The sequence below is a fragment of the Lactuca serriola genome, chromosome 5 (genome assembly GCF_051521515.1).
Source record: "Lactuca serriola cultivar US96UC23 chromosome 5, Lser_US96UC23_V15, whole genome shotgun sequence".
In the NCBI taxonomy this organism is placed as follows: domain Eukaryota; kingdom Viridiplantae; phylum Streptophyta; class Magnoliopsida; order Asterales; family Asteraceae; genus Lactuca; species Lactuca serriola.
In genome coordinates, this window is record NC_136412.1 from 346058180 (window position 1) to 346130268 (window position 72089).

General features: G+C 36.9%; 1 protein-coding gene and 1 long non-coding RNA gene across 4 annotated transcripts; both read left to right on the forward strand.

Annotated features, from left to right (window-relative positions):
* The first annotated feature begins 3431 nt into the window (after positions 1-3431).
* Positions 3432-5100, forward strand: LOC145055469 (dolichol-phosphate mannose synthase subunit 3-like). Of its 2 annotated transcripts, XM_079003809.1 has the most exons (5): positions 3432-3617; positions 4053-4122; positions 4201-4346; positions 4458-4565; positions 4657-5100. In XM_079003809.1, the coding sequence occupies exons 3-5, from the start codon at positions 4245-4247 to the stop codon at positions 4714-4716; spliced, it is 270 nt and encodes an 89-aa protein (XP_078859935.1). In that variant the 5' UTR covers positions 3432-3617; positions 4053-4122; positions 4201-4244; the 3' UTR covers positions 4717-5100. The 2 variants fall into 2 exon arrangements, with proteins under 2 accessions (XP_078859935.1, XP_078859934.1); XM_079003808.1 differs by lacking the exon at positions 4053-4122 and having other exon boundaries at positions 3433-3617.
* Positions 5101-35511: 30411 nt separating this feature from the next.
* LOC145055471 (uncharacterized) lies at positions 35512-37127 on the forward strand. Of its 2 annotated transcripts, none has more exons than XR_013685194.1 (4): positions 35512-35978; positions 36217-36495; positions 36634-36715; positions 36903-37127. It is a non-coding gene; the product is annotated as an uncharacterized LOC145055471 (long non-coding RNA). The 2 variants fall into 2 exon arrangements; XR_013685193.1 differs by having other exon boundaries at positions 35515-35978; positions 36361-36495.
* The last annotated feature ends 34962 nt before the right edge of the window (positions 37128-72089 follow it).

Below are 72089 nucleotides of genomic sequence, written 5' to 3' on the forward strand. Positions count from 1 at the left end.
CATAATAAGGCTAGATCTAGGGTTCTCATGCAAGACAACTTCGAAAAAGGCAATAGATCCGGGATCTAAAACTCCTAAATGAACAGATCTAGGGATATCTCGACCCAACAAGGCATCCATACAACTAATAAGCTTGGAAAAATACATTAAACTAGCCTTAGAGGTGTTCTAATGGAGATTTTAAGCATAAAACAAAGTAATTCCGAGACACACCTCAATGAACTCTGACTTGGCCTTGGATCTCTGCTCTACACTTCCTCTTTTGGGTCCTTTCTTCTTTCTCCTCTTCAATCCTTCAAGAATCCACACAAAAACACTTTAATCACACAAGGAATGATTTAGGGTTTCTCACAAGCTCTCTGAGGGTGAAGGAGGCGAGTTGGGGCACATAACATTGCTTAAATAGTGAGCAAACCCGGGGATTTAGGGTTTCTTCCTGGCAGGCGGACTCGCCGAGTCCCGAATATGGACTCGTCGAGTTGCCGATTTACACGTGCTCGAAATCCCGTCTCTACTCGACGAGTCGGGCTATAGACTCGCCGAGTCCCTCATTAAAACTTCTAAATAAATATCATGGAAACAACATACCAGAGACGGGTCGTTACACATTTGCATGATTATGATAACTCACATGGGGGTATTAACAATACATTTGGTTTACGGGGTTCACATACATTCAAGTAGTTTTATATAAAGATAAAACTTCGTAACACTATTTTCCAATACATCATTACTTACATTTTAGTCTTGGGTTTAAGACTTGCAGTTCATTCTTAAAGAAAATATTGGATTTTTCTAAAAGCACACTCTATCATTTTTACAAGGAAAAGCTACCGATTTCTCTCATACAAAATGCTTATGAGCTCACCAACTTAATTGTTGACACTTTTCAAAATCACTTGTATTATCAGGACATCAGTAGACAGGTAACCGATACGGTTTTGAGGACGGGGATGTCGCAACGTTACGTCCTTTATTTTTAGTCATATGTATATGGTATCAAGTAAACAATGTTTTGGATACAATGTAAACTTATTATTTATCAATATGATGGTTGTAATGCTTTGATCACTACTATTCATTTGTTATGATATTGTACATGAAAGTCATCCACCCCTAGACGTTTCCACCGTTATGGTTTAGGGGTGTGACAACTAGGGTTGATTTGAGCCAAAAAAGGACGAATCTGTCTCATTTCTTCCAGGTGGAAAATTCTGGATTTGGAGTGGGGGCGGGTGCGGCCTTTGTACTTTCAAGTTCGACAACAGGAAGAGTTGCAAGTGGAGGCTGGGATCACGAATGAAGGAGTCTAGGTTAAATCATTATAGGGGCAGAGATGATGATGGTGTGCCACAAGGGGGTAGTTTTGACGATCTAACTTGATGCTGAGTGAAGGAATCTAGAAGTTCGGATCTGTGGAAACCATGGTAGCAGAAGTAAGTAATTGTTGATTTGTGGTGTTGAGCAACATGGTGGTTTTCGTAGGAAGAACAACTAGAAAGGGGGAAATTTTGATATGAGCTACCAAAGATCTGATACCATATAGAACTTATGAGAATTTGAGAGTGAATTTCATATGTTAAAGTGATGAATGATACAAGTATATATATATATATATATATATATATATATATATATATATATACACACACACACACATACACAGATTGAAGCTACAGCTAAACTAAACCCACATACAAAGGCACGTGAAAGCACACATCCTGAATACCAGGACTAACAGGACTAATTCTAATGACTCAGTCCTATTGACCAATTGACTTGTTTATATAGTCGTTATTAAACTACTATTCCTCTTTGTTTTTACAGTTCACCTGCAGGAGTCTCATCTAAGTGACAATCATACCCTTCAAAAATGATTTTTGCATTAGACCATCAAACACTCCAACTGATTTTTTATTCCATTCCATTCTTGATTCTATTCTTAATTCCATTATATTATTGATTCCATTATTGATTTATTCCATTACAATCTATTTAATTACATTATATTATTGATTCCATTCCATACTATGCTAAATCCTCTCAGTGACAATTATACCCTTAAAAATGACGCTTGCATCAGACAATCAAACCTCTACCGACAAAACACATTTTTTTTCTATACTTGTATTTACAAAAATGTAACTTTTACATCAGACCTCTAGTGCATCAGACCTTCACATACAAAAAAATCTCACTTCTGATATATTCGTGTATCTATAACAACAATTCATCTTTCAAGACCTTTACTTGATGCATCAGTTCATTTGTGAGAAAAAGGGTAAAACTGTCCCACTGTTTTTATAACCCGATATAAAACGACATTACAACCATAACAAAGGAACCTAAAACAATCTATATACTCACAAAACCACATTATCTTCATAAAAAATATGACAGTAAAACCTTTATCAACCAATTTATAACAATTATAATGTGTAAGGTATTGAACATTGCTTCAAAAATAAGAAAGGCACATTCTAATTTCTAATTCTTTAATACACCTGACCTGCCCTATTACATAATTTGCGATTTTATTAACCTATTGTCATATTACATAATTATAAACCAAACGAAGATGCAGACCAGAACAATACCAAACAACATCACCTTAACCATGAATATATCAGTCTCCTTTTTGTCAATCACCTCAAGCTTCATTAATTTATTTTGCAGACCCATTTCTCCTTCTCCAGTTCCATATTCTTTTTTGGACATAATCATATTATACTTAAACAAAACCATATTATTTCTATGCAACTCATGTACTTTACTCTTATACCATTGAAGACCCAAATCCTCATCCACCTATACAAAATATTTACAGTCTTTTGAAGGATCCGAAAAAAAAAGTTGAAATATCCGAGTAAAAATTAAAGAAACAACAATAATCTTATAAGAATTTCATATCATCGATCCCCCATTTTTACAACAAAATATTTACAGTCTTTTGAAGGATCCGAAAAAAAAGTTGAAATATCTGAGTAAAAATTAAAGAAACAACAATAATCTTATAAGAATTTCATATCATCGATCCCCCATTTTTACAACACGAACTTAAAAAAAAGAGGAATGAGATCACTATTTTTGAAGCATTCAAACATTAAAACAATAAAGGTCAAAAATAATAATGGTTAATTTGTAACAAAATATATATAAATGTTTTTTTAAATATTTATACATAATACATAAAGGTTTTTCTATGGTTTTCTCTAGTGTCAAAAACAAAATAATAATATATATATATATATATATATATATATATATATATATATATATATATATATATATAAATGTTTTTTTAAATATTTATACATAATACATAAAGGTTTTTCTATGGTTTTCTCTAGTGTCAAAAACATCAATTTCAAAAGCAGAGGGTCTAAATGTGGAGAGTTAGAGAAGCACATCCTTATAAACACCAGAAACCCTAAGTTGTGATAAGAAGCGCCGGCAATTCAAGACTCACAAGAGCGGTCTGCCAAATCTAACGTGACCAAACCCTTTCCTGATCTTCGAAGATGGAGACGTCAACTTCAAAAGAACAATAATAAATTGGCGTCGACATCGATCCGTCTTAGAAATCTTAATCGTCATCTCAGTTTAGCCATATCAAGGTAATCGAGATGATCGTGTGAGTTCAGTATTTGATTAGGTTGTGTTATTTGTAGATTTATCTTTCAACATAAATTTCTCGATGATTTGAACATTGGTGGATCTCTTTTCACTGTATATATGTATGCATAAAGCTTGAATTGCCATATGATGTTTGGGAAATTGCGCAAGGGCTTTGAGTCCCGTTTGTGTATCGTAAAACGGACATTTGAGAATAGCTGTATATCCCATCTGATGGCATTACCTAACTGATTCATTTGTTTTTTGTTTAAAGTTATTGCACATGGAATTGATTTTATATCGAACCTCTTCTGTTTTCAATTCCCTCCAGATTGCAAAAACCCTAAAATTTTCAACTTTGTGTTTTCGTAATATTTATTGGTATTCATTTGGATTTTCTAGTCATTTGGAATTGGATGATTGCATTATCGTTTCAGGTGTGTTTGCATTTGTAATTCCAAAGTGACTATCTCCTTTCAAGAAGCCAAATCAGATAATCAGAAACATGTCTGTTCATTCAATGATATACAAACTTTTTTCTTCGAATCAAAGCTTCTGTATAATTTAATGTTAGTGTTGTTACAGACTACATTTTATAAGTGTGAAGAGACGGATTTTGTTCATATAAAATGAAACATATTGTGAAGATTATGTCGATGTTAGTGGCCATAACTGCTATATGGATTAGCTTATTGCAGACTGCAATGATTCCACAGAGTTATACGTGGTTGGTGAGCCTCTTCCTCTTCCTCTTCATCTAGTTCTTGATACTTGTTTCATTTGCAGTGTAGGAATCATCATAGCTTTGATTAACTTTTTTTTTGATTTATTTGTTAAAACAGCTGCCTCTGTATCTGATTGTGTCACTAGGATGCTATGGTCTGTTAATGGTTGGGGTTGGTTTGATGCAATTTCCAACTTGTCCTCAGGAGGCACTCTTGTTACAGCAGGTATTTTACCTTGAGAAATTGCAGAAAAGATTTGCGTCATTAAAAATTACATAGAAAAAATGGGTTATATTGTAAATTTTCATTTCTGTAGGATGTAATTGAGGCCAAGGAATTCTTGAAGCACAAAGGGGTAGATGTGGGTTCTGATTGACATCAAAGGGATGACATTTATTTCTGATTTTTGATGGACCAATGGTTAACTAAAGATCTTCTGTGCTTCGTATAACTTCATCTGGTGGTTTACTCGAGTCTTTCAATGGTCATCAAAATATTTTTTTTGTACACTTTAGGTTTTTTTTTTTTTTTTTTTTGTATTATTTATGTTATTATGATTTGCTTTATAGGTTTAAATGATTTTAATAGGGTTAAAAATGTCATTTGGGATAACCCGATAAACCTGAAACATATAGAGTCGGGTTTCGGGTAGATTTTATACCTTTTATTTGGTTTGGGTTAATATTTATCTGTCCTGGCACTAAAATATAATATTTCAAGTATTTTCCAAAAAAAAGGTATAACATTTATTCCATGAAAATATATATGTACAATACGTGGCCTGTATGTTTTTTTACTTTGGTGTGTATGTATTTTTTTCTTAGTTAGGTGTTGTGTATGTTAACGTGATAACAAATTGTATTTTTTACCATTTGATATTTTAAGTTTCTTTATATTTAAGTTATTTAGTAAAAGGGTTATTGCTATAAAAGTCTTAATATTTACATGAAATATTTGGTTATATACCAAGTCTAAATTTGTGTTTATAATGCCTTACATTTAGGTAAGTTTTGTCATTTTGAGTATTTTGAGTTTTTTATCGTTTTGTGAACAAGTGTTGTTTGAGGTTTGATGTTACTGTCAAATCATATATAGCATTTCTTAAAATCTTGAAAAAAACCTTTTGATTTGCAGATCACCAACTATATATTTTAAAAACCGTCAAGTATGTCATAGTAAAAAAACAAAGCAGTTATTAGAAAATATTCCCAACATAAAATGTCAGACACAGGTGAATACGGTGTGATCATGCCAGACATTTTCTTTTTGAACTAGAAGTATTTGAAAAAGATTTAAACATCAACCGTAAGCACAAAACTTAGCAAGTCTCCCAAAATACAACATATTATACATCATACATACATATCATACTAAACATGTAACGTGTTTATTTTAACCCTTAGTCCCTCCTTCTGACTCTCTCAGTCCCTTTCGACTCCTTTGGTGTCTTTCAACCGGTACGGGTTTATTTCACCCCGACAGCTAAGCATACAGTCATTCTAGCAAGAGTCATAAAGATAACAAGCACATACAAGCATACCAGTAAGTGTCATGAAGACCACTATTTTTTTTTTTGAACCGGCAAATACAAATATACTAATCTAGGTGTCTTTCAACCGGTACGGGTTCATTTCACCCCGACAGCTAAGCATACAGTCATACTAGCAAGAGTCATAAAGATAACAAGCACATACAAGCATACCAGTAAGTGTCATGAAGACCACTATTTTTTTTTGAACCGGCAAATACAAATATACTAATCTAGTCCTAAATTAACACCTAACCTATGTCCACGACGGGACTTGAACCCTCGACCTCAAAGAGGGAGGACACCACCTGATACCGCTGGGCTAGAAGCCCTTTGGTATGAAGACCACTATTATCCTACAAAATAATGCAGTCGGCCGACATTGGTGCATTCGACCCACAAGTACAGTGAGGAGACTCATTTCAATCAGATGATAAACAAATCACACTCTCGGGTTGCTGCTACCATGACTCCTCACTCTGAACATATCCAAAACTAACCCTAATTAATAACCAAGGTAATAACCCATAATAAATGGTCCATATTATATTCTATTATGCTAAGGGTAAATGATCATTTTACCCTTCCCTTACTAGACCCAACTAACCATGGCCCAAACCCATAATGACCCAAGGCCCAAATGGCCTTCTAGTGAGTACGCCATGCATACCACCCCATTACGCCCAATGTACTGGGCTTCGACAGAAGAGGAATTCAGGCCAATCCCGTTACGCCTTGTGTACCTGGGAGGTACGCCTACGTACTTCACTGCTACCCAAAACTCAACTTTAATCCCTTAATGCTTTAAGACCAAACGTCCAACTTGTATATATATATATATATATATATATATATATATATATATATATATATATATATATATATATATATATATATAGGGAAGGTCTTAACTGACAAAGTTGACAACTTTAAGTTTTTGCATGCCTCAATGGGACCCAAAACTAATCCTTACGTCCATAACTTCACCAAATGACCAATAACTCATGCATGGAAGAAATATACCAAACAATATTCGATTTTTATGAATTAAAGACCTCAACAATGACTAGAAATGATGCTTAAATGTTTTGGAGTAACTTCTACTCACAAGATCCAAGCCATGGGACCAAAACATGCCCAAACATACCCCAAACCTAGATCTACACTAAAGAGCCATAAGGTTTGAAGTTGTATACTTCCATAAGATGCAAAATGGAAAACCAAGTCTGGATCTACAATCTCCAAGCTTCTAAACACCTCTTCAATGAATTCCTTTTTCTTCCAAATGAACCAAAACACACAAGAATCACTCTAAGAGCTCAAGGACCTCACAAGGTGGCTAGGGTTTCGAAATGATGCTTTGGGGAAATGGACGTTGGTGATGAGAGAGGCCTTGAGGGTCTTAAGGTGTTTAAATAGGATCCAAATCCGAAAAATTAGGGTTTGATACCTGCATGAGTACGCCTAGCGTACTAAGAACATATGCCCAATGTACTCGAGGAAACCCGTAATCACCTTTAATGACCTACACCCGACATACTTATCTCGTACACTTAGGGCAGGTACGGATTTTACAAACTTTTTAATAAATTGAGTTGAAGATAAAAATACCTAGAACATAGGCGTTATAGTTGTCTTCGACACCATTTTCAACACCCTCTTTGCCTTCACCACCATCCCCTCAGATGAAACTCTAGTCGCCTCAATTGGAAGAACTCCAACGTTTTGGGGCTTGGGGAGCCGAGATATGATGATCTTCTGAGTGGGTGTCTGTGTTTCTTTCTCCCTCACACATGTATGAAATAAAATGTGTTGTGTGTGTTGATTTCCCGATGGTGATGGTAGTTTGCGTGTGTTTCTTTTGATTTCAAGAAGAAATTGACTTCAAAGTTGAAGTATCAATCCCTTTCCTTTATCTTAATCGATCACATTATGGTTGGTTTCCAAAAAATAACGGTGGAGTAAGGTGATAACAATGGTGCTTTGATGGGTTAATGATGGTTAAGAAAAGATGAAAAGGGATGATGTTCAGTCCAAATGGGTTTTTTTCACAGATGGCGTTTGTGTGTGTGTGTGTGTGTCGATTTTTGCAGGTTTGTGTGTGTTTGTGTCAATTTCTTGTGATGGTGGCTAGATGTAGGTTGCTAAGAGAGCGAACAACATGTGGACGATGGTGATAGTGGTGGGTTGGAGATGAAGAATACATAAGGTGGGTCAGAGATGGTGTTAATGGGTGCTACGAGTGTTTTGTGGTGAAGATGGTGGCTGGTATGTAGGAATAAGGGTGGTGTTGAGATGTTGGAAATGATGGTTTCTTTATTGGTGGTGGTGGTGGCAGAGGGTGGTGGTGATGACAGTGGTTAGTGGTAATAGACAATGTTGTTGGTGGTAGATGAGGGTGATGATGGTGATGTGTAAATAAGAGGGCTTTTATGACAATGATGACCAAAAGAGGGTGTAAAAACTGATATTAGCTTAAAATGAAAATAAAAAACAAATATGAGGCATTAATGACATAAAAACATACTTAGGACATAACCACATATTTCACATAAATATGATGGCTTTAATGTCAATAACCCTTACTAAAATGGCAAGACATTAATTTATTTCATGTTTTAACCCAACTAACCCTTATCTTAATATGGTTGGGTTTAGGGTCAATTTTCTTTCTAAAAAACCGACTAACCTGATCTATTTAATCTGAAATCCGATTAGGTTGACCCAATTAACAGCTCTATAATAGTCCTTGCATTTCTAAAAAGTAGTTAATATTTTATTTTATTATATAATATTTAATATGTCTATACAAAGGTTGTCAAGGTCGAAATATTATATAAGATCGTTTTTCATTTTGCAAGATCGTGATCATAAGATTGAATTAGGATTGTAAGATCGAATTAGTATCTTACATCATGAAGTTAACCAATCATTTAACAATAAATAAGTTAAAACATGAACTATACATCTTCAATATATCATTTAACAACAAACAATTCAAAGAAGGATTTCTAGGGTTCATATTTGATTAAGTTAGTTCATATAAAACAAAATATTAGATTTTTTTAAATAACAAATAGTAACGATTCTAAGATCTTATGATCTTACGATTTGATCTTGCCATCCTATCCTGATATTATAAAAAAATCCAAATATGATTGTAATCTATTTATCTAGGTAAGTTTGTACGATAGTACGATTTTATGATTATGATCTTGATTTTAACAACCTTGGTCTATACATTAAATTTTATTATATAAACATATTTATACATTAAAAATCAAATAGTATATAATTTATTAATATGTTTTGACTATTTTTAGCGTAAATTACATAAATCATTCCTGTAATTTGGGGTAAATTGCATGCTTTGTCCCCTAGCCTTTTTTATTTAGATAGTTCTTTTAAATTAAATTTATTGTGTATCCCGTTAACAATTTTAAATTTTACCTTTAACATATGGTAAACTAATACATACTGTATTTTTACATTTAATCTTTTATACATTAAATGTGTAAACTTTAATCACCTCCGCCTCCAAGCTCCATCTTCATCAAAACCCCTTAACCGTCTCTCATACTCCATGTAGATCTATGTAGCACCAAGTTTTCAGTACGTTCCTTTTAAGTAATTTTAATAAATTGAAGTTGAATTTATGGTGGCCACGACATGGTGATGGAATCCCACAGCATGGCCAAGGCCAAAGTTTTCGTGGCCTTTAAGTTGGCAGCACGACGTCGCATATATCGCCACGGTGTGGCCGCTATTTAATGAAAAACCCTATTCCAGGATTTGAGCTCCTATTTAATGAAATGTGATGACTAGGGTTGCCCACCCCCAACCTCATTCACTCTTTTTCAACCTCTAAGAGGAAACCTTAGCCTTCATTGCTAATCTTTGAGCTCTTATGTGTTTTGGTGGTATTTTGAAGAAGAAAGAAGACATCTTGAGCTTGGTTTCAGATAGAAAATCTCCCCATATACCTTTGGCACGTTTATGGACTTTTGTAAGTCCTCAAGATCTAATCTTTAGGCTTTATATGTCTAAATCTAGCTATTTTATCCCCATATCTTCACGATGAGTAAAATTGGAAGGTTAGATCTCATAAAATTAGCAACTTTATGGATCCATGTGATCATTCTAGTGTCATATGTTCCAGATCTGAGGATCTATGTAGTTTTTGATTCCATGATCAATTTTAAGCCCTTATTGTCATGTTTTTGACTTAAAATGGAAGAGACATGCGTTGGACATGCATGCCCATAAAGCTACGTTCTTTAGGGCTTATTTGGAGTAAGGAATCATTCTAGAAACTTTGGATGAGCAACTCTAGAGATTTGGTGATTACTGGGTGTATTTATGCTTTTGGTCATTGTTAATGTATGGTCCATTATCATGGACTAGATGTCAAGACTTGGTGCACCAGCCTTGCCTAACGACCGCTCCTGGCGCTCACCTGGCGACCCCATGAGGCCTTACCCAACTCCTTGTTAGCTGGGTCTGAGTTGGGCTGGCCCATGGCTTAACCTAACTCTCATTTGACCTAATTGTCTCCAATAAATAGAACTTAATCTCCCCCATAGGGAGGGAGCTTCCCTTGGACCTTTCCTGGGACCTAAACCCTAGAGGCATCAGCCTCCATGATGCCCAAACTCTTACCTAATACACCAATATGTTTCTCTCCAGCTGGAGAGAACCATTTCATCTCTTCCAACTGATCTAACTTGATCGATGAAGCTTGCTCCCAGGGAACAATCCCTAGGGAAACTCTAACGACTTTACTATGACTGCAGTTTAGGTATCTCGCTGAAAACCCACTAACGGCACCACCTCCAGATCTTCGATCTGAATCCAACACAGAAGACTCGACTCATGTCGCAACATTTGGTGCCATTCATGGGCTACATGGCGAGAAGAGCAGTACGTTACTACTGCTACTCCAGATAACCACTCCAACGTCGCGACACTCAGAACGCGTTGACAACGAGCTCGCGTAGAAAAGCTTGGTCAGTAGAGCATTTGTATGGGACTCGGGAAGTGCGCACTGGTGGGCAATCACCCAAAGTTTCCACGAGTAGGCGTAAAAATATAATCCTCTACCTAGTGCTGGCTGCAGATGTCATCCCCATCGTCGGGGATCGTGCGGTTTTCCTCCGATGGTGTTTCTAGGAACAACTTTAGGTTGTGATTGGACGACGGGAACAGCAGACCAAGCACGTTGCATTTATCGACAAAATTTAGATCTCGACACAACAACCACGTCGGATAACGGTTTCAAGGGCCACATGGCGAGATTACGCTTCTTAGCATGACGGAAAGACTCAAATTGAAAATCGACGTCAGACACACATCGACCTACTTTGGATACAAGGTCTACCTATCCCTCTTTTCTCAAGTAAATCAGTACCACACACACACACACACCCACACACACACACACACACACACACATATATATATATATATATATATATATATATATATATATATATATATATATATATAGAGAGAGAGAGAGAGAGAGAGAGCTAGGTTCAAATGTTTCTAGCAACTATTGTGTTCTAAATGCACCAATCACAATTTAGCAAATAATTAAATAATTAATTAAATCAAAAAGGGTATTTCTGGTTTTTTGCACTTGCAATTAAGGAAACAAAATAATTATATGTTGACCTAATATCTCTTATTTATGACCATCGCATCTACTCAATTCTATTCCATGTGTGTATGATCCGTATTCAAAACCCTAGGCGAGTGCTCCAATCATGAATTTGTTCATATCGCTAGGTCGCGGATGGTGAAGATCGAAGAAAGCTTGGTGAATCAACTTGAAGAGGTTGCTATGTCCGATAAATCTTTCTGAAGCCTTTGGGAAGCTTTGTATGTTGGTTAATTTCTCTTAAGATATCCTCGAATCAACTTTCGTTTAGTCTAATAATTTCATCACCATGTCATATTTTTTTCATTTAGTTGATTTATGTACTTCAATCATCTACAAAAAGAATTTCAACCCCAAAAACAAGCATTGTAGAGGAGAAACAGAAATTAGGGCTTGAATCTGGATATTCATGATGTTGTTTATGTTGCTATTCCAGGGATATGTGTTTGATAAATGATAATCATTAACATTGCCATCATCTTCAACTGCTCCCGATTTTGAATTGAAAATCATAACCAAGCGCAGGGAACCAGTTGGGTTATTTCTCCCTCTGCCTCTCTCTTGGCTAGATTAAAATAATGGAGTTGGAAATCCATGTTAGCAAATTTCAGGAAAGAATTCGTTTTTGTAAGTCCTTTATACCTCTCTCTCCTTTTGCAATTTTGATTCTTATGATTAGATAATTACCACAATTTTTTGATTATGGGTGTATCTGACATCAATTATGCCAAAATGGAATATCAAGTTCTAATTATGTTATAATGGAATCTCGATTTTATGGCATGGAATCTCAAATTACTTGTTAGTATTTAAAGGTATACACTTTTTTATTGTAAATTTAGTCACGTTCATGTATTTATTAATTACATATGCTGTATGTTTCATCAAATGGAGTATAAAGATATGAGCATCCGATTTTGCCCACCAATTGTTTGCTAAAATGCTTAAATAAAATATTTCAGCCAATTTTTTTGTAATCTTTGAACTATCATATCTCTCATACTAGCTTGAAATGATTTGAAAATTGAAATTTTTTTATGCATGTTATCTTTTGTGTTAGCTACAAGTTAGGTTCTGAAGTCATTTTAATTGGATTAATATTGGCTGAGTTATAGTCCTTCGAACATTTGATGTTACAACTATATTTTTAGCACTTCTACTTTGTTCAGAAATTTTTTGTGATATTTGAAATGTCATATCTCCCACATTCTTGCTTGTAATTAGATTAAAGTCGATTATTTGGATCAAGTGACTCAGGGAATACTTGATCAAGTGACTTGAGTATTACATAATGTTAGAGTAAATTAAAAGTCTTTAATGTCTAACACATTCTATTAGAATTTATAGTTTTATTCTTTTAGAATATACTAAAAGTTTTAATATTTTAAAGTTGATTATGTTTTCTTTGTGGATATAGATTTTGAAGAGGCTGCCATTGATATAGTAAAAGAAGAAAACATGGAGAACGAGAGTATTCTAGCAGAATGTATTCTACTAGAATGTATACAGTGTTTCTTAACAGTAATATTCTTTCAGAATAGATTAGTGTTTTTGTTAGATTTTGATGTTTTTATTTTTATTTTTTTAACCATTCATAGTTTTAATCTTTAAGAGTAAATGTAAGTTTTATTCTTTACCAATTAATGTAATTAGTGATTCTTAAAAAATAAAATCCGTATTCTTTAGAAAATGTTATTCTTGAGAATAAGTTATATAATTCTTTAAGCATGTTAATTATAAAAATTATACTGAATGAACCATATTCTGCAAGAATAAATCGAAAATATATTTACTAGTTTATGTTTGACTCTCTGTCATTCTGATAGAATAAAATCGGTTAGTATTAGAAATTATAATAGAATTAAATTTGAATTAATTTAAAAAATTCAGATTTAAAAAAGGAAATTAATTATCCTTTAAAATCCGAAAATTTCCTTTTTTAATTTAGGTTAACTGACCAAAACACCCTTCTGCTGAAATTTGTGTGATTATATGGTACATATTATCCTATTTAATATCGTAGACCCCAAGATCATGATCATTGATTTTATTCATCCATTGGTCCAGAATTGTGCTTATGGGCACACAATAGATGTAGTAAACAAAATAACCTAGCCATATATATATATATATATATATATATATATATATATATATATATATATATATATATATATGTGTGTGTGTGTGTGTGTGTGTGTGTGTATAATCTCTATTTAGTAAACCAAAAATGTTTACCAAACTCTATTATAACAATCGCAGTATGCATTTACCTTCAGGGAGTTAAAGTATTTACGCAACAAATACTAACCTTCTATACATAGTAGAAAACCTTTTTACCAGCATCATATTTTCATATGAAAAAATGCCACATTTTGATAACTGAATCGACAATCAGTTTTCGAGTTAATCAAACTATTTCGCTATCATTAGGTGCTTAGCTACTAATTGCATACTATTGAAACATTTTTACCCAATATACAAGTATTTTACCTTATAAGCTTACACAAAGTCACATGCTATGAACAATTTCCAAAACATATGCTTGTATACAATTTACCTGCTGCTATCATGTGTTTATCTTACTATCATTCACATAGCATGGATTTGGATAACTTGTGATCATTACTTACAATGGCAAGTACAAACGAACGAGAATCAAATGTGCAAGCACGAGCCAATGCATACAAAACAACTTAAGATTAGCCACGCCAATACTTAATTCTAGAAAATCATTAACAAAAATGTCGAGGTTCAATGGGATACCAATCTCCAATACAACCATGCTTACAACAAAACTGTCACACCCCAAACCAGAACGGCGGAAAAGTTCGGGGGCGGAGGACGTCATGTACAGTATCACAATAATTGTATAATAGTAATCAAAGCAAACGCAACCATTACATTAATAAAATATTGTATTTACATCTGTTCATAACCTAATTTGTATGACATCAAAAGTGTATAACAAAAGTATAAAAGACGAGACTCTATAAAGCTCCGTCTTCTCAAAATCCTGCGGGTGTACCTGTCTACTGGTTCCCTGAGAATACAAGTGATTTTGAAAGTGTATCAACATTTAAGTTGTTGAGTTCATAAGTATGTTTTAGTGATAGGAAACTTGTCTTTGTACTTTGAAAATACTAGTATGTTTCTCCAGAAAATCCAATATTTTCTATAATGAATGTAATGTAGTTTTGTAAATAGATAAACTATTTCATGTAAGATCCTTATAATGGTATGCTGTATTAGTGTACCATGTACTAGAAAATAGTGTAATGTATCTGTATTTGTATGAAAACCTTTGTATCTATGCCTGGATACCACCAACTGTAGTGTAAAGTAGTGTATCATAGTAGTTTCATTAAATACAGTAAAACCATTGAAGTAGTGTTAATCCCGTAAACATATGTTTTAGTTATATTGTTGTGATTTTCATATAAACATGCTTGATATGACCTAGTGACCTCTACGATGTTCTTAAGGAGTCTGAAAGTTATGACATTTGTCACCCCAGGCCTGCCGGCCTAACTGTAGCTAGTAGTTCAGGTGTGGGATTGTCAGTCCCGTATAGATCTATACACAAATCTCATGCTCTCCCTCTAGGAGATTTTGGTTATACTGTATAGGATTTAGTTCCGTATCCCGAGGGGTATAATTGAAGTAGTGCCTCACAACCCTGTAATTACTAGTTTACGTGTAGTGTTGTAGTGTTCTCTTGTACTAGAAACTGTATGTATTGCCTTGCAATAATGTACTTTGTAATGTAAAATAATTATACTTAAATAATTATTTTAGTAGTGTATACTTGTATCAATGTATTAGAGTAGTGCTTCCCAAACTATACCTATTATAGTTTAACTGTAATGTTCTTTAGTGTACTGAAACGTTTGCAATTTAGTTGTATGAAAGTATAATACCCTTATGCTCGACATGTTAAAAAGGGTTAAAATCTAAGAATATTTTTATGAAATGTAGCTAATACTTTGTTTGAATCGATTGCAAAGGTTTAAAACTGTTTAAAAAGTTTGTATAAACACAAAGTCCTTGTGTTTTACTCGTATTCTCCCCCTAACAACATTAAAAACGTTGAAAAGGTAGGGGTATGAACTCACCTCGAATGTGCGCTTGTGTTAGAATTAGCGAGCTTGTAGAAACGATCCTTGGGTAAGCGTACACACTAATAACGTTATCCCACAAATAATTATATTCGACGTCGTATTTAAATTAACAAAATATCAATTTAAATAATGAAGTAAATAATGTTGTAATTAATAATTAAAGTGTTAAACAACACTTTAATCATGTAAAGAATACTTACAATAATTATTTGGAATTGTTTGAAATGTTGAAATGAGTTTTCGGTGGACAATATGGTGTTTTCGGTTGGACAAATGTGTTTTCGGTTAGCTCTTGATGTTCTTAAGGGATATTATGAAGATTTGAAGATGGCTTTGAATGTTCTTGATGGGAATATGAAGATTTGAAGGAATCTGGGTAAAATTCTTGAAGATTGAGAGAGTTTTTGGACGATTTTTGAGAGAAAAATGGGTGTTTATTTGGTGACAAAAGTGAGAAATGAAGTATGTTCTCGCTTAAAAATTTATATATAGAGATTAGAATACGGTCCTAATGGGCCTAAATAAAGTGTTTTCGGTTGAAAATAGCCCAATTAAGGGAGTTCGATCCAAATAGTAGCCCACAAAGTGAGTGTTCGGTCAAGGAGTGGGACCCTTCGCAAGTTGTGCTCGGTGCGGATCCGAGATCTGTTCTCGGTCCGAGGCTGAGTGGTTTCTCGTAGGTTCTCGGTGAGAAAATGTGGTTCTCGGTCTGATGGTGGGGTCCGAAACCAGGGTTGTCGGCCAAAGGGTTTTAATTCCCAAATTTTTATACATTTGATTATTAAAGGATTTGTATACCCTTCTTTATTAATTTAACCTTATTAAATTAACAACTCAAAAATTTTGACTTTTTTTTTTTATCAATTTTGACTTTTATTGACTTTGGTTTGACTTTTCTTGTCTGAAAATAACGGGTTGTTACAAAAACCACCAAAACATCGCCTTGTTAATCACCATCAAGCTGTGAACAAGTCACACCACATATTACAAAGAACAAAGTATCATATACACACTCACACCCTCTTTCAGGTGAATCAGCAGTACAGAGGATCAAACCATTCTCATTCCTCACCCTTTCTAAAAAGGGGGAGTAGAAGGGTTGGCACAATGCTATACAGAAGTGTCAACTCTATTTCGAGAAAAAAGTTGAACTACATTATAAAGGAATGTGGTGTGTGATTGTGCATCCCTGGGAAGAAATTAGTGTTATAAATGAAGGAGCAGCTTCATGGCCCAATTCTTAGCGGTCGCGTTTCCTGGATCCCAACAACCACATTGACCAGCTCTTGGCAAACTCTTTGCCCAACTCTTAGTAGTCGTGTTGGCTAGCCCATACAGTCTTGCTACTAAACTACCAGCAGTCATGTTGGCCAGACCTACGCACTCTCGCTACTCAGCTCTCAGCAGTCATGTTGGCTAGCCCCATGCAACCTCGCTACTCAACTCTCAACAGTTGTGTTGGCCAGCCCTATGCGGTCTTGTTTCCCAGCTTCCACTAACAACTTGTTGCCCGTCTCTTAGCAAGCAGTATCACTATGATATCGACTGCCTCTTAGTTCATAACATTACCATTGCTACATAAATGATGTTGCCAACAAACCATTTGCATTATGTACATGCCAAGACAACGAAGCACCGATTGTCACTACAACCAATGATGTAGCAAAGCATCGAGTTCCGTTACATTTTAGCCATCCTGACCACCTGGGTTGAGCACATAAATTGAAGGCTGCTAAGTCCAATCTTGCTAAAAGGTCATAAGGTTCATAACCCTTGCCTTGAGTTGCTTGGTTTCCCATCTCGACTCCATTATAGTGGAAGGCTCCAGTTGCAAGGTTGAAACATAACCTTTGCCTTGAGCTTTTTGGTTTCTCAGCCCAAATCCATCGTTGCGACCTACTCCACCTATAAGGATTATAAGGCTCACATCCTTCGCCTTGAATCCGACCTCTCAGCCTAAACCCACTATCATGACGTGCTTCGCGAATAAGGCTTGAAGGATCACAACCTTTGTTGATCCATTTCCATGAGATACCATTATGTGTGGCGTATTCGTGATCGTTGGCTGCTAAGCCCGATCTGTTTCCACAAGATGCCATTATGCATGGTGTATTCGTGATCGCAGGCCACTAAACCCAACCCAATTCCACGCGATTCCATTTCGCATAACATATCCATGAATCGTTGGCTGCTAATCTCGATCCATTTCCACGTGATGTCATTCCGCATGACATATTCGTGATCGTTGGATGCGCAGCCCAACCGTAACATCCCAAAAATCACAAGAAATCTAAACTTTAAAAAACAACCCATAGTCATAAAATGTTTACAAAATCATTGTTTCCAAATTGTTTATCCATATCAGAGTATCCCAAAATCATAAATCCATAAATAGAGGATGTGTATTGTCACGCCTTCGCCTTCCCGCGATCATCAGAAGTACCTGAAACAACAACTAAAAACCGTAAGCCAAGGCTTAGTGAGTTTTCCTAAAGTACCACCACATACAACATATCAAACAATAGCATGCATAACCGAGCCTTCAACCTAACTGGACCACCTCGTAAGGCCTACAACCTATCTGGACCGCTCTAAACCCTTCAACATGACTGGACCGCATCGTAGGGCCTACAACCTATCCGGACCGCTCGTTGGGCCTTTGGCCTGACTAGACTGCCACGTGGGGCCTACAGTCTAGCCGGACCGCCCTGGGTATCTTGGCCTTTAACACAAAGCAGGACTGCCTCAACCCAACCAACCATAACATGTCGACATACACATAACAAATAAACATATAACCAAGCATCAGACACACATACAGATTTACATATCACTACCACATGCTAACATCCTATATACCAGGATACTGATCTAATATATCTACAACATAACAACATACTATCATATAACAGGATATATAATCCACTAGGCTGGCCTTGGTGCCTTCGACCCGTAAGTACAGTGAGGAAGACTCACCTCACAGTCTGACGAAGAAAACTGATCGATACTTGAATCCCAAATACCGGTTCCACCTAAGTCCTAAATTTCCAAACATTTCTCACTAATAAAAGAATCACAATTTCCTATATTAATCTTGGTCATACTTGGTCAAAGCTAACAAGTCAATTGACTCAACCTAGCCGAGTCGACAAAGAAAGCGTATGCGGCGCGTACTCCAAAGGTACGCTGGGGGTACTCCGAAAGTATGTCGGGATGGTTGACCTCGTACACGCTGCATACTCCAGGTACGCAGGGCGTACGCCCAAACCTCTCAAATCACCATTAAGAGCTTAATGCCTTAAGTTCTCATGTCTATATTTCAGATCCAAGGCCAAAATACTGCTAGGAGTCATAAAGTTTCCAACTTTATCACTTTGCATGTCCATTAAGTGCTTAACTCAACATCTTAATGCATTAATACCTTCTAAGGAATGCATGTAATGAAACTAACCCCCAATACCACATTTTTATGACTTACCGTGACATCCCCATTTTCACGGCCAGAAAAGACCGATTTTGTTTATGCTTTGTTTGAACATCAGAGTAACATTTTAAATAAAAGTGTTGTGGAATTTGTCCCAAAACAAAATATGATAAAGATTTATCAAAAGCATTTCCATAGAAATGTATTTCATTAAAAGGAATCAGGATGTCATGTTCGATACAGATCATAAGCATAAACAATACAACATAGGCCTTACTACATTATTCCGTATTTACAGGCCTAAAATCCCTTAATCTCTCATCCCAAGACATCACATTTATGCTCATGCGCCACTACCTGTAATACAAGAAAATGAGTGGGTCAGACTTGGGACCCTGGTGAGCACATAGGGGTTTCAACCCACAATAAATAAATTTATTATTTTCATCAACCAAACAAACCCGATTACCCCTTCCCTTTATCCTCACTTTACGTCCCTAGAACATCTAACACAAGGGATCTAGTCTAAGGACTTTCATCGGGGTGACAACACATGCTGCGAGGGTTCCTCAACAATTCATGTCAAATAAGGCAACCATGTGGGGGATGGAGTACTGCTGGTGAGCACATAGTTCAAATAAACACCTACAAGTTGCGAGCCTGCTAGCATTCCACTGGATTGCCTAGAAAAGTCTGTGGTCGTCATCTATACTCCGCTCGATGACTGGATCATCAATAACATCTATAACGAGGCCTCTCATTATTTTATTTTGTCACACAGCAACTATTACATCTACCCATATTTTACCCAACACATTTTGTAGATATAAAATACATATACAGTTTAAATCATTTAAAACATGTATAAAATCGTTCATCCAACATAGATAGCAAGTATATAGATAATATGCACACGTACCACGTAATTTATATAAAATACTTCATATCTATGTGTAAGATGAAAGTAACTATGCACTCACCTTAACGTTCGATAGACGATTAGTGTTCTGGAATGGATGCGAGAAGGTCGAGTAGTATTTCCGTGAATACGAATCTCCGAGAAAATTTAGTTTCCTAAGGAAATATTAATATAATTAATATTTGGAGGGTAGTTTGGTAATTAGCCAAGGTATAGGGTCCATTCACTAATTTAATAAATCAAATGGGGCTATGTTTGTCAATACTTTTCAAATTAATGGCTAAAATGAATTATATAAATTCCAAGTTTGCATCTTGGACTTATTTTGCAATGAAATTCCATGGAGGGGGCTTTTAATTATTTTGAATAACTATAAGGACCATATGTAGTTAATTGAAATGGAAGTTTGGAAAAGAAAAAGGAAAAAGAAAAATATGTATATATGTTTCTTTCGTATTTACGTATATAAATGTTGTTTGTAAATTAGGAAATAAGAATGGGCTGCTTTGTAAACTAAACACAACTTGAGTTCGAACAATACATCACATATGTTTCTTTCAGATTTTACTGATCAAACAAGCAATTCGTATGTATGGTTAATAAAAGAAATGAATGGTTTCCTTCTTTTGGCTACTGATCGAAAATACATCACATATGTGCATGAGGTTTTAAGAAAGAAAACACATGGATTTTTCTTGCTTCCCTAGTGAGTTTGAACAACATAGGAAATAATAATAATAATAATAATAATAATAATAATAATAATAATAATAATAATAATAATAATAATAATCTTAGCAATGGAGGACTTACGGTGGCACCAAGATGGTAGTGATGGTGCAAGGTTGGTACTGGACGGAGGAGCCTGTGACGACAGTGGGTGGTGGAAATGGTGGTTATTCAATCTAAGGGAGATAGAGAGGGATATAGAGGGAGAGATTAAGATTGAGAGAGTGGGGAAGAAGAGGAAGATGATGGTAGATTTTGTGAGTAAGAAATAAAGGTGTCTAAGCCTCTTTTATAGTAAACACACACACACACACTCACATACAAGTTTGAGCCATGCCTCCAGCTACGCAATGCACTCAAAAATTGAAGTGTGCAAGCGAAAGAGTGAGGATGAGGAGAAGATCACGTGGAAAAGACCAAGAGGAGAAGCAATTGGCTGGCGATTTTCTCCCATGCAAGTCATGTGGGTCCCACATGGGTTATTCCTCCTTTAATTGCCCAAAACACACAAAATCAGGTGTCTCGAGATCCGTGCATTGAGAAATTTTTTTCGAGAATACCGTTAGATAGAGTTTAATTCATGGATTCTGGAACATTAAACGGATTACTTTTTGGAGTTACGGATCTCCGGAAAATTGCGTTTGAAGTTTTGCATCTAAACGACTCGCGGTGTCCGTTTTCGCGACATTTGTAAATATTTTTGTTAAAAATATTTCGAGTGTGAAATTAAATAATAGACTATAACCTGAGTCCAAAAATGTTATCGGAAATCCCTTCGGCAAAGCGTAAGTACCTCAACGGATCGATTTGATTTTACGCGATTAAAGAAAAGTAGTGTTTTACTGTCTGATTTTTTAAAACTGTCGTATCTTTTGCATACGAACTCCATTTTCGACGTTCTTTATATCCACGCGTAGGCAGGAACGTAATCTACAACTTTATGTAAAGATATCGGGCTTATCTCACACTTTAATTTTGACGCTTATTTGTATTCTTTATTAATTATACCTTTATAATTAAATTATAAGCACACAATTACACATAATTCACATGGTATTCAAATATTTTATCTTTATTACTTCAAAAGAGTTATAATAGTTGACCTAGAATATTATATCATTACATCATCTGATAATGCTTAGCCCTGAAACCCGGGCGTTACACTTAAGATCCCTCCAAAGGTCTAAAAGGATGACTTATTAGGTCAAGAACATGCTATGCTCAAGAAACACCACATTTGGGACAAAAAGAACCTAAAATCAAGCCCAAAATAAGATCTAAACGAAACTTAACCAAGTTCAGAACTTTATACCTCCAACAGATGCCAAATGATGGTGCATTTCTTGATCTAAAGTGCTTCACTCCTCCAAGATGGTCTCTACTTCCTTCTTTCTTCTTCACATGCACAAAACACACATACACAAGCTTAGAAATTCTTCACAAGGTGGATTAGGGTTGCAAAGACGTTTGAAAGAATGGAGTCTGATGGAAGGAGCCAAGTTTAGGAGTTAATGATGAATAAATAGTGTCCAAACCCTAAAGATTAGGGTTTAGGACTTCACCGCGTATGCCCTACGTGCACAAAGCGTATGCCCAACGTACGTGGCTCCCCCTAACAATCCAAAGGTGGAAATAATAGCCCCTCCCATCCACAAGTCTTACATTATATGGAACAAAATGCAATAAATCTCAATATAAGGGTCAAAAGTGTAAGTAACTCAAAACATGATGTTACACCCATACATTTCCATGCGATGCCATTCTACGTGATGTATTCATGACCGCTGGCAACTAAGCCCGATCTTTCCAGGTGACGCCCTCCTGCATAACATCTCCATGATCGTTTTCTGCTAAGCTCAGCCCATTCTGCTAAGCCATACAATATAAGTCGCGCATCGTCATGCACTGTAAGTCACGCGTCATAAGTCTATGACATGTTTAGCACCATACATTTGGTGTTTATCCTCTTATAATCAACGTGGTCTTCCTATGCTCATATAACCAATAAGGCCTTTCCTACATTAAATCTTATTATGACAAGGTTACTGTTCAAAAAAGAATGATATCACGACAACAACATTGCTACTTACAATCCCTTAACATCTCTATTGTCTGGCCCTTGACAACAATCTTGCTATTGATTATCGGAAATTGTTGAAATGGTTAAATCAAAAACATAAATCATACTTCGTTCCAAAATCAAGTCTTAGAGTTGTACTCCAAGATTGTGTCTTGAGTAACATGTCCTAAGTAGGCTTATAACACATCATGAAATGTGGAGTAGAAAAGTTTTCTTACACATGCACATTTGTAATTGGTAGTTGTGATGTTTTAGATTAGGCAAAGACCAACTAACACCAATTATAAAAAGTGTCATCCTTGATAAAAATCTGCACTAACTCCTGAATATTTGTTTGTCAATGAGTGTTATCTTGACAGAGAATCTTATATGTCAAGAGGTTAGTGGTAGCCTTAAATATCTTGAAAAGTTTCAAGAACTAATCAAGAATAAACCTATCGTTTATCACTAGCACATGACTTAAGGTTTGTAACCTATCGTGTTGGCATATTCTTGTTTCTGTGCTCATTCCAGTTAAAGTTGACTATACATGTGAGTTCTATGAGTTCTCAATTGTTTGCATAAGGCAAAGCACCTTGATCAGTGAAAGTTCACTAATCAGTAAGGGTGAGCTGCTTAACAACTTGGAAGACATGGTAGGCCCTTGTGCTGCCAAGTGGCAAGAAATTAAGATTGAACAAGTTCAGTCCATATGAGTTTGAATTTTTCATAGACCTTGTCTTATGAAAATTGTTGGGAATAACAAATTCACATGGATAGGAACACATACACCATAAAATCTAAGTGTCATAAGGGTTCTCTCCAATTCATGATAATGATTGTGAGGAAACGTACACTTTCACTAAGTAGATTTTAAGGAGATAGCAGTTGTATTAATTGCATTCTCAAATTCGATTATGATTATGACATCCCTTTTCATAGTTCGAATTGTGAGGAATGGCAAATAGTTTGAACATTCGGAACTTAATGTTGTAAGTTCTGAATAGTTTAGACACACATATGAGCTTTCTAATAAAAGGTGTATTAGCTTAGATAAAGGCTTATCGAAGCATCTCGTATAAAAAAACTGAACTTTGTTAAGAAAGTCAATAAGTATTGATTTCTAGAAGTCCAACTAATTTCTGAGTACATGTCAAAGCTAGTGGGAGCATAAGTGTTATGCTAGTAAGAATATAATTATCATGATAGTGGGAACATGATTATTATTATGTGAAGTCTTGCAAGTTAGCAATACTAGTTATAGGAAACAAAGATTACAAATTTGCAAAGTTACAAAGTTTGAAAAGTTGTTTAGCTATAATAAGGGAGATGATATTTATACTTTATTTCAAATCTAAAAGTTTACATTGAAGTATTAATTAAGCTTAGTCATGGATATATGAATACCATGTTGAAATATTTCAACATTGGAAATTCTATATATGGAAATATTATAGCAAAAGACTGGTCAGGTATCATGTCTTTATGTAAGACATTATGAATCGTGTCCCATATGTTTCAGATATAGGATCGATTGCATATACTATAATATTCACGTGTTCTAATTTTCCAAATGCCTAGGGTATGAAGAGGGAAAAAAAGACTAGAACCGGATATGACTAAATTGATTAAACAACTGTCAAGGACAATATGAGGTTTACCAAGGATTGGTTGCTTGTGGATAGTTGGAAGTATAGTAATGAATGGACCATATTGATATAATTCTGAATATATAGGATTCTATTAAGAATGGATAGTCATATGCCAAATTATGGAAAAGTTTCCATAATGGGAGTTGGATGTCAAGAATCTATGAGTAAGTTAGAAACTTTTATGCAAGAAGGATGTTCAAAGGAATGTGCTTTGAATATGAGACTTCGTATCTATGGATTTTTATTGTAATAATCTCCAATGGAAAGTTTTGTAATTGGAAAAGTCTCTATGACTTGTGTACATAGTCATTACAAAAGGATCACTGAATATAAGCTTAGAATCTAACAGATTACAGTAAGTGGCAAGGACTTGGTATTCTCACACTTACGATAAGGATTTGAATTGTGAAATGAGTGTCATTGGAAATGTTTAAAATTGATCTATTTCACAAAGTAAGGACCATAGGTAAACATAGTGTGCATCCTTGGAGCATGGGATGACTATTGTTTTAATTCAAGTATTAAGTTGATCAGTCAAAACATTATACAATGAATAATGTGTAATCGATATGGTCATTAAATAAAATGTGTTTTATTTATATTCAAAAGTTTTGAGACCATATTGGATTCAATTATTCTTGTGTTTCATTTCACATGTTTTGACTTCACGAATAATAAGACTATTCAAACCATCCACAGTCGATCATACTTTGGAAGTAGGTATTGAGGCAAGACTGTCATGAACCCGTCTGTAGATTGTCTAAAGTGTTAGACATAACACAAGTTTGTTGCAGTATTCATGAGTACTCCTGTAATAAGATTTGGGTATTGGATTAAAGCCACGCTCATCTGAATCACTTCATGGATTTTATTACGAGTGATTGTGAAACGATAATATCTTATATTCTTGAAATGGAGAGATATGAGTTGTAGTTTACAAGTCGGTTGCACATTGATGATATGAAAACACGCCAACAACTTAGTGTTATAAAACGTATTGTTGTGTGTGATTTGATGAGTAAATAGAGTAAGCATATGATTCAAAGTTTATCCGTTCCTTTTACCCTAAGAGGGATAATAGCGATATCTATGGGCCCCTCGATGATTTAGTGATGACAACCCTAAGCGCTTGGCCAAGCCTGGACTGATTTGATTTGTTCAATTAGTTGGTCGTTATAAATCAAAAATCGAGAAACAACACATGAACAGAGAGAATGATTATAATCCATGTCTTAGTTCATATGATATCTTGTATAATGGAAGAATATATGATCCCTTATCTAATGGACGCATCATTGACTATGTTAGAGTTCGACATCGGCTTTTGAGAGCTACGATTGCTAGTCGGGTTTTGAAGTCGTACTTGCAGTTATAGTTATTAGACTTATCCAAGTGGGAGACTATTGGATTAGGTGTCTAAGCCCATAACTATAATTGGTATGTACTTGACCCGAGAGTATGATGGTCCATTTTGGGTTTCCTTCACCATAACAATTTGACAGGATTGATATTTGAGAAAGAGGTTAATTGTGATTTATTAATATATTATAAGTATAATATATTTATTGAGAAATAATATTATTTAATTAATATTGTTCAAGAATTAATTTGGAATTAATTTAGTGATCAAAAGAGATTAATTAAATTAAGGGGATTGATTAAGTAAATCAGTACTACATATAGTTTGGGCCAATGATCCATGATTGATTAGTTATGGACTAAGTTTATGTGAAAGTCCATGACGTGTTAGTCCGTAAGGCTTATCATATGGATTATTGTATTAAAGGCCCTAGGAATGAATTAGGGTTTACAAGTTGAAACCCTAAGAATTCCACACTATAAAAGTAACACTATAAAAGTAACCCCTTAGCTCCAAATTCACGACCCCCAAGGGTTCTAAGAGAACCCTGGCCGATTTTGGTGGTTCTAGACTCTCTCTCAAAGTCCTCCATTTGTTCATGGTGTTTGTGACTTCTTTGAGGCATCACATTTGAGGTGCTAAGCTCTTGCAAGGCCAGCAACTACAAGCTACAAATAAGAGGTATTCTTCTAACTAGTTTTATGATTCATGTACCAAATTTGTATGCTAGATAGGTTTCATGCTTTGGATAATTTTTGTTGCATGTATAACTAGAGAAAACTTATATACAAGGCATTAGGGTTGTATGTTCACCATAGGAGTGTTATAGTACTTAAAAACCCAACAATAAGACACAACAAGAGTGAGGGCAATGTGATCTAACTCCAAGTAGATAATCACCCCCCCAATAGTTAGCTCTTGTTTTGGGCCCATTTTTGTGTCAAAGTTTATTATTATTCAAGCTCGATGTCATCTCAATAAGAGGTTACACACATTTAACAAGTGATATTAAGGACTGATCATCTGTGTCACTTGAGCGAAATCGATGCGAGAATGCAACCAATAGGGTTCAAAGGCTCATAACATCTCGTTAAACATGTCAGTCTAATCCAAAAGGGCCACTAACTTTTCCCACGACATGAACAAATGATTTAAAGGCTCGTAACCTTTACCTTGATATAAAAATACATAAGTCCTAAACGCCTCAAGGTGACAATCTTGGCTTAACTTTGATGACTAGGCCCATAGTGCAACAATCCTTGGCCCAAGACTTAGAGCAAAGTCATAAAAGGTAACTAGAAAACTTTGACTAAAGGTGAACACCCTAATAAAAGTGAACCATCCAAGGTCCATAAAAAAGGCCAGCTAAGGCCTTAGCCTAAAACTATAGGCTAACGACACGAAGAAAGGACGAACCTCGAGCTAGCGAGTGCGAACTCCCGAGCCAAAGCCAAAAAACTTTGGTTAAGTATGAATCCTAAGTTGTGACATCCCCAAATTCATGGTCATTTTAAAATTTTTATTTATGCTTATTTAAAAATTAGAGTATCCTTTTTGAAAAGTAGTAGTGCGAAATTTGTTCCCAGAAAACATGATAATGATGTTATCAAAGCATTTCCGAAGAAATGTATTTTTATTTAAAACATCGGGGTGATCGTCAATACAGAAACATAAACATAAACATACCTTAAATTCATTTACACTAATGATTTACATTTCCTTTAATCTCTTAGTTTAATGTAACTTCACATCAATACATGTGATTCAAATGAACTGAGTGGGTCAGGTTGGGAAACCCGGCGAGTACATAGAGATTTAAATCCCACAATGTTATACCACATATATATATATATATATATATATATATATATATATATATATATACACACACACACACTCTTTAGAACTCATAATATATACATATTCACCTCATATAAGCAATTTTGCCCCACCCCGTCGATCCTCACAACAACACGATCCATACTCCCGGATCTAAAATTAACAACTTTGCCTAATCCATACTCCCAGATCAGGTTTGTCTAATCCATGCTCTCGGATCAATGACAAATTTTAAAGTTCAACCCTCCGTGTATATCTCACCCGTACTCATAAGAATATACTACCCGATATTCATCTTAATTAATTTAGGTTTACTCTGTATCCTAAAATCATCATATATTATCATATATGCTCTTAACACGTATTTCAGACAATATCAAATATTTCACACATAAACATATATTTAATACTTTAATTAATACTTTTATTAAAATCATGTTCATGAAAGGGACTATGCACTCACTTGTTAAAGTGATGACTCTAAACTTGGGCAGCACTTCGCTTCTAAAAATTTTATTTTTCTTTGACGAAACCTAGTATCATTACCACTATATTTTAGTCTAATATTTATTGCGACTAACTATTAGTCTAGATTTATGAGCGATATTGTTTTATAAGTGTTAAACAATACTTTTCAACTACTATGTACAAACAGGGGCCAAACAAGAAACACAGAAGGGCATGACCATTTTGGCATTTAAGCTGTTCTGAAATCCAACAACCCTATGCGGCCCTTCAAACCAGATTCCCCGTACCGCGAGTAGTTAAAAGATATTATAATAACACTTTATATTTTATAATACTTAGCACATATATTGTTTATAGGTTCATAATAACGATAATGAACTTAAACATAAGCTATACTTAAAGCACGGTAATCATAACTCTACTTACAGGTGGTTTAGCGAGAAACCAGATTTTGCACGGACAAAACTTTTTCGCTGAATCTTTTTAAAAAGATTCTTGTAGCGCTTCAACGCTCACCTTACTATACTAAAACTACAAAAATAGAAGTCAAATCAAGAGGAACCAAAATGCTCGGGGAATAAGAAGAGAAAGACTCTTGAATCAAGAGAATGGTGCACGAAATATGAGAGCCTAGAGCCTCTTATTTATAGTAATTAAATTTTCAAAAACTACCTTCTATAGTTACTTAATTACCTTATAGTTATTTAAACGACTAAACACCCATTTATACTACTATTTTAAATAGATTTAACGATATTTGTACTAAACTAATGTCGAAAGTACTCAACATTAGTCTTATAACGAGTGCTGCAAAACAGAAGATGACATTAAGGTACTGCCAAAAAACATCCTTATTATTAGTTTTTCGTTAGAAGACCCAAGAATGTCGGGCTGGAACCCCAAGGATCTGCTCCTGATAACTTCCTGCATATGCCAAATACAAATCAATCGTGTCTACAAAGACAATGGCAGTGGTACCGACATCCTTTAAGAGCATCGTTTCCATCAATTGCCTCCTGGAAGGAAGGTTTAGCACCTCCGACTGCCAGCTCACTCATAGGGTTTACAAGGCACAACTTATGGCCACTAGGTACCATACATCTCTCTCTTACTATAACCAGTCATGAGGGGAGAGACAGGGTCACACACACGATAAAGTTCTTGGTAGCACATTTCCCGGTAGAGCATGACGTCCTGCTTGGGCGACTGATTCTCTTCCAATTGCAGTCCATACCATCGACAGTCCACCACACCGAGAAGTTTAGCACGAGCAATGGACCAGACACTATTAGTGCCACTAGCCCATGTGTACGCCGTCACAATCAGACCATCCATGCCGCAGAGCTAGCACGGACCCAAATTGTAGAACCAAAGGGGGGCAAATAGGCGAGAAGAGAAAAATAGCAAAGCCTGAAGGCATAAGGTCAATAGGTACACCATCCTCGGGGAATCAATCTCCCTTATCTGGGTCACAAACCGAACGGTGGCAAGAAAGCATGACAAGTTACAGAAGAAACACATTAGCTACCCTGACCCGAGCAAGACAATATTGATCTGCGACACCAAAAGAACTTCTCAGACCTCGACAGAAACGAAAATAACGCCAAGACCAGGCGAGTTCATTCTCAAGGAGGGGAAAGCCAAAACTTGGATGGCCAAGTAGAAATTACCTCGAATCAAAGCAAGATTCAAAAGCCCCTCATAGAGAACGAAACAACAAATAAAGAAGAACTTGGAATAGACCACTGCCAGACATAGGAAGTCGGAGCATAACACTCTCCGACCCTCAGTGAGTCTCTATCTACCACCAGCAAGGTTGATGTCCCCCACATGGCCACATATTAGAAGGGCCAAAGATACCAGAAAATGGAGCAAGAATTGACACGATTGAGCAGGGATTTCAAGGTCAAACAGACCCCTCGAGAGGAAGTCGTGAGTACCAATGCTCCGAACAGGTTGCCCTTAGCATCCTTCGACCATCAAATCAACAAGGTACTGAATAGAGCCCCATGGGGAAGAGACATCAACAAAAAAATAGATCACTAATGCCACATAAATCTCCAATAAGCTCAAATGTTCGTTGGATCACTTCTCGCACGAGTCTCTTCCAAGTGATCTCCCAAATGACAAGAAGGACAGTGCCAAGGTTGCACAATTTGTAATAAGGAAAGCACACCAGGAAAAGAAAGACACTTGCCCTTATAAAAGGAATTAGGCAAGCGAAACCAGAGTACAAGGAGGCTTAGGAATCGTCTCCGTAAGGACGCATCAACTAGGAGCATGCCGACCCCACGTGCACAGAGACGCGATCGAGCTCCTGGAAAATGCTGCTGAGGAATTCCCAGGATACCATGTTCTCATACCTTCTCGAGACCAACATGCCACGACTCTGACCACCAACCATCGGTAACCCAGTTAACAGGGCATATATACTATAGGGCCAGCCTCATCACCCCATGAGGAGCCATGTTCTCCCTAGTTACCATCGACTGTTTCATTAAGCGAAAGAGAGTCGAGCAGCCATCGAGATCGAAAAAATCCTAGAACGGAGAACCGCCAACAACATCACGACTACATCACTTGCCCCAAGACTTGATGTCGAATAAGTACTCTTCAATCCGACACGAGGAACAAAAGCAATATCACCACTTAGGATTGCAAACAGAGTGCTGCGAGTGCCAAACTTTGGTGCAAACAACAACAAGACAAAGCAACATCCAAAAATAAACATACTCAAGCAGAAGCACGAGACCACTAGACTCCGCCAAACCGCCCAAAAGGCAAACTCCAAAATCACCACACTTGGCGTATGCGAGTGGAAAGATCCAAAACAGGAGACTGGGCGTTGGAAAATAATGGGTCTAGCCACGCACGACCCCTAGAGCAAGCTGAATGCCGCCAGGGTATGCACGAGCAGGACCACCAACGTAAACAAAGATGGAGTTTATGCCCTAAGAGCTCAGGACAGAGGAGTCACTCCCTGGACTTGGAGTGCGTGTAGTTTGCACCACCACCTCTAGAGCGAGGAGAAAGGTCCAGATAAGGCACATGTAAGGCACATCTAAGGCAAGGGTAATTTGATCAAGTAATGTGATCAAATTTCGAAAGAATAATCACACCCAAGCAGGCCATCGCAAGAGCTAGGCCTTGGTTTTTTCTATGATGTAGTCATCTCTCTTTCTTTACTCACCAAACAATTTAGATGTTTCTAAAACATTATTAATGAAGTAACAAAAGTTGACTATAAAAAAACTATCAGGACGTTTTTTACTATCCAAGCTCGGTACCATTTAAACAAGAGGTTATACACGTTTACCAAATGGTAACAAGGACTGATCATCCACATCATTTAAGCGAAACCGTTGTGAGAATGCAACAATAAGCTTCAAAGGCTCATAAACTTTCCCTAAAACATGTTAGTTAGGCCCAAAGAGCCATAACTTCTGACCATGACATGAATAAAGGCTTCAAAGGCTCATAACATTTTCGTTGAAACAAGTAATACCTAAGTCCTAAATGTCTCAAGGTGATGATCTCGACTTCACTTAGATGATTAAGGCTAGAGTGCAACCATCCAAGGCCCAAGACTTAAGAACAAATTCCCAAAAGGGGTAATCAGTAAACTTTAGCTAAAAAGGACACCCTAATAATGCAAACAATACAAAAAGCCCCAATATAGAAACAATGGTCTATGACCCAAATAAAGGGCTAATTCTGAGCTCCTAGTGTGAGCTCCCGTGATAAGCCAAAAAGGACCCTAAATAAATATGAGTCCTACAGTCATAAGTTTGGAAAATATAGTAACATGGCTAAATCACCAATCAAAAAAAAATCTGCCTATCAAGCAGAAAGACCTAATTCCTTACAAAACAAGAAAAAATTGTCTTGACTCGACCCCCCAAGGAGAACATGAACCTGGGGGAAGAATCTCCTCAGTAAGGATAAGTAAGGGCATATGAACCCTGACGGCCAATAAGAACCACCTTTGATTAAAAGCAAAAGCATTACAGAAACGGAAGTAAACATATCATCAAAAGACAATTTTTTTTCTGCCGGACAACTCCCTGACTTAAAAGAGCCACACAGGACCAAATAACAATTAACAATATTGTTTTGAGACATCGTCTCTAGAACATAAAGAAAATTCAAACATTGTTTCACACATAAACAACTCAGGAGGAGGGGATGATCCCTTACCAATTGATCAGAGGTGTCGTCGGATTTGTATGGATCATGTTCTAGAGGAACCTCCTTGGTATCGGGGTCATTGCACAATTGGTAGAGGCCTCCCAGGTCGAGCTCACCCAAACGGAGATACGAAGTGAAGTCCATCTCTATAAAAGCCTTCATAGAGGCATGCATTACCTGGGTAAGCTCCACGATGGTACTCGACCCTCAAGGATTGAACTTCCCAGCAACCACTTGCTCTCTCACCGCTTGTTTACCTCCTTCCACGCCGATAGCCATACACACCGCTTTCAGGCGCCTACTCCAAGCGAGAACTAAATGCTCTCGACCACCTTGTACACCACATGGACAACACACTTCTAGAGCAGCCACATCACGTCATCCTCCGCAGTCTTCCTCCTCACATCTTCCACCTCCAGCTGTCCATGTTGTTCCTCCATTCGGCCCTCCAACACCTTCTTCTCCTCCACTATGGCTTCAATCCGATGGGAAAAGCGCTCCACCGACCCATCCAAAATTTCCACCTGCTCCTCCATGGATGAGCAGGTGGAAAAGCGCTCCACCGACCCATCCAAACGGTCCTCAAATGCTACTCCTCATCCAGACTCAACAATCTCATCCTTAACTCGTACCGCTCGGCCATAATAGATGTAAGATCTACCAAATCCAAATTAACCTGGCGGAGGCGTCGAGCGGCAGCCACTCTGGGATGAGAGTTGGAGAGCAGCTCCAAGGATTCAAAGGTAGTAGGAGGGAATGCATGACGAACCTACTCATACGTAACATGATGTTATGTAAGAAAGGACTCTCGAGTGAGCTCCCACTCCAGGATATAGATGCTAGGGGCCGCCAAAGGCAGAGAAGAAGACCTTGCAACAATACTATCCTTTGCTGGGGGCGAGGCTAAATCAGGAGGATTTGAAAACCACCCTCCGACTCTTGCCTAGAGACACTTTCCCCCGGGTTGGTAGTATCCTCTGGCTCTTTCATGGGTTCACGAGGCAGTTCAGTCGCCTCTTCATCCATTCCCTCTGAAAGAATGTATGCACGCAAGATTGGGTAGAGGAGTTGAAGTAGTACTTGGAAGACCATAATTAAGGAAGCACACCCAAGGCTTGACATACCATCTCGAAACGAACTATTTTGTTAACACCATTAGGAGTTAGATTGTCCACAGAGAATCCATATTGGCGCATGATCTCAACAAAAAAGTCGATTGTCGACAACCGTAGACCCGACTTGAAGATAGGGATGGGGACTCCGACCTTGCCTTCTGGCAGCCGAGATATGATCGCCCCCTTTCAAGGATATTGCACCCCATGCTCAGGAAGAAAGTCGAATCGGGCCTGTAGGGCCTCAAACTCACTTGATGTAGGATCGATTTTAGTGCTCAACATTTTCATTATTAACCGATAACAAGAGAAAAGAAGCAAAGAGAAAGTAATGACATTTGAAGAACAAGAGAACGAAGAAAAGGAAACTGTCCATGATATGGGAAGTTTTAAATGTGAGACAGGAAATTCGAACAATTACAATGATGAAACCGTCTGCACAAACGGCTCCGTCACATCAGTGAACGTCAGAGCCATCTCCGCCGAACATGTATCTTGATCTAAGCTTGAAAAACTCATCTACCCTAAGCTAATGTTCAGGTTTACTAGCCCAGGGAACTTGTTAACGTATTCCTATAGGAATACATTAAAGATAACGTGACAGTTATCTAAAGGATGACTAGCTGACGGTCGCTACCCAACATAAGTGCTAGACCCTCGCCCTCGCCTTCGTGGCCTCGCACTTAGACCCCGATGCTCTAGCACCAAGGTCCAACTCAGAATGAGAAACTCTGGTCTACAGTAAGCCAAAACAGTACCAACCGCTTCCCAAAGCGACAAGTGTAGCGATTAAAGCGCTGCCCTACGATAGTTCTGCACCAATAACAAATAACTACTAGTGGTGCATGATCCGCCAATAGGACACCTCGATATCATGTCGACCCGGACAAGACAAAAGGTACTGTCGGGTATATGCTCCGATGACAACATTTATAAATGAAACCCTTCTTTTCCAGAATAAGGGATCGCCTCATTCTCTACCTTAAACTAAACCGTAATTCTCTCATCTAATTACTGAATATATCGTTGGATCTTTGTTCCGGGACCACCTCCCGAACGACGATTGACGTTGGTTCTTTCTTTTCTGTGATTCTGAGACACCCAAACGAAGCTATTCCCAAACAACGTTAAGCTCGGAGTACATATCGCAACAGTGGTCGGATTGGCGATCGTATCGCGAGCCAAAATCTTCGATTTAGTTTTGAGAAGCCCGGGTGTCTTCGATGTAGATCGAAAACAAATCAAAAACTACATTAAAGGGAAATTAAAATCGATGTTGTACAATTGAAAAGTAAGATGCAAAATTGAAATCGAACCACATCATATTTGGATGTTTATCTCCACATCAAAATCAAATCATATCAAATTGATGGTGAAGAAGGGAATAACATTAGTGATTGGAACCTTTTGGGTTTCCATTCTTGAACTTTAGTTTTAATCTGGGGTGCAATGGTTGTCACTGAAGAGATGGAGTTGGGTATTCATTTTTTATCTTTACTTCTAATCATAGTGGTGAAGGGAGTTTTTTTCCGACAATAAGTGATTTAAGAAAGAATGGGAAACTGAAACTAAAAAGGGAAGAGTACTGGCCAGTGATAGGAATAATGGATGGATATGAAAGGGGTGAAAAATGGTCTTTTCGTAGAGGGCACCATTGGTATGCAACATTGATGATAACCATTAGAGAAAGAAAGGGAATGAATGATAGGTTAAGGGGCGATGAGCAATCTATTAACAGGATTTTGGGGGCAGGGATGGCCGGATGGGGTAGGGGTTGGATTTATTAATAATTTTTTTGATTAATAATAATAATAATAATAATAATAATAATAATAAGACCTAATAAACATAACTTAGGGGTAAATAATAATTTCATATATAAAATTTGTAACAAAATGAAAATGAAACTATATGGTCCATTTATATAATTTTGTCTACAATTTTACTAACAAACAAGGATATATTATAACTTATTATATAAATTGAAACTTGAAAAATGAATAAGCATGCTTAATGAATTATATAAGTGGTTAATCCATATAATTGTAAACAACTAAGAAACATGCCTATATAATTTATTTATATACAATTAAAAGCGTAGGGACGAAAACCGAATTTTAACAAACATAGAGACCAAATTAGAAGTTCACAGCCCTTGATTTTGCAGAAAGTTCAGTGAAGCTCACGGCGAGACGAAGGAATAAGGATAGACGTTTCATAGTTCATACGTTAACGCAAAAAGTTAAAAATCAAGATCTGGTAGACGGATTTATTCCGGAAACGGTGGACGGAGTTATACCAAAAACAGCGTTTGGCACGGAATATTAACAAAAGTGATGGACAGAGTTTTACTAAGAATGGTGGTGTTGGACGGAGTTATACTAAGAATGGTGTTAACATGGAGATGCCTCTGTGGTTATAAGCGTCGGCAATTCAAGACTCCATTAAAAACCCTAATCGTGAAACGCTCTCTAGATCTGCGAAGATGAAGGCGTCGTCAATTTGAAGAGAAGAAACGTCAACATCGATCCGTGTTAAAACCCCTAATCATCAACTCATCTGTCTAGCCTGCATATCAAGGTAATCGAGATGATGAATAATTAATAGTTGTGTTATTGATAGATTTATTTCTTCCAATATGAGTTGAATAATTAAAATAGTTGTGCATTATATATCCCCATATGATGTTTGGGTTTGAGTCCCCGTTTATGTAAATTGAAGTATATATCGCATCTGATGGCATTACTAAACTGATTCTTTTGTTTTAGATTATCTTACTATGAGTTGATTTTTTACTTATTGCATATGCTTGTTGCAGTTTGCAAAAACCCTAACTTTTTTGGGAACTTTGTGTTTCGTTCATACAGAGAGTTTGAAAATATATAGAAAACCAAATCTTGGTTGAAGATTCTAATTTATCTTATGTTTTGATGTTACAAACATAAATTATTAATATTGTAAGTGATCGAGAGGAAACCTATTTTGTTGAGATATGGAACGTTTTGTGAGGAGTTTGGGGGCGATGGTTGTCATAGCTGCCATATACATTGGCATATTTCAGGCTGCACTAGTGATTCCACAGAGTTCTACGCAGAATGTGAGCCTTTTGCCACTTGATTCGATTCAAATCTTATATATATATATATATATATATATATATATATATATATATATATATATATATATATATATATATATAGCTTTGATTGATTCCTTAATTTGTTTGCATTTGCAGCTGCCCTTGAATCTCTTTGTGTTGCTACTATGCTGTGCCCTTTTAAAGACTGGAATTGGTTTGATGCAAACTTAATTCCTCGGTAGGAATTCTTGTTACAATGCCTTAATTTTGCAATAAATAAAAAAATGGAGTTATTTTGCAATTTTTCATATCATTCCATTCCAGCATGGTATTAAAAACAAACAAACAAACAAACAAACGACATGGAATTAGAAAAATGGAAGGAATCGCATCAAGAATTAACTGTTGCGGTTGTTTCTATGTAGGATGTAACTGAATCGTAAGGATTCTTGAAGAAAGAAGTGGCAGAAGTATGATGAAAATTTGGGAGTTTAAGGGTTGGGAACTTAATTAGCAAGCATGTTTATTTTATTGTTTTTCTGTTGTAGTACTATTTCGTAAATTTTAGGTTAAACTCAAAAACCTATCTCACCCTTAGTATCATTTACCCGGAACAACTTCTTTACCAATCATAAGGTGAAATTAATTTATAGTTTAGGAGTAATATTAGAATTTGTGTGTTGCGTTCTACAAAAATCAACTTATGTAAATAGTTGTTAAAATGAATTTTTTGCATGGTTTTCATTTCTCATTTTTGGACTGTCGAAGGCACTAAGGTTGCGTTTAGTTACGGAAAAACAATTTTTATTTTCTGTTTTTTGTTTTTCCTTTTCAATTTCGTTTTCCATTTTCAGTTTTCATTAAAAATTAAAAAAATGCGTTTAGTTAAAACTTATTCATTTTTCATTTTCAGTTTTAGGAAATTAGAAAACGTGTTTAGATTTGTATTTTTCTATCGGTTTTCATTTTTAGAAAACGGTAGTGATGGTAGGGTGTGGGTGGGGCGGCGACAGACCGGATCGACGGAGGGGATGACAGGCGGTGGTGGTGGCGGTGGCAATTGTGGCAGTGGTGGTGATCTCGGCGGCGACAGTGGTGGTGCTGGTGATGGGTAGTGGTGGTGGTGGTGGGTGATTGTGGTAGTGATCTTGGGTGGCTGTATGTGTGTGTGCGTGTGTTTATGGTGGTGGGGATGAAGGTGTGTTTGTAGGTGTAGGTGTGTGTGTTTGTGGGGGCGGGGGCGGGGGTGGGTGTGGGTGTGTATTTATGGGGGTGGGGGTGGGGATGGGGATGGGTATATGTGTGTTTGGGTGTGGGGGTGGGTGGGTATGTGTGTGTGGGTGGGTGTGTCGGTGTGTTTATATTTTAGAAAAAATTTGTAATTAGAAAAATATGGAAAACAATGATTATCAGTTTTTCAAAAATTTTCAACTTCTTTGTAATTTTAGAAAACGAAAAATTTAGAAAAATAGACGAATTAAACGAGTTTTCAAAATTCTCATTTTTCTTGGAATTTTTTTTTCCGGAAAACGATTTATTTTTCTATAACTAAACGCACCCTAATAGTGTTCAAGTCAAGGATGTTTCAACTTAGTGTTTTAGCATATCATCCTCTCTCGTATCCTTGCAAAAACAAGATGTTGTAGTGGACAATCGGAAGCCAATTTATCTTTGAGAACCGTCAAATTAAATTGAATGTTACAAAACAGTTTTAAACATGTCTTCTAAATTTTAATCTTAAATATAAATAAACTCAAAAACTTTCTTGATCCAAGAACACCACAAATCATCTTTCACATACACTCTAGAGAACTCTTAAACTGAAACAACAGATGAAATTTTTCGTCCTTTAATTCCTGTTGAAAACACATCCCTGATGCACCGAAACAACCGGTATTTTATTTTATTTTTATAAATTTTCGATCAAAATGGTCACAACTTAAGTTGGAGTAAATGTGAAATTTATAAATAACTTTATAATCTCATTTCCGTAAACCAACATCAACCATCTTATCTATGATATTATCTTTCACATACATTCTAGAGAACTCTTAAATTAAAACAACAATTGAAATTTTTTGTACCTTTAACTGCTGTTGAAAACACATCACTGATGCACCATAACACCCACTAAAAAACTTTTAAATTTTCAATCAAAATGGTCTCAACTCAAGTTGGAGTATATGAGAAATTTATAAATAACCTTATAATCTCATTTCCGTAAACCAGCATTAACCATCTCATGTATGATATTACCTTTCACATACACTCTAAAGAACTCTTAAACTGAAACAATAGTTGTAATTTTTTGTACCTTTAATTGCTATTGAAAACACATCCCTGATGCACCAAAACACCCACTAAAAAACTTTTAATTTTCAATAAAATGGTCTCAACTCAAGTTGGAGTATATGAGAATTTTATAAATAACTTTATAATCTCATTTTCGTAAACCAGCATCAATCATCTCATGTGTGATATTACCTTTCACATACACTCTACAAAGCTCTTAAACTGAAACAACAGTTGAAATTTTTTTGTACCTTTAATTGCTGTTGAAAACACATCACTGATGCACCAAAACACCCACTAAAAAACTTTAAAATTCTCAATCAAAATGGTCTCAACTCAAGTTGGAGTATATGAGAAATTTATAAATAACTTTATAGTCTCATTTCCGTAAACCAACATCAACCATCTCATGTATGATATTATTCCCCTTAAAATCATTTCCGTAAATCGGCGTCATTCATCTTATACAGGGTTATATTTCCATTTAAAGAATTTATACTCCCACATAAAATATATGTTTTTATTAACTTGTATGATAGCTACAATGAAATTATATCGTATGTAGATAAATCAAATTTTTAAACGGAAATATCAACTCCTATCTCATATATGATATTCTAAATTGGCATATCATATTATAATTAAATTTCTAAAAACATACTCAAGTTGGAGCATATGAGATTGTAAATCCACTTACATTTTACAATGGAAAGATAACAATTTTTTCAAAACATAAGTGTATTTTGTTCATAGATTCTGTAGGTGTCAGTTGGGTTAATGGACGATGATGACGTTGGCACAAAGCTGTAGAGCTATACTGGCCGATTTATCTTCATTTTGGGTCTTGGTCAGTAGCGAGTTTAAAATAGAAAATCATATAGTTTTCTTATCAAGTGCAATCGATAAAAATAAAGAGTCAATAATAGGTCGGGTTCTATATCTTAAAATATTTAAACATATATTCAATAATTATATTAAGTTAGTGTAATTGTACCCGGAGCGATGTTATAATTAAAATTTTAAAATATTTGAATTATTGTATCCTTAATAATAATTTCTAAAACAATTTTTTTAAATATATGACATTATAATCTACATTTTCTATGATTCTAAAAATTAAGACTTTTTAAAAATATAAGTCAAATACGCAAGATTATAAATTTTTTGACTAATAAACATAGTGCATTAGAAGAAGTAAAACAATATTCATTAACATATATACGATATTTGTGATATATAGATGTTCATGTGTTTTTTAGGGTTTGATTTTTTTTCATAATTATATGAAAATTAGAAGGATGCACGTGCTCAACGCCGGTTGGAATGGTAGGTTGCTATTTCTTATATGTAATTAAAATTAAATGCTATAAATAACAACTTAATTGTACTTGAATCAATAACATTTGATTCAACCTATCTGATGTATGTTGATTTCAACTTCATTGTTGGTCTTTCTGATCTCCTATACCCAACATTAAGACCGCATAAGAGTTTAGGTTAAGTAACAATACACCAACCAACATGTGTGCCCATACATGAGGTTTATAAGTTCCATCCTTACAGTATAATTTTCTAAATTTTGAAATATCTTCTAGTTTCCATCTTATTGAAATAAGGGGGTAACCATGGTATAGTGCGTCTGAAATATATGAATTTACCTTATTTGATGTAACAACCCGATATTTCAAGTCCATGTAAATTAAACTGATTCAAATAAAAGTCTAATTTTCAATCATGTACAAATGAATTAACATTATAACAAATAAGAACTTTAGTACCAAGAATACATACTTGTATATACATACACTTAGAAAATAATACTTATATATACTTATTGAAAAACCATGTAGATAAGCTTAACATCTAAATGAAACTATTAAATATATTAATGTATTTATAGAAATCGTATTTTGGAATCTAATTCCAAAGCTAAAACCGAATTCCTTAGGGAATGAAGTGCCAAAACTGAATTCTCTAAATGGTGTAAAGCTAGACCAAATTCTCTACTTCATTTGACTAGAAACCGATATCCTTCCATGGTGTCCTACTTTAGGACCGAATTCACAATGTTAAGGTCTATTAAGGACCGAAACCTCGATGGTGATCCCTTTAACACACTTTTCTAAGCTTACATTCACCGCCTTATGAGTTTCCTTCATACTTAAGATACCATATTAACAATTGAAATCATTTCACACACATTTAGTAACGAAAACACATTTTTCACTTCATATGCTCTCAAGTATCAAAGTATCTACCCAGTTAAACTTCAAACTCTCAAGAACACTTCCAATCCGCATCCATAATTTCTTCACTATTTGTAAGTAATTCATATGAACTAATATTATTTACCTTGTTAAATTACTAGTTAGCTAATTAGGGATACAATTATGTGTAAAATATACTCAGGATATGGTTAATCACACGTATTTTATACCGGAAATCATCGCAACCACATCGAAACCAATCCGGAACTCACACACGAGGTGAGTTCATACCTCTGTGTTTTCACTAATTTTTCACTGTTTTAGGGGGGGGGGGGGAGGGGGGGGGGGGAATACAAGTCTAACACAAGAATATTGTGTAACAAATAAACGATTTCTAAATATTTCTAAAACGACTTTGACTTATTAAAACTCTTTTAACTATTGTCAAACTCTTTTAAATGTTTTAAAAACTCTTTTAAACTTATATTTTGCCAAAATCATATAAAAACTCTTTTAAAAACTAATACTTCGCTTTATTTCCTTTTCCTTGTTTGGATGCGAGCTTAGGGTAGAGTTATTTGTCCGAATGTCGTTTCAATTTTAATTATATATATATATATATATATATATATATATATATATATATATATATATATATATATAAGTTACTTCAATCAAGTTGATTACTCGTTGTAACATGTGGAACAAAGGGGGTACTTTCACGAATAATACATATCAAACAGAATACAATATAAATTATAATAGGTATAATTTATGGAACTTTCATTAGAATTACACTAGTTAGTTATACAAGGTTTAACTATATACCCTCGTACAAATTTCTTTACATATACTTTACATTTTAAGTATACTAAAAATATATCGTACCGGGTTTGCACTAACGGGGTACAAATACAACGTACCAGGTTATGCACAAACGGGGTACAAATACATCGTACCGGGTTTGCACTATTGGGGTATAAATACAAAGTATCGGGTTATGCACAAATGGGGTACAAATACATTGTACCGGGTTTGCACTAATTGGGTATAAATACAATGTATCGGGTTATGCACGAACGGGATACAAATACAACATACAAGTTACAAACATAGAAAAACATAACATTATTGAAAACAATTCTTTTATAGTTTTATTGTGAACTAAAACTATGTACTTAATACATAGTACAACAAACAACACTTATACATTTTGGTTTTATGACATTAAAACTACTTTTCAGTTATATAAGAAAATATAGGATTCTCTGAAGGAAACAAATTCCTCATATTTAAAAGAATCATTAATGTTAATTCTGTGATTACTTAGTGAATATGTTAGAATTATATATAATGAAGATCCGATGGGCAGTGGAATGTGTGACTTCCGACTTACTTCCTGTTCTTTGTTTGGTTGTGGGCTTAGGGCAGATCCACACATTTAACCGTCTATTCGATCTGTATTATATATAATTTGTAATCACTAAATGATCGCAGAAGGAATGGGCACGGTCATATTACTCATTAAGAAAATAAAGGATTTTCAGGAGGAAAAGGCGAAGTTTTCCAAAGAACAAAGAATATACTTTTTATAACAAAAATACTTATGAAGTCACCAACTTTAATGTTAACACTTTTTCAAACCACTTATACTCTCAGGAAAGTTAGTAGACAGGTACATTCCCAGGATTTCGAGAAGACGGAGCAGTATAGAGTCACGTCTTCTAGCTTTTGCTATATAATTTTTGATGTCATATATACAATGACTTGAATACCTATGTAAAACTAATACTTTATTAATGCAATAGTTGTTTTACTTTGATTACTATGATGCATGTGTTGTGATAGCATGAAGTCGTCCACCCCCAGACGTTTCCGCCGTTCAGGTTCGGGGGTGTGACAGATTGGTATCAGAGCATTGTTTATAGTGAACTAAGTATATCAACCCATAAAAGATATACAACTATAAATACAATGGGACTAAAACTAAAAACACTCTGACCAAGAATTTTATACTTTTAAAATATATTAATATTTTTATGAAAGTATGCATACACGCAAATATGTATACTAGAACAGAAAGTATGCATACATGCAAATATGTATACTAGAATAAGTATCACAAGAAGAACAAAACAAAAGTATTTGGATGTTGGACACCACAGTCAAAACTAGACAGTTATGTAATCATATTTGGGATAAATATAATCTGATCAACTATATTTATTTGAGATACAAACAATATGTGTGTGGGAGTGATAGTGGTGTTGCAGCCAGTCTAAAGCTTACCAACCCTATATACAAAGAAATGCTAGAACAAAACATAAAGTTAAAATACTATAGGAGTATTTTAAGTACTATAACTAACTTATGTAAAAACTAAAAGACCTTTACCGGTAAGGCTATAATTATCGAGTGTATACATTAAGGTTATATATAATTGAGATTTTATAGACTTAGAATTGGTGATTTTCACTCAAGTTCATGTTCCTTGTTTGGTTGTGGTCTTAGAATAGGATCACTTATTCAAAGGTTTATATGATCTTGGTTATATATAATCTGTATACACTACGTGATTATAGAAAGACCCGGTAAGGATCATACTCGTAAAAATTTATTTTTAATAGAAATGTTTTATTAATCTCATAGATTCTTTGGACACTCCCATTCTCGCATAACCGACACACATAGACATCGCAAACAACCAATAGAAGAGTCAAGGCAGAACCAAAAGAGGGTTCACGAGGAGAATTCCAAGAAAGGATCGGACGAAGAGAAAGGCACTAGAGAGATTATTAACAAACCTTACCCTATCAAGAACAAACTAGAGAGCACCGTATGTGTCACACTAATAGCTAAGATACTAATATAACTTAGTGAGTTAGTGACTACACCACTCACACTATGTGTTAAGTTTACCGTACCTTTCATTACAACTAATAACAGTAAAATCAAGAGAGGTACTGCCTTCCAAAACCCATGAAACCCGATCAACTTAAGATTTCAATATCTATACTCTATTTGGTTAAACATAACTTTGATAAAATACCTATTTCTACTCTCTACCAGAAATACATCATAGGGATGTAGGTCGAAACATTAAGAATTGTACAACAAAACGAGAAATTATATGTATATATAAATGGATAGAGTACAACTAGCAACGATCGTAGTTATTAACAAACTCGCTTCACATTTTGTAACAGAATCATGTCTTCACATGGAAATAACCGGCCAGCTGACGAAACCCCGATTCTACATATATACTCTGCTACATTCCAAGCCGTTGTAATAGCTTTCGTGACAGCTGTCATGGTGCAATTCAACGCTAACAACACAAACGAAAATGGAAACAGTGTCGACAATTCAAACTATAGGGATAACCAAAGAAAACGAGTGACCATCTACAATTACACTCTAAAACACAAACCTAAGAACAAGAAACGAGAGTTATGGGTTAAGAAAGGGAGCAGTTCAACCCAAGTGTCTACCAAGAAGTAACAAATAATGACAGTTTATGCTACTACTGTTCCTGCTACCCCTACACCAACAAATCGATATGCTGGAAACCTACCAAATTGCAAGAAATGCAATTTCCGTCACATAGGAAATTGCCGCCAAATGCATTGTAAGAACTGCAATAGAAAGGGACACACCACTTCTTTCTGCAGGTCACTGGCACAACCAACCACCTAAGTTCCCGGCGTTGGAGTAAGCTAGGCTTGTTATGGGTGCAGCGAATCTGGACATTTCAAAAGAGATTGTCCAAAAACGAGGAATGACAGAGAAGCTCGTTTCTGTAGGACTCCGACCCAACACATCACTTCAACCACCGTTGCTAGTACAATTCAAGTATGCCATGCATGTGGTGAAACGGGACATTTCAAGAGAGATTGTCCAACATAGAGGAATGATAGAGGAGAGGGAGGTGTTTTGTAACACCGTGAAATTTCAAGCAAAATTTTCATTTAAATTTTAGTAAAAACATTTCATTTTCAAATCATTCCAAAATCATGCATCCAATATTTCCACAAAAACACAATACATAATCCATATCCCAAGATCTCAAAAACATATCATCTGCAAGTGTGTATTGATCATGCCGGCGCCTTCCCGCGATCATCACTGGTACCTGAAACACATAACACACAAACGGTAAGCATAAATGCTTAGTGAGTTCCCCAAAATACCACATACAACACCTACGCCTTTCCAGACCATAAATCTATAGGATCTTCCGATCCAAGTGTCTCAGGGGATTTCCATCCCATAACTCTGTTGACCTTCCGGCCCATACTCTGTTGACCTTCCGGTCCATATCATCATACTCATATCATAACATATCACATATATAACATACATCACATAAACATCATACACATAAGACCTTCCGGTCACACATAATTACCCCATCAGGTATCGCATAGTGAGAAGACTCACCTCGCTTGATGTCGGATAATCACTCGTGCTCGATTCCCCGACCTATCGTCCTCCTATATCATAAATACATCTCTAATTAATACTTTCCTGGCTTAGTTTGACTAACGCTAATATGTCAACACTAGTCAACCCTGGTCAACGCTGGTCAACGGTCAACCTTTAACCCGACTCGTCGAGTATTGCATACACTCGTCGAGTCCATACGTGAACTCGAGTCCTTTGAATCCTTTCTGACTCACCGATTCACTCACCCAACTCGGCGAGTCATCCACTGATCTGAGTCACAGGACAACCCGCTCCGACTCGTCGAGTCTGCTCATGGACTCAGCGAGTTCATTTCATGCACAACCTCAAACAACCTTCTAAGGCCAGATCTATTCCTCTAATCCCTAGATCTAACCTTCCCAAGTTCAATAATCATGTAAAGTCTCTATCTTGATGCACATGCAACATCTATATGACCATATATGATGATTTAGCCCCAAATACCTTAACCCAAGGTCATAACCTCCATTGTTCTTCATAAAGCTTGATGAGTAAGGCTCTTTGGACCTCTATGGATCCAGATCCAAAGCCTCATCACCAGAAAGGGACTATTTGGACATCAAATCAACCTAGCAAAGGGCACAAGAAACCCTAAATCCATATACTATTCATAAAACAGAAGAAGAGCCGAATTAATACCTCAAATGCGATGATCTTAGCTTCAAATCCACAGAATAGCAACCTCCTTTGCTTCCTCTCGGCTAGGACCTCCTTCTTCTTGCTAAACAACACCACAAAGGTCAAGAATGACTTCCTTTCTCTCTCAAGACGCTCAAGCACTCTAAGGTTTCTCTCTATGGACTGGTAGCCGCAAATGAAGGCCATAAGGGCCTTTAAATAGGTCCCAAACCCGAGAAATTAGGGTTTCTTTCATCAGCTCTGACTCGGCGAGTCACTCCGTTGACTCATCGAGTCCCCTCATTAACCACATCATCCAGTCGCGACCAGACTCGACGAGTCTAAGCACCAACTCGTCAAGTCACCTTACATAATTAAAGAAATACAGCATAAATCAATATACCTGGGAAACTAGGTGTTACAAGTTTAACGACAGGACATAAAGGAACACCGAGGAACCTTCTAGGATTTTTGGTACATTTTCTAAACAACAATATTTAAACATCGAATTTTCACGGAAAATATTTGACAAAAATATTTTTTTTTAAAATTAACACATCATTTATATAAAAACTAAGGATCCTTGCTGGTGAGCTAGATGGCTTAGTGTATACATTAGGGTCATTTATAATTAAGATTCATAGGCTTAGAGTGAGTGATTCCACCTTATCTCCTGTTCCTTGTCTGGTTGTGGATTTAGGGTAGAGTCACTCAGTCGACTGTCTTTCCAATCTTAATTATACACGACTTGTATACACCAAGTGATTACAAAGAACACTAAATGCATAAACATAGAAAGTACTACCACTCTAACAAACACTTCCTCCTAACTGACTTAACATCTGTTACGATAAGAATTCCGACGACGTAATTAGATATGAATTGGCTTGGTCCTCACCATACCAACTCCATGTGCTACGGAAAAACACTTCACCTTAACCGATTGTTTAACGAAAACTTTTCAACCTATAACGACAAATCCGACACAAACATCTATATCATCTTTCACTTAAAAACTCATAAATACCCATGCGAAGGGTACCATGTCTTCTTAACTTACTCCGTAGACAAGTAATTTAAAGTGAAACACACCGAAGATGTTACAAAAGTCTGTAATCTTTCTGAAGTATCCTCAACAAACCTCCCAGGAATACCAATCGTACAGCAAGTCAAGTTCGAGAATAGAGACTAAAGACTTATGTGGTTAACCTATCACTACTAAAGGTATACACGAAGGAGGTATATAATTAAGATTCTATGGATTTAGGATGTATGATTCCACCCTATCTCTTGTTCATTGTCTGGTTGTGGACTTGGGGCAGAGCCACCCATCTGAACTTATTTTCAATCTTAATTATATACGACTTGTATACACGAGATGATGGTGGATGAACCAAGTATGAGTCTTACCATGAACTTCACAACAAAGTTGTCCAAGTCTATGAGTGAGTGTGTGATTATTCAAGTAAACGCAAATAAGTAAGCCAAACCCACATCTTTTCCCTAGTTTAAGAGTGTTCACTTTGGAACTAATTTCAGGATGAAATTCCCTCTTAACAACACGGTATATCAAGTCCATGTAAATTAAACTAATTCAAATAAAATTATAAGTTTCAATCATGTACAAATGAATTAACATTATAACAAATAAGAGCTTTAGTACCAAGAATACATACTTGTATATACATACACTTTGAAAATAATGCTTATATATAAGTTATATATACTTATTGAAAAACCATGTAGATAACTATGAAATATATTAATGTATATATAGAATCGGTTTTTGGAATCTAATTCCAAAGCTAAAACCGAAATCCTTAGGGAATGAAGTGCAAAAACCAAATTGTCTAAATGGTGTAAAGCTAGACCAAATTCTCTACTTTATTTCACTAGAAACCGGTTTCCTTCCATGGTGTCCCACATTAGGACCAAATTCAAGGGGAATTCGGTCATGAAGGACCGAATTCACAATGTTAAGGTCTATTAAGGACCGAAAACCTCAATCGTGATCCCTTTGACACACTTTCCTAAGATTACATTCACCGCCTTATGAGTTTCCTTCATACTTAAGATACCATATTAACAATTGAATTCATTTCACACACATTCAGTAACGAAAACACATTTTTCACTTGTCACACCCCAAAACCGGAACGACGGAAACGTTCGGGGGTGGAGGACGTCATGTCAAGTATCACGAGATATGTATTTGGTAAGCAAGTAATGAACAACCATTTCATTTAGAAAGAAAGTGTTTACAATGTATGTGTTCACAAAACATAGAAGTCATAAACAAATGACAAAACAAGACTTGAAGCTATAATGCTCCATCTTCTGAAGTCCCAGCACGAGCACCTGTCTAATAGTCTCCTGAGAATACAAGTTATTTGAAAGAGTTGATCAGCAATTAAGCTGGTGAGTTCATAAGATTTTAGTGATGTGAGTAAGCTGCAAAATGTGCTTTAAAATGTATATGCACAAGTGATATAAGTTGTAAGTTCTGTTTTGAAATGTTCGCCTGTTCCTCTAGAAAATCCTATATTTCCTATTTTAATGGAAGTTAAGTAAAATGACCCTACAAGCATTTCTATGCGTACTAAGTGGGTACAAGTTATATATACTTAGAGTAAATAAACAATCGATTGTGCGCATCTGCCCTAAACTCACAACCCAACGGGGAACAACAAGTAAGGCGGATAACACACATTCCATTGGTTGTTAGATCGTTGTCATATATAACCTTGGTGTATTCACTTGTTACTCATAGAGTTATTTGTAATGGTTCCTTTATATCTAATGGAGAGTTCTTTTAAGAAAACCTATATTTCTTATAGTAAAATAATGACTACGGTGATTACTTTTATAATAGCTTTGTTTATACTGCTATATATAATCTGATATCGGGTAGAAAGTTAATTGGGGGAATCTGCCCTAAGCCCACAATCCAACGGGGGAAAACACACATTTAACTATCTATTGGATATTAGTTTTATATATAAACGTGGTGTATAAACTAAGGTGTTATAGAGTTAATTCACCTAAAGTCTCTAAAACTGTACTGGCTTAATAAAATGGATTAAGCCCTTTTCTGGGAAATCTCTAGTTTTGTATACCAAAAATACTGACTTTGATAAGTAAGTTTTGTACTAGAATAACTGTGCGTTGACTTTGTCTCCTATGACCTGATCCATACCTGGTACCCTTATGATGACTTAATGTATACTAAGCATATATATATATATATATATATATATATATATATATATATATATATATATATATATATAGATTCGGGTAGATAATAGATTGGGTGACCTCGGTGCAAGCCTACATCCAACGGGAACAGGAATTACAGCGAAGAGCACACATACTATTAGCTGTCGGAATCTACTAGCATATATGAATCCTATAGCATATACATTAAGGAATCATAAAGTTAGCATCATGATCCTAACCTTTAATCGTAGCCTTCTACCAAGGCATCTTCTGTTCTGAGTTAAACCCGACTGTTCCTTTGTCAAATGTAGAAGTATATTCTCCCTAGTTTATAACTATCTCGACTAGAAAATAGATCAACTTTCAAGTGTTACTGACACTTTATGAAAGTAATGGGATAAGTAAGTACACAAATGTCGTTTATAATGACCTGCGGATATACTAATAACCTAAAAACATATTTGTTTTATTACAGTCATAATGTGAAATCTAGAACCCTTACTAAACGCTCTCAATGTAAAGAGATTGAGGGAACCAAACGCGACCCCAACAATTCCTTGCAAGCCGTGTAATTCACATTAAAGTTATATGATCGTGTATACCCAATATAACTATCACTAATGAGTTAGTGATTCATTGGTAAAATTAGATCCTGTCTGTATGTTCTCATGCTATAGCAACCTAACTTGTTTGTTATGTTCTGTTCTGGTATTGTTTGATTCTCTTCACTGTTTGTTCTGTTCTGGTATTGTTTGATTCTCTTCACTGTTTGTTCTGTTCTGGTATTATTTCTTTGTGTGCTTCATTGTACTTGAAGTAATGAATAGCATTCTCCTAAACTATACCTATAATAGTTTACTAATGCTCTACTTGGACTGTTACTGAAAAGACTCATTTCTCTACTAAGTTATGCTTTTAATCTACAAACGGAGTTTTGTATAACTATCAAGTAACATAACTATTAAACGAGTTATTGAAATGTTTTGACAACTTATAATTAGCATAAGTAACATTTTGAAAGATGTTTAACAACAAACATTTACACAATTAACATTGTGTTCAACCTGTATCCCCCCTTAAAACAGTTAAAATAGTTAAAAAATTCATTACGGGGTATGAACTCACCTGATGTGGGTGATTCAAACGGGTATGCGTGTAAGGATGAGAAGTTCCACGAATGAAGTCACAAGACATAATAAGTCCTAAATGATATATAAGGACACATATTGACATGAATATAGTGTTTATAAACAACTATATGAAAGGAAACGCCTTCCGGGACTAGGAAAGACCTTGACCAAGTGTTGGAATCACATGTGATTCAACAAAGGAAGGTATAAAGGCACTCACATGAGTTTACTACCATGGGTTTATGGCCCAAGGGAGTTTACGACCATAAACTCAAGGCTACTCATGTGTAAATGCAAGTTTTGAAGGCTAAGGATGATTTAGGGACATTAGCTCTACCCTAGGATGAGAAAGACCACTTTCAATGGCACTTTTGGGGTGTTCACGGCCCTAATGAGTTTACAACCGTAAACTCATGGCCATTTATGTTTATGAGGGTTGTTTAGGGTCCTAAAGGTCATAATGAAGCATCCTAAATTCAAGCCTAAGCCTTAGGAAGTGTTTGTGGCATCAAAACACCCCTAACTTGAGTTTTCGGCCCTTGGACCATTTTGGCTTGTGTTTGCGGCCGTAATCACCTATGGGTGATGGTATTTTGATTTTTTTGAGTCCTAAACACATCAAGGTAAATTGTTAGGCTAGTCTCTTGGCTTAAGGAAGGCATTTAGGGCATTTTGGCACCATAAAATGGAGTTCACGGCCCAAGAACATCCTTGGCCGTGAACTCACTTCTAGCCCTTGTTTCTTAATGATTTTGAGGTTTAAACAAGTCATGGGTAGTCTTTAGGTTCAGTTCCAAGGTTTGGAGGGTCATTGGGCACACTTTGGCCCTCAAATTTAGTGTTCACGGTCCAAGAAGATCTTGGGCCGTGAACACCATTTCCTTGGTGTTTTTGGCTGATTTTCATGTTATCTAGGCATATATTACACTCTAGGGTTGAAGTACTTACAATTGGGGGTGATCGGGTGAAGATCCTTGAGAGAGAAATCGGCTTTTCTCTAATTGGAAATGTAACAAATGAATAAATATGGTTAAGAACCATATATATATATATATATATATATATATATATATATATATATATATATATATATATATACCCCTGGGGTTTTTGGCAGAAAATATTTTATTCAGGCTTTGAACTCTAATATCAACGAGATTTGGAAAAACAGAGTTGCACAATACCCTAGTGCAACCTCTCTCCTGATATCTCTTTAAGTGTAAATCCTGAAATACTCAAACTTATCCCACAAGTTTGAAAGTTAGCAGAACGGATTTGACTTCTATTGCTGTGGATGGTTTTACAGAATGGAAACTTTTGGGTTGTCACATCACTTCATATACTCTCAAGTATCAAAGTATCTACCCAGTTAAACTTCAAACTCAAGAACACTTTGTATCTGCATCCATAATTTATTCACTATTTGTCAGTAATCCATATGAACTAATATTATTTACCTAGTTAAATTACTAGTTAGCTAATTATGGATACAATTATGTGTATAATATACTCAGGATACGGTTAATCACACGTATTCTATCTCAGGAATCATCGCAACCACAGCGAAACCAACCAGGAACTCACATACGAGGTGAGTTCATACCCCTGCGTTTTTACTAATTTTTCACTGTTTTAGGGGGGGGGGGGGAATACAAGTCTAACTCAAGCATATTGTGTTACAAATAAACGATTTCTACATATTTCTAAAATGACTTTAACTTACTAAAACTCTTTAAAATATTGTCAAACTCTTTTAAATGTTTTAAAAACTCTTTTAAACTTATATTTTGCCAAAATCATATATATATATATATATATATATATATATATATATATATATATATATATATATATATATATATATATATATATATATATATAGGGAGAGGATCAAATGAGAACACCTAAAAGGTTGAGAACGCGAGAACAGTTCTGGACCAATCATTTTATAAGGGTATATTAGTAACTTTATATAAATATTAATTATTGATTTCCTAAAATCTAGGGATAATGATTTTAATTACCTAACAAAATTAATATTTCCTTTTAGTTAATAAAATATATATAAATATTTTTTTTATGATTTTTCCCAAAAATTATTTATGACCGTTTCAAAAAATCACCTAAAAAATTAATATTTCCTTTTATTTTAAATCTGAAAAGAAAATCTTAAAAAAATACTATTTTCTACTATTTCACGTTTTTGTTTTTCAAAAAAGAAATGAATAGAAATCCAATCGCAAATCAATACACTTCCAATCATAAATGAAAACACATCAAATTAAAAATAATTCAATGCATTTTTCATAAATTGAAAATAAAAAAAAGTGTAAAAATTATCATTTTTTCATAAAATGAATACCTCTAATCATAAATAAATACACTCATTCACATGAATACACTAATATTCATAAATAAATACAATCATTCACACATGAATACATTGCAATTCACAAATGAATACACTGTTATTTATAAATTAATACACATTCTATCATAAATGAATACACGTGCTATTAATAAATGAATACAACTATTCACACATAACTACAATGTTATTCATAAATGAATACACGTGCTATTCATAAATAAATACAACCATTCACGCACCCCCTTCAAGAAATTATTACCAAAAAATTCGAAAATTAGGATTGTGTTTCTTTCCATTGGTACACCTCGTTGTCGCTTTTTGGTTTGCAAAATCTCTCCCATAAGGTAAGAAATTGCCCCTGAAAGGGGTCAGAATGTAGTAGTTGTTTCCAGGATCAGAAGTGGAGTCCCCAAACACCAAAATAGTAGAAACCTTGTGGTTTTGAGTATATGTTTTCACGATAAGATCTTGTGGTTCATAAAACTTAATTCCAAATCTAGATTCATGTATGAATAGAAAGAAATACGAGTAAATAAATGTAGTTGATTAAACTTCATTGATTTACAGTCAAAATAAAAATAAAAGAGAAGATAATCATTACCGATCGAAGCAACTGCCCCATCGAGACCCCTTCCATCATTCCAGTCGAAAATGCTTTCACAGACATTTTATCGAGCACCTTATGTGCACAGTTCATCCCTTCTTCATGAACAGACCTCTTGGCCCCATTGGTTCCCATTCATTCAACAAATTGAATACCATTGCCAATTTCTAAACAAAAATGTATAATTGTTGAGAGCGATCCATGATTTTCGATTAAATACCAAATCTGGGTAGCCATGTGTTAAGATATTTGTATTTGGATAATAAAATTTCAGAGAGCATACCTGTGAACAATGCGCCCCTTTCCATCCACTAAATCTACCCGACTTCAGGTGAGAAAGAATCAACCTACGAATCAATGGTAGCATACCTGTAGAATGACACGAACACCAGCACTGTGGTTTACTGGTTGTGGTCTGCTCGTTGGGCCACTCGAGTACCACCGCAATATGCCTCAAACGTCACTGCTTCACCATCTCCAATTGTCACAGTCATCTTCGCCATTGCCAATTGTCACAATCATCTTCGGCCATCACTCTTGATTGGAGTTGTGTGCGATGATGATGGTTGCGGTGTAAGATGAAGATGGGGAACAAATATTCGTGGTAGGTTGTAGGTGATTCCCAGATCGATGATGGCCTGAGTTTTATGAAACCCTAAAAATAGAGAGGTGGAAATATATACACGAGAAGATTAAAGGAAATATGTGAGTGGGTGAGAAATTATAGGATACATGTAAAGTTGAAATTCCTATTATGTCCTTCTGACCATTTAAAAGTTACATTTTAATGCCAACAGTTTAAGAATTTTTCATAAATCCCCCTTTCAATAATGACCTTAGATTTAAGTATTTAAATGGTCCAGATCTGTTCTCGCGTTCTCAACCTTTTAGGTGTTCTCATTTGATCCTACTCCTATATATATATATATATATATATATATATATATATATATATATATATATATATATATATATATAAAATTTAAAGGGCTTAGGACTAATACTTCGCTTTATTTTCTTTTCCTTGTTTGGATGTGGGGTTAGGGTAGAGTTATTTGTCCGAATGTCGTTTCAATTTTAATTATATATGTTATATATATATATATATATATATATATATATATATATATATATATATATATATGAATATAAAAATTACATCAATCAAGTTCATTACCCTTTGTAACATGTCGAGCAAATGGGGTACTTTCACGAATAATACATATCAAACAGAATACAATATAAATTATAATAGGTATAATTTATGGAACTTTCATTCAAATTGCACTAGATAGGTATACAAGGTTTAACTATATACTCTCGTACAAATTTCTTTACATATACTTTACATTTTAAGTATACTAAAAATATATCGTACCGGGTTTGCACTAACGGGGTACAAATACAACGTACCGGGTTATGCACGAACGGGGTACAAATACATCGTACCAGGTTTGCACTAATGGGGTACAAATGCAACGTACCGAGTTATGCACAAACGGAGTACAAATACATCATACCGGGTTTGCACTAATGGGGTACAAATACAATGTACCGGGTTATGCACGAACGGGGTACAAATAGAATGTACCGGTTAAAAACAAAGAAAAACATAATATTGAAAACAGTTATTTTATAGTTTTATTGTGAACTGAAACTATGTACACTAATACATAGTATAACAAACAACACTTATATAGTTTGGTTTTATGGCATTAAAACTATTTTTTAGTAATATAAGAAAATATAGGACTTTTTGAAGGAAACACATTCATCATATTTAAAAGAATCATTAATGTTAATTCTGTGATTACTTAGTGAATATGTTAGAATTATATCTAATGAAGATCTGATGGGCAGTGGAATGTGTGACTTCCGACTTAATTCATGTTCCTAGTTTGGTTGTGGGTTTAGGGCAGATCCACACATTCAACTGTCTATTCGATCTGTATTATATATAAATTGTATTCACTAAATGATTGCAGAAGGAACGGGCACGGTCATATTACTCATTAAGAAAATATAGGATTTTCTGGAGGAACTTTAATTGCTTTGTGGCGGGATAAGCTGTGATCTCATTCCTAACTTGGGATATTATGTAAAATAACATCACTTATTGGCAAAGCAAACTTTTCCAAAGAACAAAGAGTACTTTTTATAACAAAAATACTTATGAACTCACCAACTTTAATGTTGACACTTTTTCAAACCACTTGTATTCTCATGAAAGTTAGTAGACAGGTACATTCCCGGGATTTTGAGAAGACGGAGCAATATAGAGTCATGTCTTCTAGCTTTTGTTATATAATTTTTGATGTCATATATATAGTGACTTGAATACCTAAAACTTATACTTTATTAATGCAATAGTTTTTGTACTTTGATTACTATGATGCATGTGTTGTGATACTTAACATGAAGTCATCCACCCCTCGACGTTTCCTCCGTTCAGGTTTGGGAGTGTGACATTTGATTATTGCATTAGAAGGGCAATAAGCTTAGCCACAGGTTTCTGTAACACCAAGTTTCAGGTATAATTACTCTTGTGATTTTGACATTTAAGAATTTAAATTATGAGAATTTTTAGTGGCCATTACATGGCGGTCAAGTCACCACAACATGGTTACACCCGATGAAATCGTGCTTTATTTTAAGGCGCCATTTCGTGGCAGGGTATTGGCCATAATGTGGCCACCGCTCGCCTTTAAAACCCAAATTTTCCATGCTTTAAGCCCTATTTAAGGGATGTGATGGCTAGGGTTTGCCCACCCTCAACCTCCATCAACTCCCTTTCGACCTAAGCAATCCCTAGCCTCCATTTTTGAGTATATAAAGTTTTTGAGGTGATTTTTGGTATCTTGGAGGAGAAGAAGGTGTCCCTTGAGCAAAGATCCAGTAAGCAAGCTTCCCTACTACCTTATTGCACATGTTCTGGACCATTGTAAGTCCACAAGTTCAAATCTTTTTGTGGTATTCTTCTAGATCTAGATTCTTATGTATTTTTCTTCATGTTTAGGATAATTTGAGAGGATGGATTCCAAAAGTTGGTAACTTTTTGGATACTTGAGGTCCTTTGGTAGCTTCTTGTTCCAGATTTGAAATATGATAGAGTTTTGATTCCATGCATGAGATATTGACCTCATTTTCACCATTTTTAACCTAATTAGAGTTCAAGACATGCATTGGACATGTATGTCCGGACAACAAGGTTATTTATGAGGTCTTTGGGTGTAAGAAAGCCTTCTAGAAAAGATGAGTGTGTGGCTTAATGGATTAAGAGCTTAATGTTGAATCTATATGCCCACGAATCATTATGGAGTGATATTGCTAATAATATATGATCCTATAGGGTCATACCTTTATAAAGTTGGCACATTTTGTATATTTATTATTAATGTGATTATTAATAAATAATATTGATTCTTGTATTTTAATTAGGAAATAATTATTGTTGTATGAAAATAATAATTATAAGAGAGTATAACTAATTATTATTTCATATGATATGAATTAATAAGTCATGCACAATATTTTGGACTAGTTGGATTTTTTTATCTTTTACCTAAAGACAAAGTTTATATTTTATAAACATGGAGTTTATAAAAAATAAAGAATCAATCCTCTTATGAGAGGTATGGCCTATATATATATATATATATATATATATATATATATATATATATATATATATATATATATATATATATATATATATATATTATGGAGGTTACTTGTCAACCTCCATGCCTTGCCTACGCTTCTTGAAAATGGGAGAGTTGCTTTATATTATTTTAATGCAAAGCCCTTACCTTACATAGTCTATATAAGAGATACATGAGGCTTGCATTTTTGACAAGTGAAACATTCTTCTTCTCCCTTTCTTCTCACCAAAACCGTAAGTATCATGGAGCTGCGTCTCTTGTTTTTCTTTTGAAGATCATTCAAGTCTTTGGTGGTTCAAAGTGCTTATCCTTTAGTGCTTATTTGAGTTAAGCACTTAAAGGCTTAAGAAGTAGTTTATACAATAAGCAACAAGTGCCTTAATCTTGATGGTGGATACTTGTAGAGAAGATCATGTTCTTTGATCTTTACATCTTCATCAACACCCCAAAACCATGTGGGTTCAAAGGCTTTAAAGGTTATCTCTGAAACATCCTATGGTTGTTTTTATTTTATTCTAACCTCTATAAATGGATCCATGATGGTTTGGTTTTCTTCATCTAAAAATTAACTTGTTATTTTTAAAGTCTTCCGTTGTCAGTTTTAATGAAAAACAAACTTATATTTCATATCAAAACCCAACGGTGGTATCAGAGCCATCTTTTATATGTTATAATGATTTTTCATGCTTGATAATCTTTGGTTTTTGGAAAACAAGCATGAATTTCTTTTGGTTAAGAAAAATCCATATTTATCTTTTTTTGGCAACTTCTTGGTTAAGATTCTTTATTTTAATATATAACCATTTTTCATGCATTTTGGTTATATATAAGTTGCCTTAGAAAAAACAAAGAGTTAATCGAGGATCCGAAGCCTACTCTTCCCTGCTGACCAAAAGCCTTCCCTGCTAACCGAAGTCCTTCAGCTCCACCGCAACTTCGGATCTGCTCTTCTTGGCTCAGACCGCAGGCATTCCCTTCCCGGCTCGCACCACAGTTGCTTTGCTTTCTTTGCACTGCATCACAGCTACCGCAACCTTTCCCTACCCACTTCGGTTCCATAGCCTCGTCCGCACCCAAGACCCCCACCGCACCCACCTTCGTCCGCACCTACCATCCGCATCCCTCCTTCTCATCCAAACCCAGCTCCACCCGCACCCCCCTCTCTCTCCTTCTCTAGCCTTCGACCAGCCCCTCCCTTCTTCCTTTTTCCCCTCCTTCCTCCTCCCATCCCCTCCTTTTTTCCTCCCCTCTCTTCAGCCTCCCCCCTCCTTTTTTTAACCTTCTTATTTTTTTTAAAACTTTTTTTCAGCCTTTTTATTTAATTTTTTAATTTTTTTTAGCCAATTTTTTTTTTCAGCCAATTTTTTTAACACATTTTTTTTATTTAGCCAATTTTTTTATTAAAACCAATTATTTTTTTACAACAACTTTTGCCACAATCGAACCTTGGATTGTCACACTGGTTCATTTCATGCCGGTTATTTTGGAAGAATACTCCATACCGCAGTCGGACTTCATATTATTCTATGTGATGCTTGCACTGCAACGGCGATTGATCAACAGAGTTGTTTCCAATTCTTCACTTTATGGGATTTTATGACTTGTTGCTCTTGATTTTTGGTTGACGAATCATGTATCTTGAGCATGTGGACTTTATTCTCTATTGAAGACCACTTCGAGAGTTCCGGCACCGCAGTTTGGATATTTTTGCATATTTTCGGCACAACAGAGATATTTTTCATGTAGTGATTCTTCATTCTATGATATTTGCTCATGCAGCTTCAGCAACTATATCACCCATCCTCTCATGACCGCAGAGTATCTATTTTACTCTATTTCTCGTGTCTTATCGAGACCCTTCATACATCTAGGGAGAGCTCTTTTAGCTCTTGGTATCCGACACTCCCCATCCGATGATTTGTTGATTTTTGATATCCGGTCATTGGTTATCAAAAATAGGGAGAGAATATCATCCGGATTTAGTTCTTATGATTGTTTGAGTTTGGATTTTTGAAGACTTCTGAAGATGATTATTTATTTAGTGATGCGATGTGGCACTTATTTTTGGTCTTCACGGATCAAATTTTTGGCATTACTCGATCTTTTCCGATTCAAATTATTTATTATTCAGACTCTACCACAGGAAGATTTTGAGTTTACATCCGGTTCAGATCTTATGGTTTCACGAGTTTGGATTTGTGATACGTTGAAGATGAAGATTATTTTGGCAATGTGATGTTGTACTTATTTTTGATCCTTGGATCAAATTTTTGGCATTGCTGGACCATGTCTTTGGACTCACATTATTTTTATCCGGACTTCATTTTATGGATGCTTCACATTTTTAGCAGTTTATTCTTTGAAGAATTCTTGTGTATTATGATTCGAGAACTCAAGATGTTTTTCAGACTTTTTGAAGTCGAAGTGTTTCTTTTATAGGATCTTCTACTTGTTCATGGTGACCTTCTTCTTCCAGTGATTATGACTGGTTGGAAGATTTGGATCTTATTTTTTCTGCTTCATTGGTTGTGCTTTGAAGCCGAAGACCTTCATTGTTTAGAGAATCATGGCCAGTTTCAGACTTCACAGACACTTCAGAGTTTCAGAGGCATTTCAGCATTTGGTTCTCACTATGTTTCATTTTATTACCACACTTGCTAGTCGGATTACTGTATTATAGCCTTGTATCACTTATTGTATCTCTCATCATTTGTAAGCATTTAGGGAGAGAATTCTGGAGCATGGAAATGCTCTACAAATAATGAATGGTAGTTAGGTTGTATTTTTTCATTTATTGTAATGTTGGTGTATTTTAACTCTCCCTCTTATATAAAGGGAGAGGTGGTTATTTTCTTATTATGCATCTTTTCTAAAATGTAATCTCTAGAGAGAGAAAGTGGTGGGATCTCTCCCACCTGGGGAGAGTTTTCTCTCCCACCATTGTTCTTCATGAATATTATTATTATCTCTCTTTTCTTTCTCATCTTCTAAGAATTCTCATCATGTTCTTCATATTTTTATATTTTGATACTCGATAAATCTCAAGATTATTCTTCCGCATCCACCGTTCGTATAAAAACGGGTTCCTACAATATATGAAGATGACACACATGAGATCAAGGGGTGTCATATGCCATCTCGCAGCGAGTCACACTATGTTTTCCACACATGAGATCTTTGGGATAACACTCTGATATTGTTTTATGATAACATGTTTTGATTATTGACACTTTGGTTTTGACATGGGATGTTTTTATACTGTTGGCTTTATAATAACTTAACTAGTAACAAAATTTTTGGTCTTAAATTTTGGGATGTTACAATGTCAAATCAATTTCTTTGTTATTAAAGAAAAAGATAAATCAAATTATACCCAAGCCTTTGGCTCCAAAGGCAAATCCATTATCCACAACCGACACTTACTTTCTTTATATTGTTTTTTTTTCACTTTTATGTTGTGTAAATAATATCATTGGACGAGTAGTGAGTTGTCTCTTTCTACTTATATGAATCTATTTTTGAAAGAAAGATTGTTTATGAATGAATGTGATGGACCCATAGACGACAATAAGCTTTTTTATCCAATATAAAATTGCATTTGCATTTATAGTGTAATTCCACTATGAAAAATAAGTTTTTTTTATCAATAATAATAATAATAACAATAATAATAATAATAATAATAATAAGTGTGCTTTTTATCCATTATGAAAATATCATACATAAAAGGTTTACGAATAAGTAAAATTACATTTTTCAATTTGAAATTGTATCTGTAGTGTAATTCTAAAAAAAATAAGTTTTAATTTTTTAAAATAATAAGAATAATCTAATAAATAAAAGAAAAGAAAAACAATAAAACAAAAAGAAAAACAAAACAAAAAAAATGATGTCAAATCATAAGGTAAATGATTGATTAGATTGGAATTAAAGGGAATAAAATTGATAAAAAAAAAGGTACTTATAGCACAACCTAAAAAAAATCAATAAAATATTAATTTAATAGACTATAAGGAGAAGATGGTCAACACTAAAAGCTTAAAAACCGAGTGTTGTTATTCACACCTAATTTTGAATCAAAACCACATTTTATAAATTGAAAACCACTTTGACTTCTAAACCAAATTGAGATGACATTTCAATTTATTAAATATTAAAGATAAACAATATTATATAAAAAGATCAATTTAAAACCACTCTGCATAATATTTATGATTTTCTTTTTTATCTTTTAAAATATAATCAATGTAATATATAATCTCACCCTTTACATCTATAACGTCCCGAAAATCAGGTATATTTATTATCTCTTGAATCTTTATTAAAAATGGCACATTTGGACCTTTGAAGAAAAAGACTCGTGGATTAGGTCGTACACAGCGTACTCATGCAGAATGCATGATCACGGATGGCCAGCCAGTACATTGGGCGTACGTATGGTACGCCTAACGTACTAGCCTAGACTCCAAACCCTAATTCCATGGGTTGCTCCCTATATAAAGATCATTAAGTCCTCTTTTAGTCATCCTTATCAGCTTCCAATCCTTTCGTAAACCCTAATCCCAAGTTTGGGTGACTATGTGAGCCTTGCAAGTTCATTTAGGTGTATTTATGATAACCGGTAAGGTTTAGCTGTTATGGTTATGTTATGTTATTTATATGTGACCAGGCCTGCTGATGCCTGATAGCTAACCAGGGTTGCTGATAACCCATCGGGCGTGTTGTTAGCTCATTAGGACTGTTAATAGTCCTCAAGGTTGCTGATAACCCATAATTGTATATGTATGTTGTGTTGTATGTGGTATCTTGGGCAACACATTAAGCTTCGTTGTAACGTCCCATTTTCACAACAACAATTTTTCATTTTTATTTAAGTAAATCCTCCCAATTAGAAAACCAATATTGAGAAAACCTTTATTCTAAATACATTTATAATAATTTCAGAGTAATATTTAAAACGTGAAGTCTTCATTGCTGCTGATGAATGTGTACAGTCACGCCTTCGCCTTCCCAAGAAAACCGATGATACTTGAAACAATAAGCAACTGGGTAAGCACGAAGCTTAGTGAGTTTCCCCCAAAATACCACATACCATAAACATATTAGCATGCATGTCGGGTCCAATCAACCATCGGGTTGGAATACCCCGGACCCAGTCAACCTCTGGGTCTAGTTATCCTCGAGATGGAATACCCCAGGTTGGAATGCCAATATACAAGCTTAGTTAGGCTGCTGATGAATGTGTATAGTCATCCTCTAACTTACCCTACATTTCACTATAAATGACCATTATGTAAAACTGATTTACAAGAATCACACCCAATGCTTATAGTTTTGCCAGTCTGAAGTCACAACATATCAGAATGTTTTACTGGATGAGAAATATTATATAATGTTCGACTTAATGCATATATTCCACTAAATGCACCACTTAATAATTATAATATTCATGTAGTTGATGTCCTTGGTAATTAATAACATTAAAATTTGATAGTGTTTGACAAAACAACTGTAAATGAAAGTTGTTATTTTTTATTTATTATTGATATAAAAAATATCATATTATGTTTCTAATTATTCGTTTAATTGTTTGTGTTTGTTGTTTATCGTTTAAGGTTAAATGAACGAATTTGGACAAATCTCTATTCATGTTTGTTAGGCTCATCTTACAATACGACTGATATTGTTAATATCAAAATTTAAAGACAATTTTAAATTTGAAATATTATATGAAAAAGATTTTCTAATATGTGCCTAAGACACACATAAGAGCTATTAATTATGGAAAATATTATCATAATTAAATGTGAAATGCATTAATTATGAAGAATATTGTAACATCCCGAATTCCCAAGTATTATTTATTATTGTATTTTTGGTGATTTGTGAGGAGATTCGGCGAGTTGGAGCCCAAACTCGTCGAGTATGATCGCAGTTATGGGTGCGGGTTCGCATCTGGACTCGGCGAGTCCACGCTGTTTAATGAAACCTTAATTCCCCGGGTTTGGAGCCTATTTAAGGGCACTTATAACCTCCCATTGCGGCTACCAGTCCCTTGAGAGAACCCTAAGAGAGCTAAATCGCTTTGAGAGAGAAGAAGTCACTTTTGGATCTTTGTATCCTTTGTTTAGCAAGAAGAGGGTGACAAGAGCAAGGAGGAGGTGAGATTCAAGCAGATCCAGAGTCCAGAGGCTTCATTTTGAGGTAATAGTTCGAACCTCCTTTAGTTTTAGGGTTGATCTTTAGAGTTAGGGTTTTCTAACCCCCTTTGGAGAGTGATTATGTGAAGCAAATGGTCCCTCTTCGAGTTTGTGCCTTGGATCTGGACTCAAAGAGGTCCAGAGACCTTAACCCTTGGAGCTTTTTGGGTTAGTATGGAGTTATTGGACTTAGGTTGTCATTTTTGGGACCAAATCTCCTTTTGATGTCGTGTTGTGGTTATACAAGCATCAAGTTTCGAACTTTACGTGACATTCATGCTTGGCATGAACTCGCAGAGTTGTTCTTGAGACTCGGCGAGTAGGGTTTGGGTTTCACGTAAATTGTTCAGCGAGTAGACTCGCCGGGTTGGGGGATGACCCAGTGAGTCAGGGAAAGTCAAAGGGGGGCTGAGTCAAGCTGGAACTCGCCGAGTTGTTCTTGAGACTCGGCGAGTTGAGTCATGGTGGCCCCATGATTCATGCCAGGTGGAACTCGTCGAGTTAGGGAAGTACTCGACGTGTCAAGAGAGGATCCGAGGGAGTCAGTGAACACGTATAGACTCGCCGAGTCGCTTTAGTGCACTCGCCGAGTACGGTCAAAGTTGACCGTTGACCATTGACCAGAGTTGACCAGTGTTGGCTTGAGTAGGTAATCAGAGCTTGTGATTCAGGGATTTACGAGTTATCGAGATACGCGAGGTGAGTCTTCTCACTATACTTTACCTTGAGTAGGTAATCAGAGTTATGTGACAGAGTATTTGTATGCTATATGTATGTTATGTGTTGTACTGCATTATTTCTATGTGATTTATGTTGTGCATGTTTATAGAGTTGGAACCGGAAGGTTCACAGAGTTAAAACCAGAGGGTTCACAGAGTAGGGTCCACAGACCCACAGAGTTATAGCCTCGAGTAGCTAATATGTGCTATGTGTGGTATTTTGGGGAACTCACTAAGCTTTGTGCTTACAGTGTTTGGTGTTATTTGTTTCAGGTACTAGTGATGACCGTGGGAAGGCGCCGGCTTGATCAGTACACACACAAGATTTTTATGTTATGAGATCTTGGGATTTTTATATGTCATGGATTGAGTTTCAAACATTGATGTTTTTATGAATATTAAATGAATTATGTTTTTATAAAATGTGAAAAATTGTTTTGAAATTTACGGTGTTACAAGTTGGTATCAGAGCCTTGTTTTGAGGGATTCGAGTACACCTTCGGGCGTATTTGAATTCAAACTGAGGATTTGAGAAATATTTTCAAAAAAAAAAAGTAAAAGATTTTTGGAAAAACGCAGAGAATAATTGTGTGTACGATCAGTCCGCGCCCGAACGGTGATTTCCCAAGATACCCTCATATTATGTGTTATGATATTGATATGATGTATTCTCATGCCAGAGTAGGCTAGGTACTCCTATTAGGACTAGAGTGGCCAGATTTGTGATGCCTTAGCCTAGGGAGAGGTGAGCTGCTATGAGATGCTTGAGAGTGAGTAAGTAGCAGCGAGGAGCTTATGAGAGATCTGTTAGAGAGTGGATTATGCATAATAGAGTACTTGGAACTTGGGATCCGAAGAGGAGGACTTGGGGTGTATTCTGATACGGTGCAGACAGTAGTATTGGGCCCGTACTACTGAAAGCACCAGGGCGGTGTATAGCCCAAGTAAGAATCTTTGGAATGCCAAGGATCAAGGAGGGATGAGTTGTCGAGTGTGAGTATGCTCGAATGGATTCTAATTTATCGTATGTTGTATTTCAGAGGTAGATCATGGTGAGGACACATCTTATGCCTGAGAGCAGTGGGGCCAGTGATGAGGAGATCCGCCGGATCATCCATGAGGAGGTGGCTGCGGCCATCAAGGCAGAGATACCAGAGATGTTCGGGTCTATTAAGACCACGTTGATTGAGACTTTCGACGAGCGTTATGCTGCTCTTTCTGAGGCTGCTGTTGCAGCGGCCACCGCAACTATTGCTGCCGCGAGGCCGCAGGGTGGTGATACGTTGCTGTTCCGAGAGTTCAGCAACACGAAACCGCCGGAGTTTGATGGGACCCATGACCCGGTGGCAGCTATGAGATGGATTTCAGACATAGAGGGGTGTTTCTTCACTTGCTCATCTCCTGAGCATTTGAGAGTTCGGTTCGCGCTGAACCAGCTTCGCTTGGGAGCGAAGGACTGGTGGAAGTTTGTGACGACGCACTTTAAGCCTGCTGAGCTTGCGGAAGTGACCTGGGAGAGGTTCAATGCCATGTTCCAAGATGAGTACGTTCCCCAGGTGGAGAGGGAGCGTTTGGCCCAAGAGTTTCTGTCCCTCAAGCAGGGTATTGAGTCCGTTACAGTGATTACCAGGATGTTCCACGAGAGGGCGATGTTCTGCCCTGAGCACGTGTCCACTGAGCAGGCACGTATGAGCCGATATTTGAGTATCTTGAGGCGAGACATTCGGGAGTTCATGGCGAACTCCTCGTACCGGACATTTGTCGAGCTTCAGGTAAACGCACGGAAGAGGGAGATTGAGCTAGAGACTCAGGCTAGGGAGGAGGCGGAGTCTCAGGGGAGGGATCGGCGACCGGCACAGTCCCAGCCGGCAGCCAAGCGGGTCGAGCCCGTTGATCCCAAATCAGGGAGCCAGAAGGGCCGTACTTGTGGGAAGTGCGGCAAGGGTCATGATGGAGTTTGTAGAGATGGATCTTGCTACAAGTGTGGCAAGGAGGGGCATATGGTCAAGGACTGCCCCAAGGGGTTTGCAGTGTGTTTCCACTGCAACCAGACCGGACACCGGAAGGCAGAGTGTCCGCAGTTTTGGGGATCAGCTCAGGGAGCACCTCAGGGATCTGCCCCTGCCGCCATCAGAGCTACCGAGAGTCGGCCAGTGAAGGCCGAGGCGCCGAGGGCACGAGGGAGAGCCTTTCAATTGACCGCGGAGGAGGTCCGCGCAGCGCCCGATGTTGTGGCTGGTATGTATTCTTTCGTGTATTTATTTTGATGTTGAGATATTATGCTTATATTATGTTATGCGTAGGTACTTTTGTTGTGAATTCTGTACCTGCCTTGGTGTTATTTGACTCGGGTGCGAGTCGGTCTTTTGTATCTTTGGCTTTTAGTCAGCATCTCAGTGTTAGTCGTGAGGCGTTGAGTCGGCCTCTGAGAGTTTTCATAGCTGACGAGAGGGTGATATATGCCACGGAGGTTATCCGTGGGTGCGTATTCAAGATTTTCGGTGTTGATTTCCCTATTGATTTGGTTCCTATTGCGATGGGTGATGTCTGTGTCATTGTGGGCATGGACTGGTTGAGCAGATTCGGTGTGGTTATCGACTGTGAGCGGCAGCTGGTGACCATACGAGACCCTAGTGGGGGAGTTCTTACGGTGTACGGCGAGGGTACACGTTCTGGGTCAGCGTTTTGTTCGGCCGCTAGGGTGAGGCAGTCTCTACAGCAGGGCTGTAAGGGCTTTGTGGCGTATGTGATGGATACGCGGGTTGATTCAGAGAGGCCGAGGTCAGTTGAGGAGGTTCCGATAGTGCGTGAGTTCCCGGATGTATTTCCAGAGGAGTTGTCGGGTGTGCCTCCCGTAAGGCAAGTAGAGTTCAGTACCGATTTGGTTCCGGGGGCCGCGCCTATCGCCAAGGTGTCTTATCGCCTTGCACCTCCAGAGATGCAAGAGTTATCCTCGCAGCCTCAGGAGCTGCTGGGAAAGGGGTTTATTCGGCCGAGCAGCTCGCCGTGGGGAGCGCCTATCCTTTTTGTCAAGAAGAAGGATGGTTCACACCGGATGTGCATTGATTACCGGGAGTTGAACAAGCTGACGGTCAAGAACCGTTACCCGTTGCCGAGGATCGACGATTTGTTCGATCAGTTACAGGGAGCATCTTGGTTCTCCAAGATCGATTTGAGGTCTGGATATCATCAGGTGAGGGTGCGAGATGAGGACATCCAGAAGACAGCGTTCAGGACGCGTTATGGGCATTACGACTTTGTGGTGATGCCTTTCGGGCTCACCAATGCCCCAACAATGTTCATGGATCTCATGAACCGAGTGTGCAGGCCGATGTTGGATCGGTCGGTGATTGTATTCATCGACGACATTTTGGTATATTCGAGATCTAGAGAGCAGCATGAGGAGCATTTGAGGGAGATCCTCGGAGTTCTGAGATCGGAGAGGCTTTATGCCAAATTCTCCAAGTGTGATTTCTGGTTGCGAGAGGTCTAGTTCCTAGGGCATCTCGTTAACCAGAAAGGGATATTGGTCAACCCAGCCAAAGTTGAGGCAGTAATGAGTTGGGAGGTGCCGAGGTCACCCTCCGAGATCAGGAGTTTCTTAGGGTTGGCAGGTTATTATCATAGATTTATCAAGGATTTCTCTAAGATCGCAGTGCCACTCACCAGGTTGACCCGGAAGGGTGTCGCTTTTTCATGGGGCCCCGAGCAGCAGGCCTCCTTTGAGACGCTTCGCCAAAGGTTATGCGAAGCCCCGGTGTTAGCCCTTCCGGAGGGGATGGAGGACTTTGTGGTATACTGTGATGCGTCGATCTTGGGGTTGGGAGCGGTGCTGATGCAGAGAGGGCATGTGATAGCATACGCATCGAGGCAGCTGAAGCCTCATGAGACGAGGTATCCCACCCATGATCTAGAGTTGGGGGCAGTGGTGTTCGCCCTCAAAATTTGGCGTCACTATCCATATGGGGTTCGGTGTACGATATACACGGACCATAAGAGCCTGAAGTATTTGATGGATCAGCCCAACCTAAACATGCGGTAGAGGAGGTGGTTGGATGTGGTCAAGGATTATGATTGTGAGATCCTGTACCATCCGGGCAAGGCTAATGTGGTAGCCGACGCCCTGAGTCACAGGGCGAAGAGCGCCCCATTGCGAGATGTATGTTTGCGATTGACCGTGATGGCTCCGGGGTTGGACACCATTCGTGGAGCACAAGCTGAGGCCGTGAGATCAGAGAACCAGAAGAGGGAGCGAGTTGTTGGGTTGGTATCGGAGTTCGTTACCGATGGTCGGGGGCTTATGACATTTCAAGGGCGTATATGGGTACCATTTGTGGGAGGGACGCGTACCATTTTGATGGAAGAGGCTCATCGGTCGAAATTCTCGATCCATCCTGGGGCCACTAAGATGTATTTGGACTTGAGGAGAGAGTATTGGTGGCCCTGTATGAAGAGGGATGTTGCATGGTTTGTTGAGAGGTGCTTAACCTGCCGTAGGGTTAAGGCCGAGCACCAGAGACCGCATGGTAAGTTGCAGCCGTTGGAGGTTCCCGAATGGAAGTGGGAACAGACTATCATGGATTTTATCATCAAATTACCAAGGACTGCTAGGGGAGTCGATGCAATTCGGGTGATTGTAGACAGGTTGACAAAGAGCGCCCACTTCCTTGCTATCAGTGAGAGCTCCTCCGCAGAGAAGTTAGCAGAGATGTACGTGAGGGAAGTGGTATCTCGGCATGGGGTGTCGATCTTGATTGTCTCAGACCGGGATGTACGTTTCACTTCCAGATTCTGGAAGAAGTTTCACGAGGAGTTGGGTACTAGGCTGCATTTTAGTACCGCATATCACCCCCAGACAGACGGACAGAGTGAGCGGACGATCCAGATGCTCGAGGACATGCTCCAGGCATGTGTGTTGGATTTCGGGGGGGTGTTGGGATACGTATTTGCCCTTGGCAAAGTTTTCCTACAACAACAGCCATCATTCGAGCATTGGTATGCCACCCTTTGAGTTGTTGTATGGGAGGAGGTGTCGGACCCCCATTTGCTGGGGAAAGGTCGGACAGCGCGTTATGGGCAGTACATAGATCGTGCTTCAGATGACAGAGCAGATCCAGCAGATCAGACAGAGGTTGTTGACCGCTCAGAGTCGTCAGAAGAGTTATGCGGACAGACGCCAGTCCGAGCTTGAGTTTTAGGTCGGCGACTTTGTGCTCCTGAAGGTCTCTCCTTGGAAAGGAGTGATTCGATTCAGGAAGAGGGGCAAGTTGGGACCCCGATATATTGGTCCATTCCGGGTGGTCGCGAGGGTAGGTAGGGTAGCCTATCGCTTGGAGTTGCCAGCAGAGTTGGGTCAGATTCACGACACTTTCCACGTGTCGCAATTGCGGAAGTGTATAGCCAATGAGTCAGCAGTGGTTCCATTAGAGGATATTCAGGTGGATGCGAGCCTGAATTATGCTGAGAGGCCGGTGGCAATCAGAGATCGGAAAATCAAGGTTTTGAGGAACAAGGAGGTACCCTTGGTTTTGGTTCAATGGGCAACATCAAAAGGGGTCCGAGATGACTTGGGAACCGGAGCGTGAGATGCGTGAGCAGCATCCGGAGTTATTTGAGGAGCGAGACTTTGAGGGCGAAGTCTAGTTCTAGTGGGGGTGAATTGTAACATCCCGAATTCCCATGTATTATTTATTATTGTATTTTTGGTGATTTGTGAGGAGACTCGGCGAGTTGGAGCCCAAACTCGCCGAGTATGATCGCTGTTATGGGTGCAGGTTCGCGTCTGGACTCGGCGAGTCCACGCTGTTTAATGAAACCATAATTCCCCGGGTTTGGAGCCTATTTAAGTGCACTTATAGCCTCCCATTGCGGCTACCAGCCCCTTGAGAGAACCCTAAGAGAGCTAAATCGCTTTGAGAGAGAAGAAGTCACTTTTGGATCTTTGTATCCTTTGTTTAGCAAGAAGAGAGTGACAAAAGCAAGGAGGACGTGAGATTCAAGCAGATCCAAAGTCCAGAGGCTTCATTTTGAGGTAATAGTTCGAACCTCCTTCAGTTTTAGGGTTGATCTTTAGAGTTAGGGTTTTCTAACCCCCTTTGGAGAGTGATTATGTGAAGCAAATGGTCCCTCTTCGAGTTTGTGCCTTGGATCTAGACTCAAAGAGGTCCAGAGACCTTAACCCTTGGAGCTTTTTGGGTTAGTATGGAGTTATTGGACTTAGGTTGTCATTTTTTGGACCAAATCTCCTTTTGATGCCTTGTTGTGGTTATACAAGCATCAAGTTTCGAACTTTACGTGACATTCATGCTTGGGAAGCCCAGATCTATGGTTTGGGGAAACAGATCTAACCTTAGGAGGTCAATAGAGTTTGTGCATGGCATGAACTCACCGAGTTGTTCTTGAGACTCGGCGAGTAGGGTTTGGGTTTCACGTAAATTGTTCAGCGAGTAGACTCGCCGGGTTGGCGGATGACCCAGTGAGTCAGGGAAAGTCAAAGAGGGGCTGAGTCAAGCCGGAACTTGCCGAGTTGTTCTTGAGACTCGGCGAGTTCAGTCGTGGTGGCCCCGCGATTCATGCCAGGTGGAACTCGTTGTGACAACCCAAGTTGTTCCGTTACATTTCCCCGTTACCGTTAACGGAATATTCCAGTTTATAAAAGTTCCGTTAATTAGAGGTCGTCAATTTAATAAACATTACAATTGTTTATATTTTATGTCGTTAAGTCGTGATAAGAGAAATAAAAACTTGTATTACACATTTCGATTTTGTTGGAAAAGTTAGTTTTTATTATTACGACCACTAAATCGGGTGCGACCAAAAGCCCCGTTTAACGGCAGTATTGGGTAGAATTCCACTGAGCCCCGACTCAAAACCCTATAAAAGGGTGAGTGGACTCCATTTGGAGCTTTTCCACCCTCTCTCTCTAGACCCGTTTTCGCCCCGAATCCGCAACCAAACGCTTCCAAATTGTAACTCCGCTTACCCTAGCCTATTCTAAACATATTGATTCATGTTTATAGCATAAAAATTGAACCTAGAAGCTGTTGAAAAGGAGTTTACGGCCTAATCTCCTCCTTATGCCGTAAACACCTAAAATAAGGCCAAAATGACCCCCAAAAGTCCCTAAAAGCTTGGAAATAAATAGGCGAATTAGCCTGGGAGTGTTTGCACATTTAAAACAATCATTTTGAGGCCTAAAAGAGAGTTTATGGCCCTGGCATATGCCAAGGCCGTAAACACCTCTAAACTATGTCAAAATGTCTCCAAAACACTCCCAAACCACCCTAGGGTTTAACACATAAATTAGGGGCTTATTCTCTTGGGTTTAGATCACTTAAACATTAAGAATTGGAGGATTAAAAGGAGTTTACAGCCTAGACATGTGTCAAGGCCGTAAACTCCCCAAACCAAGCCAAAATGTTGGTTTTTGTCCCCCAAATGGCCTTAGACATTTACCATAAAATACTAGGATTGAAACAAGGGCTTAAACTCAAAGAATGGAGGGTGTATGAGAGTACACGGCCAAGCCATAGAGCTTACGGCCGTAAACTCTCAAAGGTTGGTCATTTGGACCATAAACTCTAAAGGAGTGCCCTCTTGGAACCCCAAACACCCCTATAGCCTTGAATAATTACTAGGAGTGATATAAGGGCTTGAAACTTCACAAAACTCAAGGGATGAGAGTTTACGGCCGTAAACTCCCTTAGGAGTTGTCCCTAGGCCGTAAACTCCATTAGAGTGCCCTTAAAGACCCTAAACCCACTCATGCCTTTTGGAATTGGACCTAGAATAATTCCATGAACAAGTAGAAGCCTTAAAACACACTAGATACCCTCACCATGAGTTTACGGCCGTAAAATCATGGTGAGTAGTCCCTAGGCCGTAAACTAAGTGTTAAAGGTTTACTCTCGGAGAGTAAACTCCATTCCTAGGTCATGCACACCCTTAAACGCTACCCGGGACACCCAAACACTTAACCAAAGTGTTTTCCGCTCCTTTGAGTGCGTATACGTGTTTAATTAGTATTAAATGTACTAATTATATGTGAACATATGTTATCATATGTTAAATAGGTCATTGAGAGTGTTCGAGTCCTTGCGTGACAC

What these genes read in the sequence shown, in the direction of transcription:
- LOC145055469 (XM_079003809.1), top strand. Translation starts at nt 4,245, where the DNA reads ATGAAACATATTGTGAAGATTATGTCGATGTTAGTGGCCATAACTGCT. An exon ending in CACAGAGTTATACGTGGTTG is followed by an intron (nt 4,347 to 4,457) that starts GTGAGCCTCTTC and finishes TTGTTAAAACAG; the next exon opens with CTGCCTCTGTATCTGATTGT. An exon ending in AGGCACTCTTGTTACAGCAG is followed by an intron (nt 4,566 to 4,656) that starts GTATTTTACCTT and finishes TCATTTCTGTAG; the next exon opens with GATGTAATTGAGGCCAAGGA.